At 51.1% G+C, this 64365-nt stretch overlaps 6 protein-coding genes and 1 pseudogene across 7 annotated transcripts; 4 read left to right on the forward strand and 3 right to left on the reverse strand.

Moving 5' to 3' along the window:
* Positions 1 to 513: 513 nt before the first annotated feature.
* Positions 514 to 1014, reverse strand: LOC120692763 (putative ripening-related protein 6). The gene has a single exon (XM_039976146.1). The coding sequence runs from the start codon at positions 1012 to 1014 to the stop codon at positions 514 to 516; it is 501 nt and encodes a 166-aa protein (XP_039832080.1).
* A 3902-nt stretch (positions 1015 to 4916) lies between these two features.
* Positions 4917 to 5400, forward strand: LOC120688851 (annotated as a pseudogene).
* Positions 5401 to 6675: 1275 nt separating this feature from the next.
* Positions 6676 to 7119, reverse strand: LOC120689522 (putative ripening-related protein 6). The gene has a single exon (XM_039971810.1). It carries the CDS (start codon positions 7117 to 7119, stop codon positions 6676 to 6678), a length of 444 nt encoding a protein of 147 aa, XP_039827744.1.
* Positions 7120 to 14707: 7588 nt separating this feature from the next.
* LOC120689521 (DNA ligase 1-like) lies at positions 14708 to 22819 on the forward strand. Of its 2 annotated transcripts, XM_039971808.1 has the most exons (18): positions 14708 to 15790; positions 15882 to 15998; positions 16243 to 16344; positions 16425 to 16538; positions 17291 to 17521; positions 17605 to 17699; positions 18266 to 18353; positions 18586 to 18717; positions 19696 to 19808; positions 20588 to 20689; positions 20963 to 21024; positions 21201 to 21272; positions 21356 to 21429; positions 21530 to 21586; positions 21829 to 21906; positions 21994 to 22071; positions 22147 to 22256; positions 22355 to 22819. In XM_039971808.1, the coding sequence occupies exons 1-17, from the start codon at positions 14723 to 14725 to the stop codon at positions 22213 to 22215; spliced, it is 2652 nt and encodes an 883-aa protein (XP_039827742.1). In that variant the 5' UTR covers positions 14708 to 14722; the 3' UTR covers positions 22216 to 22256; positions 22355 to 22819. The 2 variants fall into 2 exon arrangements, with proteins under 2 accessions (XP_039827742.1, XP_039827743.1); XM_039971809.1 differs by lacking the exons at positions 21994 to 22071; positions 22147 to 22256; positions 22355 to 22819 and having other exon boundaries at positions 21753 to 21876.
* Positions 22820 to 29816: 6997 nt separating this feature from the next.
* LOC120688852 lies at positions 29817 to 30547 on the forward strand. Its single transcript, XM_039971212.1, has 2 exons — positions 29817 to 30497; positions 30542 to 30547. The coding sequence occupies exons 1-2, from the start codon at positions 29817 to 29819 to the stop codon at positions 30545 to 30547; spliced, it is 687 nt and encodes a 228-aa protein (XP_039827146.1).
* A 2552-nt stretch (positions 30548 to 33099) lies between these two features.
* LOC120691843 (protein diaphanous homolog 1-like) lies at positions 33100 to 53592 on the forward strand. The gene is made up of 5 exons (XM_039975038.1): positions 33100 to 33393; positions 49667 to 50259; positions 52018 to 52282; positions 52685 to 52915; positions 52997 to 53592. Exons 1-4 carry the CDS (start codon positions 33252 to 33254, stop codon positions 52687 to 52689), a joined length of 1005 nt encoding a protein of 334 aa, XP_039830972.1. The 5' UTR covers positions 33100 to 33251; the 3' UTR covers positions 52690 to 52915; positions 52997 to 53592.
* Positions 53593 to 53967: 375 nt separating this feature from the next.
* Positions 53968 to 56009, reverse strand: LOC120691842. The gene is made up of 3 exons (XM_039975037.1): positions 55592 to 56009; positions 55318 to 55497; positions 53968 to 55220 (listed from the first exon to the last, which is right to left on the reverse strand). The coding sequence occupies exons 1-3, from the start codon at positions 55758 to 55760 to the stop codon at positions 54337 to 54339; spliced, it is 1233 nt and encodes a 410-aa protein (XP_039830971.1). The 5' UTR covers positions 55761 to 56009; the 3' UTR covers positions 53968 to 54336.
* Positions 56010 to 64365: the final 8356 nt, after the last annotated feature.

The following is a 64365-nucleotide window of genomic DNA, read 5'->3' on the forward strand; positions in this document are numbered from 1 at the left end:
CAACATCATCTTATCTTGCTCTGGTTGGCATCGTAATCAAAATTCCATTCAAACAGAGATCAGCCTTGGTTGCCATTTTTTTTTTTTGAAGAAACATGAGGGGTAATTCCCCCACTGATCAGTTTTGGTTGCCATTGTTTTACTACCCCGGTCGGGTCTACGCGCGTTGGTCTCCCTCAAACAAAGCGTGACGACCTCATGCATGCCACTGACTTAACAAAACAAGGACAGTTTCTCATACTGGGGGACTGACAGCAACAGCTGATCACACTTGGCAGTACAGGATAATCATAGGACATAGGTCGCATGTCGCACACACCATGCAACTAGTTTTATATATTCTGCCACTCTACCTAGTACGCCTCGAGCCGAGAGTAGCTACCGACATCGACGCACATCGACCGTACCGCCCTCATCATTCGGACGTGTACAGGCACACAGTCTCACACACTCTGCTGATGCGACAGCAGCAGCAGCCGCCGGCCGGCGGCGGCGACGGCCGCCGCCGCTCGATCAGGCGTCGGCCCAGGTGACGCGGACCTCGCCGATCTCGGTGTTGATCCCGAGCGCGCGCCAGACGGCCTTGGACGCGTCGACGATGTTGGTCCTGCAGCCGTGCCGGGAGTCGCACTCGTCCGCGACCTTGGCCACCACGGTGCGCCCGTTGTGCGTGATGCGGATGGGCTCGTGGCACCGCCGCCCGCCGGCGTACCACCGCGTCGAGAGCGCCACGATCATCTCCTGGTCGCTGTGGTACTTGCCGTCGCACTCCGAGGGGGCCCCGCCGCTCTCGCCCTTCTGGAACCCGTTCATCGTCATCACCGCGGGCGTGCCGCCGTGCGCCGCCACGGCCGGGGCCGAGCAGCCCTTGTGCAGCAGGCCCGGGCCGCCGCCGCCGCACGGGGTTTTCGGCTCGCCGTGGCCGTGGTGGTGCCGGCTGGCCGCGGCGCGCGGCGACGCCTGCAGCAGCAGGACGACGAGCACGGCCAGGAACGCGAGCTTGGACATCGCCATTGCTGCCCCCCAAGTGCTGATCTCAGCTCCTGCTGCTGTGTAGCCGCCTCTGGGTAGGCAGTGCTCCCGGTGGAGCCGTTTAAATAGGCGCGAGCGGCAGGCCAGCGAAGGCGAGGGATGATGCCGTGGGTAGGGTAGGACGTACATCTCTCTTGTACTGCTGGTCTTGTTTGGGGACTGCGATACGAATCCATTTTTCTTAGATGCGCACGATACTCCTTGGTGGTGCGCTCGATACCGCGACAGTACGTGCGCGGTGAAAACGAAGGTTTTGGATTTGATGGCGTCGCTCGTGTTACAGCGGTAATATCGGAGCGAGGGGGAGAACTAGAGGTCGGCGCCGCCGTCAATGGCGACAGAGATGGAGCTTGTACGTATAGCTCAAGCGAATGAGAAAGGAACCCAATGCAACTTCCATGTAATCTATACGGGCAGATCGGTGATTAGTCACTGCGTGGCCGGCGTGGCGTCAGGAATGATGTCACTGCATGTGCGCACGTAATTTAATTTTAGAACCCCAGACTGTTTAGGGCTATAGAAGACAAGTTGGGAAGTCGCATCACTGTCTGCTTCAGCTCTCTTGGTGTTGTTCCTTTTATGTAATAATATACCGCTCTACAGTCGCTTCGCGTTGCGTTATTTTAAACTGCTTTATTTAATTTGGTTCTTCTACTTAATACAAATATATTTGTGCGCAGCTCTCCTACATTCAAGGGGAAAGAGCGTGGTCTAAGAAATACGGCGAGGCGGACTTAGATTGACTTGTTATTTTGTTGAAGATACATAGGTTGACTCACCCTTACAATTCTGATCCAACGACTCACACTGGTTGGAACCAATAAAAAAACAATACTCTGTAGTTTCTTTATTTCCTGGGTCTGGCTTCATCAACCTCTGTTCAGTATCTTAGATCTTGGAGCTTTAGCCATCTATTATGCCTAGGATCAACCAGCGAGCAGCGGTATACAAAACTGCTTCCAATTGATTCCATCAACATTTGTTATGTCCTCGAAATAACACTTAGCCCACTAAAATTCAAAACAAGAGTGGGGGCATGTGCCCCTAGGCTCTAGGTTCTATTTGGATCATATCCGTTCAAGGCGGTACATGCATACTCACATGATAAGTAGGGTAACATGCTCAGAGAAGATAAAACCTAATCAGAACATCACAAATCTTAAGGAGGGTGATAGAGAGATGAGGTGGTGTCAAGTTAATGATCCTCTATTACAAAGTCTAATTTAGCCCTTTGATTGGCCGTGTAAAAGTTTTCGCGAAAACTTTTTAGCCCTTTGACCACTAATTTAGAGTATTAAATAAAGTCTAATTACAAAACCACCTCCACAACCCCCGTGTAAATCGCGAGACGAATCTAATGAGACATTTGACCGCGTGATTAGAGAATGGTTACTGTAGCATCACTGTAGCAAATGATCAATTAATTTCCGCCATTAGATTCGTCTCGAAAAGTTACACCCATCCCTGAAAAAGTTTTGTAAATAGACTTCATTTAGTACTCTATGCATGTGAAATTCTCTTCTTGGGAAACGTGCACGTAAAAATCACCGTAGAAACCAAACACGGCCTAACAAGGAACTCGCCACCTGTCGTGTCAGGTCCCCATGCAGTCGGTGATATAGAAGCTAAAGGCAAAGGAATCAAGCTAAAAAATACTAAAGTATATTATTATATTAGAACAACCAATCAATTGTATGAAGTTATATAAGTGGTGCAAAGCTAGTATACATACGCCCCCAAAGAGTAGCGAACACGAAAGAGAGTGTCGACTGATTTTTCTATTTCTTTAAGTCGATTGCAAGATCAAGGATCTTGCCGAGGGTAGCCCGGGAGATAGGATAGCTTCGTGGTGGTAAAAAAGGATGGGCAGTGCGGCAGGAACGACGCTTGGCAATGGATGGTGGAGGTCCAACAATTGGGCGGTGTTGGGGCAAAAGAGGCGCAACGAGCGTTCATTAGCGCAGTGCCGGCCTGCAAGTGTAGATCTCGTAGGTAGGCGTTGCTGCTTGAGATGGTAGAGAAAGGTGCGGAGTGAGGAAGCTTGTTAGGCTCTGGCCCTACCCAGTACACGGAGGCAAAAATAAACTTCGTTTGAGATAGAGAAAAACGCTTGGAGGTGTAAGACATGGCTGGATTGTCGTTGTCGAATCATCATCTGACGGTCCACATCCATCTGTATTAGACGAACGACAATCCTATCCCCAATAAAGTACACTATCCCGAACAGAAATTGTCTTGGCGGTCAAAAATGGCCAAAAAAATGCTAGAACTGTCAAGAAAATGGTCTTTGACGGCCAACCGCCAAACAAAACGCGCAAAGAATAGAATGCCAAGAAAATTTAATTAACCTGGTGGCTGGCCACCGAGAATAATTTACTTATCAGTTTGGCCGCCAAGAAAAATTTTGGTAACATTTAAATCACCAAACCACTAGGGAAATGTTTCAACCGCCAAGCAAATTAGTTTCCTTTGCTGTCACTAAGGAAATGCTCAATTTCTTTACTGGTCTAGCAAATTCGTCAAAGAAATGCATAATTTCCTTGGTGTCCTCATCCTCGCCAAGGAATATATCTTTCACAAGAGAACGCGATTTTAGTAACACAGCAACTCATTTTAGTAATTTCTAGTCAGTGTGGCCAGTAATTTAATTGCTGGGTGTAGAATAACTGTTGCATCTAGGGTATAGAATAGTATTTTCTTATCTCTATCTCTATCTCTACTATTTCTAAAGCAAGCAATGTTTTCTTGTCCATCAATCAGAATTTTAATCGGCGTCCGGACAAATCAATCCAAATCCTAATCGGAATCCGGACAAATCAATTGGAATTCCAATCGGACACGGACAATCAATGTCTCGCACAATCACTGCATGGCATATACGTGAATTGCATGAATACAAAGTTGATTGTATTACCTAGGTCTATTATATTACTCGTAGCAATGTACGCATACTGTGTGCTAGTATATAATATGTGTATGTTGGCTTGTGTGCCAGTAGCATCAAACGGAACTATATTTTCTGGGCAGTTTCTTTCGGCTGTCAAGAAAATTAAGGAAACTTCAGTTTATGGTAGGGCATAAATCTACGCACTCATTTGCTTAAGATTAGTCTCAATGGAAGTTTCATGGAGGGTTTCATAGCATTAAACATCATCAATTTTGCTGACAAGGCAAAAAGAGAGAAGGATGAAGTTTAATGAGATGTGGGGAGTGTTTCATCATCTTGAAACTCATCTGGCATAGGTATCTAGTTTTCAGTCTAAATAACTGTGCCTTATAAAATTTCCACTGAAATTAGCCTAAGAATTATACGTATATCCAAGCGAACGAGTACTAAAAAAACTGATGATCAAGTCCAAACAAACCAACGCGACTATATCTCGTCTAAGTTGGACCAAGTCTTAAACAATCACCACCTGTCGCGAAGCTCTGCAAGTGGGCCGGGGATCATACTTCAGAGGCTCCACACGTCTGGACGTGGTAGCATCATCGGTTGTTCAGCCAACGGGTGGATGATGTCCACGGAAACGTCTGGAGGCTTCCCGCTTCAGCTTCCAAGAACGGCGGCTTGCTCTTGCACCTGCGCAGGTTTCACCGCGCGCGTGTGGTAACATCGAAGCTGACACGGCCGCCATCGCATACACAGAACTGCAGTAGCTAACATCGCTGGTACGACGAACTCGTCGTCGCAACTAGGGGCTAGGGCCATTAACCTCGTATCGAGCTCAACGATCTCGAGGAAATTAAATCCACTACTGGAGCCTGGAGGCAGCTAATTAATAGGATACCCTATATAAGCGCCCCTGGAGCGAGTGTGTGTTGGGCAGGGCATCCTAGCTGTTTCCGCTAAGCACCTCGAGCGCCCACCTCGATCGAGCTCAGCAATGGCGAACGCTAAGATTGCGGCAGCCATCGCGGTCCTTGCGCTGGTTCAGGTCTCCTGCGCCGCTGCCCGGCGGCACGGTACGCCAGCCCCGCTTGGTATAATGAGCGCCGCCGCCGATGACGCAATAGACCTAGACCTGCCGGGCGGCACCACGCGGCACGAGAAGCAGCACCAAACTGGCAGCCACCACGCCACGCCGTCGTCGTCGGCGGCGAGACCGGCGGCTTGCGACGGCCGCTTCCACAGCGACGGCGACCTGGTCGCGGCGCTGTCGACGGGCTGGTTCGCGGGCGGGCGCCGGTGCCGCCGGGCGATCCGCATCACGAGCGCGCGCACGGGCCGCTCCGTGGAGGCCCGGGTCGTGGACGAGTGCGACTCCCGCGCGCGGGTGCCGCGGCGACATCGTGGACTCGTCGCCGGCCGTGTGTCGGGCGCTCGGGCTCGACACGAACGTCGGCGAGCATAGGCGGAGCTACATGTAGGCCAACATGGGCCACGGCCCCCCTTCCTCCGTGCAAAGCATTCAGGTCGTAGGCTGCGGACACAATCACAGGCAGCAATGCATCATCTTGGGGAAGAAATACAGTCCAAAATAAGATCCATGGAATGTGTTTCTGCTAGCCTAGTTAATCCCTGTCAATTGTGAAGCTCAATTACAGCCTAAATATCTATAAAAACCATGGTTCAACTCTCTCCCTTTTTATTTTGCACACATTGCTGCATCGGTTAGTTTTGAACATTTTCATGGCTGGCGACGGTGATGTTCAGAGAAAAAAAAATCTAGGCACTTAGTAGCTTGCCCGGCCCCTCCTAGGTCTCACGGCTGGCTCCGCCACTAGCAGCGAGTGAGACTGCAGTTGGAAATGGCGTCGGCGTCGGCGTGCCGTGTTGGTGACCGAGCTCCATTGGGTGATGGTAGTTTGCTTCGCTAGACTGTCAGCTTGGCGATGGACACTCAAAATGGTTCAAATTATATGTTTTCTCTGTTTGAAATTATAAAAAAAGTTTATTTGGTTTCTTTAAGTGCACCTATATGCACGACTCTACTTCTGATGAATTACTCCTATTCCTACGGAAGCGTTTGATTATGCAGATTTATACAAGAGTCAAGTGCAGCCCGGCCAGCTCAACAAAATGCCTCGTTTTTTCAGGCGCGAGCTTATCAGCAGCAGAGCTAGCTTTCGATTTGCTCCTATCGTTTTCGTTTGCATACTATTTCATTCTTTATTTGTGATCAGCTCGCTAACTGAGAATTCTATAAAATTTGACTGCGTGCGATCGCCTAATCAATCTTTTTTTAAAAAAAAAATAGTCGGCAGCAGAGCTACTGAATCGCCGGCTCCACTGTCAACTTCACCTTGCTGGTTGGCATCGTAACCAGATCCCAGATTCCGAACTGATCAGCACTGTCGATTTTGATCGCCATAGTTTACTGGCGACTTGTCTGGGGCCTTGACGTATTGTTAGTCCCATCGATCGAAGCTCAAACTAAACGACACAACACATGCCAAACTGGGACTGACAACAACAGCTAGCTGACCTTTTCAGTTTCAGGATGAGGTCGCATCGCAACTCGCACGGACGACCGTGCAAGTGTGCAACTAGTTTTATTCGGCTATATATATTATTCTATATATACCTCGCACTCCTCGAGAGTGGCGACCCACACACATAAACCGCTCCGCCCCGATCGGCCAGCAGGAACACGCACGCACGCCGGCCGGCGACGGCCGGTTCGGTCGCCGGCAGATCACAGATCAGGCGTCGGACCAGGTGACGGGGACGACGCCGGCGTCGGTGTCGAGCCCGAGCGCGTCCCAGACGGCCCTGGACGTGTCGACGACGTTGTTCCTGCAGCCGTGCCGGGAGTCGCACTCGTCCACCACCTTCGCCACCACGGACCGCCCCGTCCGCGCGCTCGTGATGCGGATCGGCCTGTGGCACCGCCGCCCGCCGGCGAACCACCCCGTGGACAGCGCCGCGATCAGGTCGCCGTTGCTGTGGTACCGCCCGTCGCACGCCGCCGGGCCGCCCCCCTCCTGGCCCTTCTCAAACCCGTTCACCGTCATCACCGCGCGCGTGCCGCCGCCGCCACCGCCTCCATGGGGCTCGTGGTGGTGGTGGTGCCGGGCCCCGGCGCGCGGCGGCGCCACCAGCAGCAGGACGGCGGCCAGGAACGCGAGCTCGGCGGCGTGCGCCATTGCTGCGGTGTGCTCCGGCGGCTTCGCTTGCTGGCTCGGATCTCTAGCCGTGCACCGCACTTCACTCGGCGCGTGGCGGTGTGGGGTTTCAGCTATGTGGCTCGAGGGTTTTTAAATAGGCGCGTGCGGGAGGTCAGGGATCGATGGTCTCCGCACGTGTCCACACGTACAGCTAGCCCGCGCGTGGCTCTTGTTTGAGGACCGCGACGCGATCGAATCCTTTGTTTCGTGAAGTACGATGCGATACGATACTCTTTCGGTGCACTCGATGGTTCGATTAGCAGTGAAAACGATGGTTTTGGATCTGATGGTGTCGCTGGTGTGTAACATTCGAGGGGGTAGAACATGTGAGAAGGTCGGCCGTCGACCGTGACACTCCAAGCAAGCAAGCAAAAGGGCATGACGCAGAAGCGATGCTCATGCGTATGCAGCTCCGTCATTCTCGTAAGAAACCACAGGGCAGGCATTCTCTGCTTGCCTAGCCAATTTGCAAACCCGTGGCGCGTCAGTCGATCGGCACGAGTGATGGGACGAGAGTTTTTGCTGCTAGGATTACTTTGTGACATTTTTCATTTTGCCTCCCAATTGAATTGAATTAGAACCGAGAGCTTTCGTATGAACTCAAATGAATCCGCAGTTCGATGGAGTGAGAATGGGAGATCTAATAAGATCCTCTTCGGCACGTCCTGCTGGAACACCACCTCCTGCTGCGGCTTCTGGTGGAACCCTACCAAATGGCAACGTTGAAAACAGCTCCGCACAAAAGCACCGAGAGAGCGGGAGGCCTGGAGCTAATTTTGTACTAGCGGGATGGAACTAGCCGGTGGTGGAGCCCTGCCAAGCGGATGTTCATGGAATAGCTCTAGTGTCGAAGCTCCGCAAACCCCGCTCAATTGAGCCATTTAGGGATGCGGGAGCAAAAAAAAAAAAAAAATTAAAGGCTCCCCATGGCTCCTTAGTTGGTTGCCAGTCTTGTAAGACTCGGCGCGGAGGAGCTGGCCGCGGGCAGCAGTGCATGGAGGCAGGACACACACGGAGGCGCGACCTGCAAGCCACGGTGGGTGCAAAGCGGCCGTGGGTGTGGAGGTAGGGAAGTGCGTAGGCACGAGTGGTAGCAGGACGGGGTGCAAACAGCAGGGCACACTAAGGCTCTGTTTGGGAGAGCTTCAGCTCCGGAGCGGTGTTCTTGGCGACGGCTCCATCCTTGGAGCCCCTGGAATCGCGCTCTCTGGAGCGGATTCGGCGAGGCGGAGCCAGGGAATCGTGGCTCCGTCTGGCTCCTGCGGCTCCTCCATGCCGTTTGCCAGCTCTGCCCCCGGGTGGGGCTTGCAGGGGCGCGGCCCGCGGGGAGGAGGCCGGCCGGCGGCGGTCGTGGGGAGGAGATGGTCGGCGGCGGCGCGGTCTGCGGGGAGTTGCGGGGCGGAGGTGGCCGCGCGCGGGGGAGGAGGTGGCCGGCTCCGGCAATCCGAGCTGCAGCGCGAAGTGCGGCCCCTGAGATCCCTCGCCACCACCGGAGCAGAACGAGGAGGCGGAGGACGCGGCGGCGGCCAGGCCGATGCGAGGCGCCGACGGCATTGGACGGAATTGAGGCGGCGAGAGAGGTCGACCTGAGGAAGATGTGGCCGGAGGCGACGCGGTCTGCGGGGCCGGGAAGGAGGTGGCCGGCGGCGGCGTGATGGGAGGAGGCGGCCAGCGGCGGCCCGTGTGGAGGAAGAAAGGGAAGGAAGGAAAGAAAAATAAAAAGAGAAGGAAAATGAAAAAAAAATAAAATGGAAAAGGAAGGGTATTATGGACATTTCATCTTTTCTATGTATTTTAAACAAACCGAAGAAGTTGTTTTGCCAAACATTTTTCAAAACAGCTCCAGCACCACTAGAGAAGCCGCTCCACCAGAGGAGCCGGAGCCGTTTTTGGAGGAGCCGGAGCCCCGCCAAACAGGCCCTAAGGTGGTGTTTGGTTCTCAAAAGTCCATATACTAATTTTAGTCCATGGACTAAAAACTTTAGTCTCTACATATTTGGTTCCAAGGACTAAAAATAACTAAAGGTCATTAAATGAGTGCACAAAGTATCATATTACCCCTAATTTGCATGCATGGTGGGACCGGGGGTAGGGGTGAAATAGTAGACCTCATGTAGGCTAAAAGTCCCAATAAAACTTCTTAAGAGGGTTTTATCTAGTTTTAGTCCCTAGCACCAGAAAATCTCTAAAAAGTTCATTCTGATTGGTTTTAAAGTCTCATAGACTTATAGAAAAGTTCCAGCAACAGAGTCTAGGGTAGGGTTGCCACTAGTGTGAGTGGAGGACGGGGTACAAACAACGGCGGTCGCTAAAGGTGGCGCACACTGTGGTGCAGGCGCGGGCAGCAAGGGAATAAGTGGCGGACGCAAGCGGTGGACTGGGGGCAAAGAGATAAGGATAAGAGAGAATGGTAAAGAAAAATAAATAGAAAAAATAGGATGAAAATAGAAAACATAGAAAAAGATATGGATATTTAACCATTACTAGTAAAATGTACGTGCGCCGCACGTAACAGCACGTTTTTTAAATAAAAATATTGAACACATATTTAAATTCATAGAATGCTCATGTAAGAATTTATTCAATTGTGTAGCAGCACGTATTTTAAAATAATATTGGACACATATTTATATTCATAGAATGCTCATATAAGATTTTTATTCAATTGACATAAACGGCAAACCAACTGGACATATTATAGAACCCATGTAAATAATTTGTATTCATAGAAAACATTCTAACAAAGAAGAACTATTTTATTGAACCAATGTAAATAGCAGAATCACAAAAAAAAATATCATAGCATAAGAAGTGGTAGACTTAATCATCTGAATGCTTATTTGCTAAGAAGCTCATACCTACCCACGACCTGCAAGTTTTTTCCCCCGAAGGGACTGGATCCCGTATATTAGAAGAACCTGGCCCTTACAACCATCTCCCTGGAGGAATTACAAATTACAAACAAGTCCTGAGCACTAATCCTCCAGTAAAGAAAAACAAGCAAAGAAGACCCTAAAGAAATCAAATTTGAAACGAAGGTCCTTTGCTCGGCATCTCGTAGGCAGCACACTCCCACTGAGTCCACCGGGGACGGAGAGGAAGCACGTCGCCAGAGACAAGAACTCAACCAAGAAATCGATAGGGACCTCCAGCTTGTAGCCGCAATCCATCTCCCCTCTGGCGTGCATCGGCCGTCGCCATCAAGATCTTGGAAGAGAGAGTAATCGGCAGCACCGAACGAATCAGCGCTCCGAAGTAAATCCGCAGCTGGTGACGTCGTCATCAACCCGGAAAAGAGCCCCAAGTAAGGGGAATCCAGTCCATCCTCTACCTGAGCAAAGGAGAACACATCTCTTCCCATATTCCAGCGGTCGCCCGTGAGGTCAGCGGTGGCCAGGGGAACGGCACGGGCGGCACCGCGGAGCCGCACCGTGAACCCGGAGCCAGTGCGGCTGCTGTGTAAACAGGCCATGGCACGGAGCAGATGGAAAGGAGCCCCGAAAGGAGAAGGCGGGGTGACCGGTTGACGGACAAACGGGTACGCGGGCGGGTAGGAAGTCAGCCGGTGCCAAAAAATATTGTTTTTGGGCAGAAATGTCCCCTAACTCGCGATTTCTATAGGTCTTCACCCCCTCCCACCTCCCTTAGCCTTGATACGCGGGTCCAGCGTGAGGGGTCCGGCGGACCCAGTTTGGGTGTGAAAGGTTTTTAATTGTTTTCGAGATGCACGTGCGTGCTGCACATATTTGAAGAATAATGTTGCGAAAAATAAATAAATAAAATATATTATTCCAAATATTCAAAATACCAAGATGAACACTATGAAAATTACGTCCTTTATTAATGAAGATAATTGAACAATCAGACTTTTATGATCCTAATAGAAAAGAAAAATGTATTATATGTCCATCCATGGTCTGAAAACTTACAGCCGGACAATTTATAACAATACAACCTACAGCGCTGGACAAAATATTAACTACAGAAAGAATTGTTGTCTACTTTATGCAATAGTGAAAAGATCAACTTTTCAATCTATTTGCATGTAGCACACTGAATGGTAGATATGTTACACATAAACCATGTGGATTCCAATTGCCAAAACCGACATGCTTTCCACCATAATAATACAGATCAAATTGACAAACCAAATATGCACAAAAGTGAAAAGCTAAAAAGGCTTTTATAAATACCTCCAATTGAAGCTAGAACCCTGGATCAGAAGATGATGCCCCCGACCATTGCCATCCCCGTGTACTCCCAAATGTTGGAATGAATTGACAAAAATCAGATGCATATCTTCAATTCAGGAGACAAATAGGTATCAACGATGTTAGCATGCACGAGCTTCCAATTTGCTCTCATAAAAGTACCAGCGATATAGATAATAATATGGCTTATGCATTTCATTGAACATGAAGAAGGCAAAAGGTTTTTAATTGTTTTCGATCTTTATAGTATAGATAGATAGTATAGATAGATGAGGTGCCACTTTACCATTTTCTAGCTAGATAAGGCGTAGCAAACAAATGTTGTTTCATCAGGTAAGCGGTAAGCCGCAACCAAAGCCGTTTTAGAGAAACCACAACCCAAGCAACAACCAAAACCATTCTTAGAGAAGCTGAAGCCCTACTAAACAAGCTCAAATTATGGCTCCCTCAGGCTTCTTCTCATCCCTAGGTGGCGCGGCAGCCTCCTTCCGTAGCGGGCGAGCAGCGACGATACTCAGCGGCGGCGCAGCGGCCTCCCATGGCGGCGCGACAGCTGGACTTGTTGGCGGCACGGCGGCCTCCCATGGCGGGTGGGCGGCGGGTGTCCGTAGCACCCAGCGCGGCTGCGGCTTGCCCCAGCGGGTGCGCGATGGGAGGCGCGGCTGCTCCGGGGGGGGGGGGGGGGGCGCAGCGACCGCTCGGGGCAAGGGCGAAGGCTCAGCGGTGCCCCTCATGCTACTCCCTGCCCTACTGCTGCTGAGCCTGAATAATATATGTTTAACAATTATGCACAACCTTTATCAGTTGAATTCTGCACAATCTTTATCATCCAATTATTATGTACATGATATGCACAATTATCAATATCTCAAAATATTATCAACTGAATTGTTGTGCACAATTATTTGTTAAACATATCAATATGTACATATATTTTACTTTTCAAAATGATCAGCAAAAAAGAAAAAAGCTAAAGAAGGAAGAGCTAACTTTAAATGGGCTAAATAAGGTAATTCTCTCAACAGGGATAAAATGGTCTTTTTAGCATTGCTGCTAACACTCAGACTAACGGAAGGGAAGGAAGAAACTGATTTTACTAGGTCATATTGGGAAGATCTAGAAAAAAAAGGCTAAAGAAGGCAGAGGTAACTTTAAAAGGGCCAATAAGGACTTTTCTCTAAAGCAAAGACAAAGGAGGAGGAGGATGAATAACGCTGGAGCCTGGAAAAGGAAAGTGATAAGATTCACGGTCGTGCTTCTATGTATTTGTGAAAATATAGGAGCGTCTTACTAAATGTTTTCTAAAAAGGATGTCGGCTTCATCAGATAAGCTACTTTAGTAGACAAGTTGGAGCTATTTTAGAACGAGTCAGAGCTCCACCAAATAGACCCACTCCATACATCTCGCACATGACGACGAGATCCTTTCCATGAAACAAAAGGACCATACAAAATTTTGAAATTACCACCATAGCATCATGTTGGAACTCTAAAACCCAAAGTTGTGACAGTGCAACAGGCCAGAGCTAGAAAATATGCTTATAGAGACACTACTTTTGACTTCTGAGGCGTTAGCTCTACATAATCTTAGAGTTATTTTTCACAATATTGTAAAGGTGCCACTACAACCAATCTCTCTTTAATAGGAGACATTTTGTTAATTACATTTATGTTCTTTAAGGCAACTTCTATTATGTCTCTACCCTCTAGTTGCACTAAAAATATTCAAAATATAATAATATTTCGGTGATCTTTGTTAATTGTCTTTATGTTCCCCTTAAGTGCAATAAAAAATATTGAAAAATATGATAATACTTGAGTGATGGAGTTTTGGAGCTTCAAACTCAAGAACTCACATCGTATTGCGTAATCCTTAGCTTGCTAGACATCTCAACCTTACAACAATTGTTACACGCATATTTAGTATAATTTTTAAAAGTATTCCATAATCCATCTCAATGATTCAAATAGTGTCTCAAAATGTTGAAAGGAATGAATCAAACTATACCTCTATATAGCTAAGGTAAATAAAATAAAGTATCTCAAACTTGCTCCTAATAAATTATATTAACAATTTACAAAATAACTTTAAAATTATCTCTATATAGCTAGAAGCTGGCTGATATCTAGAGAAATAAAGAAAGAGAAGAAGATCGGCGTTAGGGATGTGCCGGCTTCGGGCGGGCGGAGAGGCATCAGGTCTCCTGCTACTCGCTAAAAACCTGCTGCTGTCTCTCGCTATTGGCTGATGCTCCTGCCATTCAATAAATAGTGGTGGGTCCGCCACCACCCATGCGCCGGTTGCAGCCGGCTATTAACCATGCTCTGAGCACCCCCGCTGGAGCACCCGCGCTTGCGAGTCCGCGGCGCCGTGCTTGTCCGCTGGGAGCAGCGCGCTCGGGGGAGCAGGCAGGGCAGCAGGCGCATGCTCGTGCTCTTCTGCGCCTCTGCGTGCGCTCGCTCGCGGGAGCAGCGTGTGCTGGTGCTCGTCCGGCTATGTGCGCTCGCCTGGCTTAGCCTTTACTTCCTCCGTTCCATAAAAAATGTAGTTTTAGCATTTAAATTTTATCTCGCAAAAAATATAATTTTAGTTGTAATGAGATTCATTTAATTAAAATAATATCAAGTATCAAGAAAACATTACATAGGAAAATGCATAGAGCCAATCAAATATTTAGTAGATATTATTTTTCTAATTCCAATGCATATGTATTTATTGAGGATCCAGAAAACCAAATAAATAACATGGTTTTCAATCATAATTGGTAAAGGTAATTAGAGATAAAAAAGTCATTTCTTTAGATGAGTAATATGTCTAAAATTTTCTAAAAAAACACTCTCTGTTGGACGGAGGAGTAGGCTCTAGCCCACGAGGAGAGAGAGAGAGCGCTCCAGTGCTTTGGTTGAGGTTACGAGTGGAGAGAGCTTCGAGGGTAAAAGAGATACGGAGAAAATGACTATCATTTATTCCATAAAAAAACCTCCATTGTGGTATAGATTAGTTTCTATAGAAAATTTTTTGTTGATGTAAATCGTTATGTAAACCGTGCATAATTTCGAGCATTGAAACTGCCCTGAACCGAACAGGGAAAGCAAATCTTTTGCGGCAATCGGATCAGCCCTGGACACATTTTTCCAAAATTATATATGGCCTCGCCGCCTCGGTCCTATCTATATAATTTTTCTCCCGGTCTCCTTCCAGCACGTGTAGAAGAGAGCAAAATCCAGGGCTCCCGCCATCCAGCGGTCCGCGAAGCTCCGACCAATTCGCCTCCCGCGCGAAGCCCTCCCTCCGGCGGGTCCCCGCCGGCCCGCCTCCAACCCAGCCCGTCCACCCGCCCGGCTAAAACCCCTCCCTGTTCACTGTTCTCATGTTCCTCCGAGCCACCTCCTCCACCACCACCTCCCCGCTCCTCCTCCGATGCCGCCCGCTCCCCTCGCCTAAAACCCTAGCCCTCGCTCCGCCTCCCCCTCTCCTCCCCTTTTTCATCCGCCCCCGTCTCTTCGCCGCCGCCCCCTCCTCCTCCGCGTCCGCGGCCTCTCCTCCCCGCTGCGCGACTGCGGCCGCCGCCGCGGCCAAATCCGCGGAGAAGAAGCCGCCGGCCGCGAGGGCGAGGCGGGCCGGCGCGGTGCCTGCACCAGCTGCGGCAGCGGCGGCGGGAATGTCGGCCCCCGGGGGCGGCGCCGGGGGGAAGCGCACGGTGGCGGACGTGCTCATGGGGAACGCGCGGGCCGCCGCCAGCAAGGCGAAGAAGGCGGCGCCGTCCCCGAGGAAGCCCCGGGCGCAGCCCGACGGCGCGGAGACCGAGCCGGAGGCCGCAGCGGTGGTTGGAAAGCCGCCCTCGCTGGCGAGGTCCAAGCGGGCGTCGTCCCCCGCGAAGTCTCCCCAATCGCTGGCTGATGGGGCGGCTGGCGAGAAGAAGAGGTCGACGTCGCCGGCGAAGTCCAAGGGTCCAGCCGCGGCCGCGCAATTGGATGGAGCGAAGGAGGATTCCCCGTCGCCGAAGAGGTCCAAAACCCTAGCGGCCAAATCGGACACTGTCTTGCAGACAGATGGGAAGGCCAAAACCAAAGATTCCCCAAAGTCCGAAGAGAAGAATACCACCCTAGAGCTGAAGAAGAAAGGCAGTGAGTTTGACCCGATGGCTGCTGCCTATTGGAAGCCCGGTGAGCCCGTGCCATTCCTGTTTCTGGCTCAGGCGCTTGATCTCATCTCCAACGAGAGTGGCCGGATTGTCATTACTGAAATCCTATCAAATGTGTTCCGGACAGTGATGGCAACAACACCGGATGACCTCCTTGCAACAGTATACCTCTCAGCTAATCGGATTGCGGCACCTCATGAGGGGATTGAGCTTGGAATTGGGGATGCATCAGTCATCCGTGCACTTGCAGAAGCATATGGACGCAAGGAGGAGCATGTTAAGAAGGATCTCAAGGTAACAAAGTTGTGTGCATGTATGATCATCCGTTCAACTTCTGTGGAATTGGAGGCGTAAATTTATTTGTTGTTTCTCTTGGCGATTTTAGGAATTGGGTGATTTGGGTCTTGTGGCGAAAGCAAGCAGGTCATCACAGAAGATGATGTTTAAGCCAAAACCACTGACAATATCTCGGGTGCTTAGCACTTTTCGGACAATTGCAAAGGTTATATATGGTTTCTCTCATTTCTCATGCTGAATACTTCAACCAAACCAGCAGGATTTTTCAACATGAAATTGAACTGCTTTTATTTGGACAATGGGTGATATGAAGACATGCCCTAGCAGAAGTAAAATGGCAATACCTAGTGAGCTTGGTATTGGAGTGCAAGAGTGGATAATTCGGTTCCATAATACATTAGCATGCTATTTCACTTAAGAAACCATTTAACAAGTATTCGTTTATCCAGGAGTCAGGCAAAGACAGTCAAGATAAAAAAAGAAACCATATCAAGGGACTTCTTGTTGCTGCCACTGACTGTGAACCTCAATACATCACACGTCTTCTTCAGGTAAATCGTGGAATGGTCACTCAGTGTACTTCACATGGTGTGTATTCAACGTCTTCCTGAAATTGTTACTTTTGTTGCAGTCAAAGATGAGGATCGGGCTGGCAGAGAAAACTGTCCAAATGGCTCTTGGGCAAGCTGCTGTATATTCTGACAAAAAATCTTCGCCACCAAAAGTTCAATCGCCTTTTGAAGAGGTGACTACTGTTTCAAGCTTTTATTCGCGAAAGTCCTATAGTTGATTTGATAGGATCAGTGTGGAATCATGTCAATGCCTGCACATGAGCTCTATGTTTGTTTTTTAATCAACTCTGCAGCTGTGGTAGCATGCAACTATGCAATGTAGGGAAAGTCAGGTGAAATGAAAAATGCAAAACCCTGATCCTGCCAACGAATAAATGTAAAACATATAGGTTCACAATTTGGGGAGAGGTTTAACTCACAAGGTTCTACTTACGTTTCTTGAACATCCTTAATTCTTGCCCTGTTATAAATCATTTTCTAGCAAATTTTGAGCATGTTAATGCTTGAGGGTAGCTATTTAGAAAAACCAAAATTTGGGGACAGGTTTAACTCACAAGGTTCTACTTATGTTTCTTCAACATCCTTAATACTTACCCTGTTATAAATCATTTTTAGCAAATTTTGAGCATGTTGTTTCCTTGAAAATGGACATGAACAAAGTTCTTGTGACTTCCATGTTTTTTTTAAATCCTCCTATAGGAGCATCAGGTAGTTCAATCTTGTGCATAATACTAAACCTATAACTCAACTCATCCAAGTTCTGTTGCTTATGTGTTGATGATTGTTTTTTTTTGAGGAAATGTGTTGAGGGTTGTTGATTTGATGTTGACAAGTCATCACCATTTACTCTTAACATTGTATTAGAGGATTTGCATGAATGCCAATTGTGAATGCTCACTTAATGACTCTTATTGTATTCTTGAAGGCTGCAAAAATAATTAAACAAGTATATTCAGTTCTTCCAATCTACGATAAAATTGTCCCAGCATTACTTGAAGTTGGAGTTTGGAAGCTTCCGGAGACATGCAAATTTTCCATAGGTGTCCCTGTTGGCCCTATGTTAGCAAAAGCAACGAAATCTGTCTCGGAGATCATTGACAAGTTTCAGGGTCTTGAGTATACTTGTGAGTACAAGTATGATGGTGAAAGGGCTCAGGTATTATCAAGCCTCATGACTGTTTAGTCCTTATATTTTGACCCATGTTCATCTCAGTTGACACTTCATAATCTGGAATCTAGATACATTGCATGGAGGATGGTTCAGTAGAGATTTATAGTCGGAATGCTGAAAGAAACACCGGAAAGTATCCAGATGTTGTTGATGCAGTTTCTAGGTATATACCATTTTCATATATTTTCGCCTACCATTGTAATTCTGTAGTTTCCAACTGAAGAAGCACAAAAAATAATGCAATTGTAGTAGCCTTAGAGAATCCCCATGCTTGATATTTGCAACATGCAGATTCAGTGGTCATGTTATAAATTTTTCTTCCGATTGCATATACTTGAATGGTTTTCTAACTTCACAAATTGTATAATGATAACCTTTTGGGGGTATTGATTGGGGTTCTTTTCATCATCTTTTGAATGAAAGACCACCTTAGGTAGGCTCCGTCCACCTTTTTTTTTTCTTTTTCTGCTTTTGAGGCAGACCTCTATAGCCTATGGCATTTTTGTAACTGGCATTGCCAGTCATGAATTCCTATATGTGTTGAAGATCTTGAGTTAATTTTGCATGTGTTCATTAAAGCTGAAGCAAGTTCTTTTTGCTATGTACGACCACTTATACAAGCTTTTTTAAACTAATTTGATTACTGGCTCAAGAACTATCTTAGCCAAATTTATATTTTTTTCCTGCACTTTGAGTTCCCGTCCATCTTATCGTAACATCTCAACTCAGATTCCGGAAGCCTACAGTCAAATCATTTGTCTTGGACTGTGAAATTGTTGCCTATGATCGTGAAAAACAGAAAATTTTGCCTTTCCAGGTTTGTATTTCATTTTTTTTGAACCGAAGGTTTGTATTTCATTATCTCTTAATTTCCAGTTGGGTTACTTAAGAAAGTGAACATCATATAAATATTTGAGCATGCAACAGTAGATGCTGTAAACCAGAGATGTTCTACAAACTAATCACTTCAGTTTCGCAACCTTGATCTGTATACATTTGCAATTGCTATTTGTGACTTGTAAGGGTTATTGATTGTTTCTCCTCTGCAGATACTTAGCACAAGGGCCCGCAAGGGTGTTACCATAAATGACATCAAAGTTTCAGTCTGTACTTTTGGCTTTGATATTCTTTACATAAATGGACAACCCCTTCTCCAGGAACAACTCAAAATTCGTCGAGAGGTACTGTACTGCTGTCATGTAGACTCTTAATGTACGATATCATTTTGTTCTGCTACTGAATTACCTTATTTGTGCTATCCCATGGTTGCGATCAGTTTTCAACCATTTATGGTTCATTTGAATTTTTTGAGCCAGCTTAGCAGAGCCTATTAACTATCACCTCCTTTGTGTTTAAATATATGACGTCAAGGACAAGTTAGCTTGCCCTTAATGTCATCATATACTTAAAGATGGAGGGAACATTATTTTTCCCAGAATTTGTGGCTTGTTATACAGTCGGCTAGTCGAACCTAGTCGCCATGGCACCGATAAGGCGACTAGTCGTTGATCAGGTCGATTAGTCGACCCTAGTCGATTCTAGTCGTCGCTATAGTCGTCCTATATATCCCACGGCATATATGTACATGTATATGTACTTATATACTATATAGCAAGCAGGAACACCACAATGATAGTCAGTTTGGTGACACTTACTTGTGAGATTTGATGTTTGAACTGTCCAGAACTCCATATTCTTGTCCCACACAGTACAGGCTAATGGCTAATGGCTAATGGCTAATGGTGCAAGTTATATAGTTAACCTAACCCTAATGGCTAATGGGCCTAATTGAGCCCAGTACAGGCGGCGGGCTGGAGTGCTGGTCTGCTGGACATCTTTTGGTTTTGGCCTGATCGTCCAAGTAGCTAGTCGGACGACTAATCGCGATTAGGCGACGATTAGTCGGACGATCAGACATCTTATCGACAAAAGCTAGTCGTTTCACTTATCGAAGCCAGCGGAACGATAAGGTCGACTAATCGCAACTAATCGCGATTAGTCGGACGACTGTATAACACGCACATATGTATCTTCAGAAAACCAAAGGAGTATTCTACTATTATATATAAAATTTCGTGGTATTGAATCACACAGAGCACACACACGTGTTTTTCTTTCTCCAGAGGTCTAATTATTCCTTTGCATTGAATGCCTGGCAGCATCTTTACAACTCTTTTGAGGAAGTACCAGGTGTTTTTCAATTGGCAACTGCAATTACATCAAATGACCTGGAGGAGATACAGAAATTTCTTGACACAGCTGTCAACTCCAGGTAACTGAAATGTGTATACATGACCAGCTTATTATATATCTTCTACTAATTCAATGGTTTCAAGGTCATATAGGAGCAAGTTACGGCGCAAGATAAAGCACTTAAGCACATGATTTTTTGTCATATAGGAGCAAGTTAGTTGGATGAAAACATGGAAGTTACAGTAAATGTTAAAGAATAATAGATTTATGAGGGTATCCCTTCTAAGTCATTCCTTCCAGCCCTCAAACATTTTCTTTGGGATTGATGAAACACAAATGTGGTTGCACATTTGCTTCACAGGATAACCATTTTTATCCATCTTTTCCCCCAAACACTTCATAGGCAGCAATTTGAGTGTTCTCCAATTTTTCTTTACCATGTTCAATGTGGCCTCTGGCTAATTCTAGGCATATCCAACAACAATACTTACTCTCTTTAAATTTAGTTACTATATGGGCTGTTAACTTTGCCTGGACATTTTCCTTGAGTATCACATGGAGAATTCTATTGCTGTAAGAGGAAAGCTTACCGATCTGTATCCAGCTTGGAACTGAAAATAAAACGCGAAGAATTTTTTCTGTACAAGGGCTACATGAAACTATCAGTATAGCGATGTTTAGGCAACACATATTCTTTTAAACTACCATCTCGTTTTTTTTATCATAATTTATTGATATATATATTCTGATTGAAGGATTATGTTGTGGAGATATCCCCTGTCCCCTCCTCTCCCTCCTTCCATCTCTTTTTTTTTCTTCCAAGATCTTTCCCTTGCACTAAGTTTTCAGTTACTGAAGTTGTGAAGGGTTGATTATCAAGACATTGGATAAAGACGCTACATATGAGCCAGCAAAGCGATCAAATAATTGGTTGAAACTGAAGAAGGACTACATGGATAGGTTTGTGCATCACAAGCTGTGCTGATTCATCTCTTTCTTTCCATTGCATAGCATGCAAATCTAGAAAATCATAGTGGGGCAGGATGGGTATAATATATTTATTTCTTATGCTACAGTCCAAACTCCAAATCTCCAAGCATCATTTATATCAAGCTTTCTTGACTTTTTTTGTTAATATCTGGGACCACGTGAACTGTATTTCAGTAGAAATCTATATAAAGAACCATTATTAATTGTGTGTTAAAAGTGTTGTATTTGTTTTCTTTTGGGCAGCATTGGAGACTCTTTGGACTTAGTACCGATTGCTGCCTTTTATGGGAGAGGAAAACGAACAGGTACATGGTTCTTTTCCATCTTGCACACTGATAGTGAACTACATTTTGAACATTTCTATTTGTATTATTTCCTACACCTCTCTCGTCTGTTCATTTAGCAATTTTACAAAGCGTGATTGCTTTAATTTTTTTCCTCTGCTAATGCATGTTTCTTCTGCCCTTGTTGTGTATGTTAGGTGTCTTTGGATCATTCCTCCTGGCATGCTATGATGAGCATAACGAAGAATATCAAACAATATGCAACATAGGTAGATTTTTTTTATTTTTATTTTTGAAAAACTCAAGCTGCTACTTTGAGTTCTCTTCATTCTTTAAATCTTGATGCATTTAGGTACTGGATTTTCTGAGCAACAGCTTGAAGAACGTTCTTCAAGCCTTCGAAGTAAAGTGATTGAAAAACCAAAGGTGATGAATTCCTTCACCCCTTCTGTTGAATGACAATTTCTTATTGATAATTTGTTATTGTGTTCTGTTGTCCTCCGTAGTAATGCTTTCATTTGTACAGGCATACTACAGATTTGCTGACACAATGGACCCTGATGTGTGGTTTGAACCGTCAGAGGTAATATGCTAATATGCACATTAAACATTGATAATTTATTTTCATTTCACTTTATTCTTGGTTTCTTTGGAGACTCTGTTTATGCTTTCAAACCTGACCCCCTGGATTTCTGCTCATTTAAAACCAGTCCTTTAATGGTTGCTGTTATATGCTTCAAACATTTCAGGTTTCCCAGAAGATTGCTGGTTGCAATTACAGTGGCCAAGCAGGTTAATTTAATTAATTTTCTGTCTTTTTCTCAGGTGTGGGAGGTGAAAGCTGCAGATCTGAGCATAAGTCCTGTGCATCGTGCTGCTAATGGTATAGTCGATCCAAATAAGGTTGGTATTATTTAGCATTGTTATTCCTCCCTTTCTAGATTGTGCTATGCATATATGATGAGGAGACTACTGCTCAAAATTAACTAGGGTATCTCCCTGAGATTTCCTCGTTTGTTGCGATTACGGGATGATAAAAGCCCAGAACAGGCGACCACTTCTGAGCAAGTAAGTTTTCTGATGCATGCTATTTTTGATGGGTTGCTGTTTTATGTCTCAATACTGACTGTCCAAATTTTGTAGGTTGCTGACATGTACCGGGCTCAAAAAATCAACCACGGTTATAACCAGGAGGATGAGGACGATGACTGATGCTGAGCCAATTCTTTGCGTTGAATGCATGGCTCATTGAGGTAAAGCACTAGTCCCATTACAGGTTTCCAGCTTAATGTCAACCGTAATTTGTTTCATTAACAGGTTCCTAATTCCTATCTTTGTGATCATAAAACAGGTATTGACCAGAGGATGCGTTCCTAGTGGTTTGCTTCGTCCTGATTTGAACAGTTAGGATATATTCAGATTTGTGCATTCCTAGTGGTGTATCCTGCTTCATTTTTTTTCGTTTTCTAACGTTCACCACGAGGATTCTGTGAGTTGTGCATGCGCCATATGAGGTTGGAGCCCTATCAAACTAACCCCAAGTACGTTAGGACATACATTAGCACCAACTCGCATAGCAATTTTTGCCTTGCGAAGAAAGTGGAGCTTTTATAGCAACCAAAGCACAGATGGAATTGAAGTGACATCATGCTGATCTTTGCCCCTTTGGCACGCGGATGCCTCTGAATCGCGTTGAAGCAGAAGGGCTTGCAAGGTGTGATGCCTGTTAGGGTGAGGTCTTGGACGAATAGGTGGTGCTGGTGCTTGAGCTTTTTATAGTTGAATTCGCTTCATAACGAAAATGTGAATTTCTTCAGGAATCTGACCTGCTGCCTCGTGTTGCGTTACCGAAAACCAATTGCATTCTGCTAAAAAAATACCCACTTGAATTCGCTCACTATAATACAAAAAGCAAAACCATTATTTTGTTTTTTGAAACGACCACCTGCATTCGGTGTAAAAAAGACCTAAGACACCAAAACGAAATCATACGAAAAGAAACAGTCGGTTACCCTACCGCCTAATTGTTTATGCATGAAAACCACATTACAGACCAATCACAGATCCTATCGGTTTTCTGGTTGTGTGCGTATTTTAGGGGCTAACTGAAGCGTGGTTCCTCAAAGAAAAAAAAATGAAGCGTGGTATGTCAGGAGGAGCACCACAGGCCGTCAGGCCTACAGCACGTCGGCAATGCAAGGAAGAATGTGAAGAACTAGAGGGGTGTTTAGTTGGCGAAATTTTTTGCGAGGAGAATCTTACTATTTAGAAGTGATAAATGTAGACTAATTATAAAACTAATTACAGATCTTGTCTAGAAATCGTGAGACAAATTTAATGAGAGTAATTAATTTATGATTAGCAGGTGGTAACTATAGCATCATTGTTGCAAATTATGAATTAAGTAGGCTCATTAAATTCGTCTTGCAATTTACAGTCCATCTGTGTAATAAGCTATTTTTTCGCCTATATTTAATATTTAATGCATGTAAAATTCTCTTTGATGTGATGAGTGAAATTTTTTGGGTAGGAAACTAAACAGGGCTTATTTGACACAGAAATTCAGAGAGACCAGAGAAGAGCACACAAGAAGTTGCCGCCTGCACCAATGTGGTGTTGGATTGATAGAAAGTCTACAGGGCTTAAGGTTCTTGTTCTGATAGCCTCTTATGCTTCTGAGTTTTAATACAAAGCTTTAACTAAAAATCTAGCTAAGCGCCGTTTCTTCTGTGATGACCTGTTAACAACACCAAAACAGGCTTAAAGCCGCCAAATGTACAGCATCAGGTGGTATGGAAGGGAAATTAAACGCCAGCCGTCGGATGCATGATGGTGGGTTCTTGAAAGGGGTTCTTGCGCACAACTGAAGTCGGCAAGAAGTTCAAAACCATTGCGACTTCGTCTTGGCGCTTCTCTGAAGTCTGAACTTGCTGTAACTTCATTTCTTCAGTAGCTACACTCGTTCAGAAACCAGACTTGATGTTCCTGACAAGGAAAGACCAGGGGCGCCGAGAAGGGAAAAATTGTTCAGGAATTCGAGATCTGAACGTACATTTCCTTCCACGCCTTCAGGCAACGAAGCATATATCAATTGCACTGCAGCTGTGCAGTTCCAATGACATGGCATGGCAAAGGCAAACATCACAGTTTGCTTATCTTTCCAGTGACAAGAAGTGAATTCAGCTGTGCAATCACAAGGAAATTAGCCGATCAGAAATCACAATCAGACAAATCAAGCAACATAGAATGTAGTAAACGATACTTTTTCAGACCATCATTGGCCGGTGATGATCACAGATGATCCAATCAAGACAACTACATGAATCAAAGCCGCCTAACTGCTGCATTATCGAAAATGCTACTACATGACAAACTAAACTCTGACAGAAGCTTAAAAGGCACCATCAGACTGAGTCTAGTACTGCAAAAACACAATGACTACTTAATCTGTTCCAAAACAGAAACCCATCAGAGAAAAAGCAATCGTTCTCACAGAATTGTTGGGGCTTTGCAACGAGTTGGAGAAGCCCCCTTGGCAGCCGGCCGCAATCACAAGGAAATCAACCAACTAGAAATCGCAATCAGGCAAATACAGCAACATAGAATGCACTAAACAACATTTTCCGACCAGCATTGCACGTTGACGATTCATGTGAAAGCAGAGAATCCGAATGAGACAATTACCTCTACCAAAGTCGCCTAAACCACTGCATTTTGTCCAAAAAGCTACTACAGAAGCCTAAAAAACGATCAGAAACAGGCACTTTCTGCACAAAAGTGACCACTGCCTAATCTGTCCCAAGAAAGTACATGAACCAGTCAGAGAAGACGAAATCTCTCTCACAGAATCGGAGGGGCTCATACAGAATCCCTGTCAAAGCTGGCGCACTCATTGCACACTTCCCTGTAGACGTGGATGCAGGTATCGCACACGCAGACATGCTCCCGTGGCTCAGACAGCCACGGCGCTCGGCGGTAGAGGCAAGCCGGGCACCAGCCGTCGTCGTGGACGGGCGCGGCCGGGCGTGGTCTGGCAACGCGATCCCACGGGCTGGTGGCCGGGGAGCACTGGACGTGCCCGCTGTCGCGGCTGGAGGCCGTGCCGCCCGAGTCGGGCGGCGTGCCCTCCGGCCGCCGCACCGCGCCGTCCTGCCAGCTGGTCCTGGAGCTGCTGCACGCCGGCGCCGACGGGTGGAGGGGGTCGCCGCCGGAGCTGTTGAGGGCGAGGGGGCGCTGATGCTGGGGCTTAGGCGGAGGAAGGCCCATGTTCGCTTGGACGCCCGCCTGCGGAGAGGCGCACTCCGGGCACGGCCAGCCGCGGAAGAAGCGGCAGACATCGCACCGGCAGACGTGCCACCACGGGGCATCCACCACCCGCCCCGGAAAGGAACGGCAAGCCGGGCACCTTTGGCCCTCGGGGATGGGGATGGCGCCCGGTGGCGCCAGCGGAACCAAGTTTTGGGCGACCGCAGCCGCAGCACAGACGCAGAACACACAGATAGCGCTGTCGAAGAAGAAGGAGCAGTGGCACATCGGGCACACCATGGGCGGAGACGGCCTGATTGCCGAGCCCTGCGCCTGCCCCTGGACGCCGTGGCGGCCTGACGGGAAGAGCTCCATCCGAGCACTACGCCGGGCTGCTGTCTCGTCGGGCGGCCGTGCGGCTGGTTGGTCACCGGCGCAGCGGAAGGCGGCGCGTCCTGGCGGGGGTTGCCTGCAGCAAACCAAGAAACGAACCAGAGGTCGGAACTGCGCAAGAAGAGGGGAGCAAGAACAAGGAGCGCGTCGATTTTCTTGGGCACCCACCTCGGATCTGCAGGGCCCTGAACGCCCGCGGAGCGGGTGCCGTCCTCGTGGGCATGTGCCGCCGTCGCACCCGCCATGTCCCTGCCCCCCGTCCTCGGTTTCTCCCACGCCCTCTGGGCACTTCCGGGAGGCGAATCGTGGCTCTCGTACTTCATGATACCCTTGCCCCTGCGATCGTCCATCCCGGCTCCGGGAACGCCTCTTGCCGGACGATCGAGCCGACTGGTCGAGCACCTTCTTTGCTTATCGCCGAGGCGGTGCTCAAGGAGGCAAGGGCACGTGTGGAAGACAGCGCGAGCGCGAGAAGGAATCTCAAGGGGTAGAGGCGCTGCGGCGAGGAAGACGAGGCTATATAGAAGGCCGGCGCTGGGCTTACCGTTGCGGCGTGGCGGTTATCGCTGCGCCTGCGCGTCTGCTCGCTACGGGTGGTAATGGGCCATGACGCCAGTAGCTTTCACAGCCCAACAACACTCTTAAATTTTTTAGTTCAAAATTATATAAAATTAGTTAGTTCAAAATTATATAAAATTAGAGTCCGGCTCTTAGATTTTTCTAGTTCAAAATGTTAGGACCTTTACCACCCCTACTGCTTCTCGAAGCGAAACCAGATTTTGGGGGGACCTCGGCCACTGATGAATGATGATGGGCCACAAGGACTCAAGGGAGCCCGTTTAGGAAATCCGGGGTGATTCAACAGGCTATAAGTTTATCTAATTCATGATGAAATTTCTAAAGAGAAAAAAATTCAATGCCATTCATGTTGAAAATGTGGAGGATACTTCAGACCTGACAACAATGATCTTAGGCCCTGTTCAGTTCCCAAAAAGTTTGCTACAGTAACCACCACATTGAATTTTCAGACACATGCATGAAGTATTAAATATAGATAAAAAAATAACTAATTACACAGTCTAACTGATTAGCACGAGATGAATCTTTTAAGCCTAATTAGTTCATGATTGGATATTATTTGTCAAATAACAACAAAATGTGCTACAGTAACTTTTCACCCCAAAATCGCAAACTGAACGGGGCCTTAACATACCAAATTCTTAACATCTTCATGCATGCTATTCATGGTACAAGTTCAGCTGCTAGTACATTTACACTACTGCTGAAAATTGGCCACAAAATTACAATTGCATTAGTACTAAGTTTGCAGTCAAAGCTCAATGCAAAATAGTACTGTCCCCGATGTTTAAGTGGCAGCTGCTAATGGATGTGATATGTACAGAGAAATAGCCGCTTTGATCGGATCCTCATACTCCATTCAAGAACAAGGATATCTGACAAAGAAATTCAGAGAAGAAACTGAAGAACTCACAAGAAGTTGCTGCCTGAACCGATGTGGTGTTGGATTGATAGATATGGTTCATCCGTTCATGTGCGGGCAACTAATTTACTCTGTTTCTAGTCTACTGAGCAGGGGGGTTCTTGTTCTGAATCGATAGCACAGCACATCCCATTGCAATTGGTAGTCTTTTTTACTTTGAGGCTTTGTACAGAGATTTATCTTAAAAGGAAACAAAGTGCTGTTTGCAATATGCAAACAGGCTTAATGTATGGTGAACGATTCTTCAAAAGCGTTCCTGCACACAAGAATTGGCCAAAAAGTTCACAGCAACGGCGACTTCGTCCTGGCGCTTCTCTGAACTTTACAGGAACAGAACCTTTTCTGTAACAACACTTCTTCAGTTTTTGGCGGCGTTTAGTCCCTGAAAAAGTGCCTACAGTATTTGTCACATCAAATTTTTGGACATATACATGGAGTATTAAATGTAGTTGAAAAAAGGGGAATTGGTGTTTCTACCCCAACTCTACAAGCTAATTGTGATTTTACCCTCCCTTTTCGCAACTTTGTGATTTTGCCCCTGTTTTACCACAATGAAGCGTCCGTCTGCCCCTTCTTTCAACTCCGTCAGTGGGATCTCGAATAATAAAATTAAAAGAAAAAGAAAACCCCTTGGAAATAAGGTGGAAAGACATTGGTACCCTTTATGTTGTTTACGTGCTCCACTAGAGCCTCTCCCGAGTCACAAATATCTCAAGCCCTCTCTCCCAGTCTCTGGTGGCGGCGGCGGCGGCGACGACGATGGTGGGTCCAGGCGGCGGCGTTGGCAGCTCAGGCAGGTCCAGGTGGCTGCGGATCCAGGCGGAGACGGCTCGGGCGGCTCCAGCGGACGTAGGTCCGACGGATCGAGGCGGAGAAGGCGGCGGCTCAGCGGATCCAGGGGCGCGCAGGCCTGATGAGCGCGGGCGCGGGCGCGCTGCACGGCTAGCGCCCCCGCGGAGCTCGCGACCCAGCCTAGGGGTCGCGGTGGCCTGGGGCTCGCGGTGGCCTCGGGGTCGCGCGCTGGCTTGGCGAGCACCGGCGCAGGCGTGGGGCTAGCGCACCCGCCGAGCTCGCGACCCGGCCTGGGGCTCGCGATGGCCGGAGCGATGGATTTGTCCAATCTTGGAGAAAACCCTAGGTAATTTCTCTTGTTCGTGTGGCTGTGGTATTGATGTTAGATTTTGGGGCAAATCGATTTGTAGATTTGTAGGACGAATTAACCTCGACATCTAGGATGATTTAGCTAACTGTGTATTCACCACTGTGATTTGTAGGTCAAATCATAGAGAGATAAATCTTGTTGTTAGAGTACGGTCGTTTTTCAGTTTGCCTGATGGTGGTCCAAAGTCATGGATGCAGGGCAAAACATTGCCAACTCAAATTATTGACATACATGCCTATGGTCTGCAGTAATTAGTTGATTTCATTGCCGGGCATTACATGTGGGGATCAAAGCAGTACATAACTTTTTCGCGTGAGTTGGAGACCGATTCTATTGAGATAAAATCATATGAGGATATGCTTGAGTGGTTTGAGTGCAATCTTAACAAGGGAGTAGTCCAAATCAATGCCCAGGTAAATGAGTTTGTAGGACCAGTGCAATTTTCACCAACCAAACGTAGGTGTCACCCTTCTCTTAGAAATAAAGTACATGCAAATGAGAGAGGCACTAGTGAGTCACAGACCAATGAGAGATCCCAAAATGAGAGAGTGACATCCACCACCAAAAAAAAAGAGCCACCAAAGCCAAAAGCAAAGGTGCACATGATGATGAATGTGTAGGAGTTGATGAGGAGGGCACGCATTCTGACACTGATTCTCTTGTGGCACCGAGTGATAGCAGCTATGACAGTAATTTGGCTGCATCATCTGACTCTGCTGATATCTCTGACCCAGAATTTGACCCTGATGGTGAAGTATTTGATGATGATGATGAATATGATCCTCCCCCCTTTTCATATGATGTTGATGATCCAACTATTGATGTTGGTATTGTGTTCCCAGATGTGGATCAGTGCAAATCTGCAGTAACCCATCATGCTATCTTGAATGATCATGCTTATCAGATTGTGAAAAAGGATAGATGAATGTTTAGAGCCATATGCAAGAGGGCCAAAGAAAGTTGTAATTGGAAGTTTTTTGCATCTACGAGCAAGAAGTACCTTGGCTGCAAGGTAAATTCAACATTTTGGTTCAATTTGTAGCAAGTATGAAGTAGATTTTTGTATCATTTTCAGAAATTTATTGTGCTGGTTTTTTTGCAGGTTAAGATGAGTGGACCAAAGCATACATGTGGTTCACTCAATAATTGCGGTGAAACGATGGCCTCCAACAAATGGGTAGCCGAAAGAGTGGTTGACTTGTTGCGGGACGACCCTGAAATGGGACCAAAGGAGTTGCAAGGTAGGCTAAAAAGAAGTACTCCATTGAAATTCCATATGATAGAGTTGTGAGAGGCAAGATGAGAGCAATGGACACCATATATGGGAAGTGGGCTGACAATTATGATTTGCTACCTACCTATCAATCTGAGCTTTTGAGAGTGGTACCTGGCAGTATTGTTGAGATAGACACTGAAGAAGATGACAATGGCTATGTGTGTTTCAGCAGGTCCTTTGTTGCTCTTAAACAATGCATTGATGGGTTTTTGCAAGGATGTAGTCCTTATATTGCCATGGATGCCACACATTTGACAGGGAGATCTAGGTGTCTGTTAGTAGCAGCTGTTGCAGTGGATGGTGAGAATAGGCTATTTCCAGTTGCTTATGGAGTGATTGAGACTGAGTCCAAGGAAAATTGGACTTGGTTTGTCAATAACTTGAAGAAGGCTATTGGTACTCCTTCAGACTTGGTCATTAGTACAGATGCGGGGAAAGGAATAGAGGGGGCTGTAGATGATGTGTACCCTGGAGTTGAACATAGAGAGTGCATGAGGCATTTGTGGAAGAACATGAAGAAAAATGGTTATATTGGTGAGCTTTATGGTAAGAATATGTGGGCTGCCGCTAAGAGCTTCACAATTGACAAGTTCAATTACTTTATCGGAAAGATAGAGGAGAAGGATCCTAGTGCACTTGCTTGGTTGGATGACAATCATCCATATTTGTGGAGTAGAAGCAAATTCTTTGAAAATTGCAAGGTAGATTACATCAACAATAACCTCTCTGAGTCCTTCAATAGCTGGGTGTCAAAAACAAAGGATTTTCAAATTGTGGATATGCATGATAAGATAAGACAGATGATCATTGGAAAATTTGTTTTGAGAGCCAAGATTGCTAGTAACGTGACAGGAACAATCATCCCATCTATCATAGCAGCCCTAAATGCTAAAGTTAAGAGTATAAAGGACCATGAGGTACTAATATGTGGTGCTGGATGTGCTGAAGTGACTGTGAACAGATTTAGACATGCAGTTAAGTTGGAGCATCATACATGTACTTGTAGGGCTTGGCAAGTGACTGGAAAGCCTTGCACCCATGCTTTAGCTTTCATTGCTAAGCTGAGTAGGCAGGTACAAATGGATGACTTTGTCCATGAGTACTTCTCTGTGGATAGGCTCAAAAAGACATATGAATGCACTTTCAACCCAATGACATCCAAGGATAGATGGACACGTGTCAACTTAGACCACAAAATCCATAAGCCTATACTGAGAAGGAAACCAGGGAGGCCTAGAAACTCTAGAATCAAGTCCTATGATGAAGCAAGCACAAGTAAGAAAAAGAGGCCTTGTTCTGAATGTAATGAACTAGGCCACACAGCTAAGCATTGTCAAGGAGGCCTCACAGCTAGTCAAAAGAGAAAGCTCTTATCTTCACAAACTGAATTATCTTCACAAGTATCAACGTGAGTCATGCAATTACTTACTTATTTGGGCATACATAGTTACTGTACTTGTTGACTGAACCATTTTTTCCTCTTTTTTTTCTTGTAAAGTGTGAGTGAAAGGGGAAGGGGAAGAGGAAGAGGAAGAGGAAGGGGAAGTACAAGTGTAAGTGCAAGTGCAGCAGGGATAGAAGGTGCTGAATCAGGAAGGGGAAGGGGAAGGGGAAGTGCAAGTGCAAGTGCTGGTGAAACAGAAACAGAAGATGCTAGATCCGGAAGGGGAAGGGGAAGGGGAAGGGGAAGGGGAAGAGGAAGAGGCAGGGGAAGCCAATACAAGTGAAACAGGAACAAGAGATGCTGGAAGAGGTGGAACAATAGGAAGAGGGAGATCCAGAAGCTTGGCTGCATTGTTAGGGATAGATGCATAAATTTATTCTCAATGGGCATGTAATACCTCTCTAGTAGTTGATGCTTGGGTCCCTTGATGCTTTTGGTGCATATGCACGTGGATGCCATCTGGTGTTGTACTTCTGCACCTATGATGTTGCTTTTGCTGCACCTATGATGGATCTTATTTATCTATGCATGTGATCCAGACTTTATAAATGCAAGTTATGTTATGATGCTGTCAAAATTATTGCTCAGTTTTAATCTTGTTGATTTATGTTGATAAAATTATGGGAAAATTATTGTGGTGTCTGATATAATGTTGTCCATGGAGTCAAATTTTACAGCTATATGGTTTATGTCAAAATGGGGGTAAAATCACAAACTGTTCATAATAATAGGGGCAAAAATGCAAGGGTATAGTTGTATTTTACCCGTCCATTTAACACTGTTACGTCATGTTAACATAGTAGGGGTAAAGTCTATCTTCGTTTTAAAAAACCAGGGGTAAAATCACAAAGTTGCGTAAAGTGGGGGTAAAATCACAATTCGCGACCAAAGCAAGGGTAAGAACGCAATAGCCCCTTGAAAAAAATAAATAATTATGCAGTTTAACTGATTAGAATGAGACGAATCTTTCAAGTACAATTAATCCATGATTGAATATTAATTACCAAATAACAACGAAATGTGCTACAGTAGCCAACCCCTAACTTTTCCACCAACTAAACACCGCCTTTTTTATTATTACAAACACATTTCTTCAGAGTTTAGACTTGGCATTCCTTAAATGAACGACGCCTGCCAAGGTGCTACAATCGGTCTTTTGTGCTACAACTTCTAAGAGAATCTTGCATGTATGAAGTCCTAAATGAAGTCTATTTGCAAAAATCTCTTCATAGATGGGTGTAACTTTACGCAACGAATCTAATGATAGTAATTAATTTATGATTAGCTACAGTAATGTTGCAGTAATTATCCTCTAATCATGCGTCAAAGACCTCATTAGATTCGTCTCATGAAGTAGCACAGGGGTTGCGGAGTTAGTTTTATAAACTAACTTTATTTAATATCTTTAATTAGCGGTAAAAGTTATGCTAATGACTAGCGTAGCACAAACCAAACAGGACAATATGGGTCTTGTTTGGTTCGAGGTACTATTCCTTAGCGCACGCAAGTCGAGAAAAAATCTTCCATTCATGAAGTCCAGAATAAAGTCTATTTACACAACCTTTTCACGGATGTGTGTAACTTTTTGCGACGAATTTAATGACGGTAATTAATCGATGATTGGCTATAGTGATACTACAGTAACCATCCTCTAATTATGTGATGAAAGGCCTCGTTAGATTCTCCAGGTTCCTAGCGCAAAAGTTCTGGAATTGGTTTTGTAAATTGACTTAATTTGATATCGTAATTAGCGGTCAAAATTAGAGCGCTAGCTAGTGGTAGGGAACCAAATAGGACCATGATAACTCCTCCCCTCCCATTCAAAACAGCCATTCAGTCAAAAAAAAAAAACAATGGCCCAGTTTTGTTACGGGCTCTAGAACGCCTAGAACGGCCTGCTCCGTTGCAGGAATCCAAACGAGCACGTGACTAGACGGCCGCCAGATGGGGCCCACAGTGTTTTCGGCATCGCGAACACACGGTGAACCCAAATTCCAATTTATTCAAAAAAAAAACCCAAATTCCCCACGCCCGCTGCAACGAAGCAGCCCGCCCTCCCCCCAATCCCGCGTCGCTCGGCTGGACCACGTCCCTCCGCCCCCACCACCCCGACCTACACCAACCGCCGCCGCCAGTAGACGTCGGTGACGTGCCCACCGCCCAGGATGCACCACCGCCCCGCCGGCTGGGCTGCGCCGCAGGCATAAGCCTCCGCTCCCCGCCAACTATGCACTGTAGCCGCCAAACCCTAAGTCCACCGCCGCTGAGCTCCGCAGTCATCCTCCTTCCGACCGGCGGCCGGTCGCAGATCCGGCGAGTTCGCGGCCTGACTTCGCCCCGCGAGGAAATGGTCGGCGACAGCACCCAAGGTGTCGGTGTCCCGACCCGGGGGGCCCGGATCCCAACTAGTAAATGCGGCGTGCTTCCTCATCCCAGATGATGATGCAAGAGGCAACACAGTAACGCGCGGTTTATCCTGGTTCCGGCCGCGGGGCCGTACGTCCAGCAAAGGGGATGTGCGAGGGCACTGCATTATCTTGCACCCGGAGTGCTTGTAGCAGGGGATACAAGTAAGGCGAGAGAGGGAGGGAAGCCCCCAAGTCTCTGCTAGAAGTGGAGTCGGCTCAGATGAGTGCTCAGTAGTCCCTGAACGTCCTCTTGGAAAAGAGAAGCCAGAGAGAGAGACTAACCAGCCAGCAGCCCCGGCTAAAGGAAGCCCGCCCCCTCCTTTTATAGTCACAAGGAGGGGCGGGGTACATGAGTGGGGGCATAGAAGTCGTCGTTTTCCCCTGAATCGCGGGGTACAGTGGTTGGATACTGTAGGAAGTACACTGTGGGAAGGCGGCGCGCGTCGCTGTCGTCCTGGATTTCGTCCTTGGTTCTGCAAGGATCGCGCCGGTCGTCCTGCAGTGTCCCTGTAGGCGTCGTGGTCGTCGCTGATGTATGGTCTCCTATATACGGCGTGGTTGCATTCGGTGGGCCCTACGGATTAGGGTCCTGCATGCACCAGCGGCAGTGGTAGCGGGGCGCGCGGCGGCCCTGGACCCCCTAGTCGGAGTGCGAGCGTGCACACTAGGAGGTCCGGGGGACGCGCGGAGGTCCCGGACTCCACAAGGGGGGAGGTCCGGGGCCCCGCCCGTGCGTGCTGAGTGCCCCTCTCGGAAGGACACGTGACATCGCCGGACCCCTTCCCCAGCGGGGAGGTGAGTCCGGATGGTCGGTGTTGGCAGAATGGTACGGGAGCAGTGCCGAGCCTGTCTTGTCCCGTATCACTGGTCCCACAGTGTTGCTATAGCAACTGGGGCGGCGGAGCGGTGACCGAAGTCAGCGGATGGGACCCCGGTCACATCCACTGTGGGAGTGGCAGTCTGACGCCGCCCGTCCTTTGAGCCGTGGCGGAGTGGCTGGCCTTTAATGCCTTCGTACGACGGTCGGTTGGGCGGCAGGGTCGTTTGTCCCTTGTGCCGAGAGACGGCCTCGAGCGAGGCGGAGATGAGTCACCCGCTCGAGGGTAGATCCGCTACCCTCGAGCGAGGTGGTGGTGTGTTGCGCGGTCGAGGGTCCCGAGGGGAGCCCTCGAGCGAGGCGGAAAATGAGTCAGCCGCTCGAGGGTAGGTCCGCTACCCTCGAGCGAGGCAGAGATCGTTTTCGCGTGTTCGAGGGGGATGCGAATGGGCCGCATGCTGGGCTTCTTTGAGTCCTTTCTTTTCTTTCGGATGGGAAGCAGGCCGTGGGCCTTCGTGGACCCAGTTGCCTTAACAGGTGTTTGTGTTTTTAAAGCGATCTTAGTACCCCGATTAGGGTGCCCCTAATCGTGGTACCCGACAGTAGCCCCCGAGGCTTTGGCCGAGTCAATGGATTCGACCAAAGGGTGATTCGGCGATTTCCCCTTTGACGTGATCAGTCAATGTTGCGCACCCGCCAGACGCGCCTGAGCGCCAGCCCGGCGGATGTGACAACACGCCGGTCGGGGTAGTACGCCCGTGGGAGGGAATACTTCGAGGCGCGCACCTCTTTATTTGTTTGAAGGACAAGACGTGTCCGCGCGCTGAGGGGGGCCAGGGTGACGGTGGCGCCCGCTGCTCGGCAGCTGGTGCTCCCATCGCGCTGTCACGCAGATAGGGCCTTGGCCCGGCGTTCATGTTTGCCTTGTGGCGCGCCGTTCGAGGGCAGCCAGCCAGAGCCGACACTGTCCCGCTTAGCATCCAGGGGCTCAGCTCCGCTTTATTTCGTTCGGTCGTGTCTCGGCGCGGGGACCGAGGACATCCTTTGCTCGTGGAGCGCCGCTTCGTCACGGGCGAAACAAGCCTCCGCTATTTGATAAGCTTGAAGCTTTGTGCCCAGCGTAGCTATAAATAGGGGTCATGGGGTTCCCTTTCTTCTCCAACCTCTCAGCTCTTTCTTCCAGTATTGCCCTAATTTTGTAATGTTTACTCTGCCCTTTTGTGACCGGCCCCCGGATGGGGCGGCCTGGCTTTTTTAGGCTTTTGGCACTAGAAGAAAGCTTGCGGGCGGTGGGGGAAGACCGGAGTGGGCGTGTGGACCATCCCTCAGCTTCAGTGGGATCAGCAGAAGAGCATTGGGCCCATGGGGTCCTGCTCCTGTGATGTCCCCTAGCCTGAAGGGGGATGGAGACGCCTGACCGTGGCGCTGGCGCCAGGTCTGGCGGCTGTTTTTCGCATCGTCCCCCCCGGCGACAAGGTTGCTCTCGGGGAGATGGTGCGGAGGGCGCTGTCCGCCAGCTCGACCCCCCGCGTGGTCTTCGGTGGAGGAGACGCTAGAAGAAGGCTTGCGAGGAGAGCGTCCCGCAGGACCCGTGAGGTCTGGGGGCTGCTTCTCGCATCCCTAGCAGCCTCGCTGTTGCGTCAGCTAGGGGCCTGGTGCCTTTCTTCGTTGCTCGCTCCTCCCCAAGACAGGGAAAATTGCCACGTAGGTGGCAACGTATTTGTATCTTTCGACGGCTTCGCGCCGGTAACCTTTTGTAATCATTTTATTTGCATTTGAGCAATAAGGTCCCCTTTCCCCTCTACGGGGAGGATTATCGAGGGTATAGGGGTGTACAAAGAGTTACGACCCTCGAATATGTGTGAAGTCTCCTCTGCGGGGGTGCATCAGCGCACCCGCGGGTGTAGCCCCCGAGGCCTTGGAGGAGCGTTTGCGCTCGTCCAAGGGCTACAAACGTTGTCCCACTGGGTAGCTTTACTAAGATGGCCATCCAGCGTCTTTTTTAGCCGACATCAGCACTTTTTCAGCCGGCCTCGGCACTCTCAGTGCTGGAACAGTGACCCGGCGTTCAGCTTAGCCGTTAGGGGAACGTACGCTAATAGCGGGGGGGGGGGGGTTCGGTTATACACGTGGAGCTTCATATTCGACGGTTGTCGATTTATTCGAGGGTGCGGTTTTGAACCGTGGCGTGCGAGGAGCCCCCGAGCCCAGGCCCGTATGAAGGCGTTCAGGGGAACCCTCGACTTTGATTACGACCCTCGTCGCCCTTCCGCAGGGAGGAGGGGGTGAAGTGCACCATGCTACCCATGCCCGGGCCGCGAGCTATGGCTGCTTCAGTGAGCTATTAGCGGGTTGTTCAAGCGGACGTCCGTGCCCTGTTCGATAAGGGTCGGCTCTTGGTCCATAGACATGTCACATAGAGCACTTGCGAAGGTTCGCTAGGCGGGGCTCGGACCCATTCGATAGGGTCCGAGGGCTCGATGCTCTCCCTCGATGGGATCCCCCTTCTAGGCACCCTCGACTGGCCTTGAACACTGTGTAGGATGTCTCGAACTTCGCATTCGAGGGTAGCTTGTACAGCACATCCCTGCAGTCCCTGACTCTGGTGATCTGGGGCGCCTGTCGAACCCCCTGAAGGGCCAGGCTTCGAACCCCTAATCAGTAAGGCCTCGAAATGTGGTTCCTTCGAGGGTAAAGAGACCCCTTGAAGGAATATTTCGTCGTGATCTGAAAACGTCGCAGAGTCGCGAGCCACGCGCGCGGGTCTTCCGCTGGTGGGGGGCGACGTGGCCCGATTTGTGTGGTGCGGTGTGGGCGCGCCTTTTCAGGCGACAGCCTCGGGCAGACGAAGCGGCGTGGGCGGCGGCTGACGGATGGGATAGCGCAACAGTCGCGCCGCGCCCACCGGTTACCGTGCCACATTTATTGCTGCATGTGCGCGTGGGAGACTCCACGGTCGTGGGGTCCATCCATCAGCGATAGCAAAATCTACCGCATTCAATGCGGTAGATTTGGGCCGCGGCTGCGGATGCGCCCGTCATGGTGAATAAAGATGAAGAGAAAGGGGATGTTTTGGGTTCACCTGGCCATTTGCCTCCATCCTGTTTTGCCTTCTCCGCCCCCGTTGCTTCCTGAACCCATAGCCAAGAGCGAGAAGGAGGAGGAAGAAGGAGAAAGAGAGAGAGTGAGAGAGAACCTTAGCCGTTTCGGAGCCTTCATTCCCGCATCCCCCCTCGAATCGAAGATATGTCGGACATCCAGGAGCCTTTGCCGTGGGGGAAGTCCTCCGCCACCGTGGCGGTCCTGCAGCAGTTGGTCGCCGACCGGCTGCTGCCGCGGATCACCGACTCGGGGGCGCCGGCGTTGATTTCCCCACATCCGGACGAGACCGAGCCGAAGCCCCCCGCAAGGCTATGTCGCGAGCTTCGTGCGCCTTCACGAGCGAGGCTTCGGCGTCCCCGTCAGCAGGTTCATGAGGGCTTTGTGCGAGTACTATGGAGTGGAGCTGCACAACTTCAGCCCCAACTCCATCTCACAGGCGGCGGTCTTCATCGCCGTCTGCGAGGGGTACCTCGGCATCGAAGCCCACTGGGACCTCTGGGTCCATCTGTTCCACGGCGAACTCTTCGTCTAGAACGCGCGGGGCCAACCGAGGCGGTTCGCGCACGCCGGTGGCCTGACGCTCCAAGCCCGCCCCACCCGGAGAAATTTTTACATCTCGAGCAAGATGACGACGAACAATGCTGGGTGGAGTCGAGGGTGGTTCTACCTTCGGAACTACAAGGGCACCCTCCCGGCGTTCACTAACAGAGTTCTTCGGGAGCGACCGCCGAAGTGGGGCTGGGGGGTGTCGCTCCCGTCGCAATAAGCCAGGCTTGAGGGACTCACCGACGCGCTGGTGCGTCTGGCGAAGAAGGGGCTGACGGCAGCGGCCGTCATCGCGAACTTCCACCGGCAGAGGGTTATCCCTCTCGTGGAAAGGGCCCTGCCGATTTTCGAGCTCACCCCCGGGAGCAAGGTGGAGGGCTCGAGGACGTCGAAAAAGCTGCTTTCCCACACCACCGCCGCCCGTAGGGCGAAGTACGCGGTGGCGGAGTTCCCTCAAAATCCCGAGGACCTATGAAGGATCAAGATGCGCCCCGAGCCGGGGTACATTTCTCTGGTAAGTTTTGATTTCGAATCCGCTGTGTGTTGTGTGGTCCCCTTTTCCTGACCCTATCTCGGGCGTGCTTTGCAGGGGTTAAGGTGCGGCACCTCGAAGCCCCCGGTCCCGGAACAACGCCTGATCAATCATCTCCACGCAGAGAAGATGAAAAGGCGGAAGGACGCGACGGAGGCAAAGGCCGAGAGGAAGAGGAAGAGAAAGGCGAAGCACGACAAGGAGTGCAAGCTTGCTTGTGCGGAGGGGAAAGCACGGCCCGCCACGCCCGAGTCCTCAGAGGAGGAGGAGGAGGCCTCGGATGCCGAGGACCACGCTCTGAGGAGAGACAGGGAAGCCGCGGGCGCGAGCCCCCCGCCGTTCTACCTGTGGGATGACGACGAGGGGTAGCCGGTGGCGCCGGAGGTGACGAGGGCCATAGTAGAGTCCTCGGCGCACCCATCCCTCGAGGGGGCTGAGCGGGGGTCGTCGCCTCTGGCGGCCGGTGAGGAGACGCCTGCGCCCCAGGTGATGGTCCGTGGCGATGAGGCTGCGGCGGGCGAGGAGTTGTCCGTGCTGGCAGCCTCGAGTCACCAGGCCGACACGAGGGGGGCGCCCTCGGGGCAGTCTTTGAGGGGCGGTACGGCGACTCGGGCCCGAAGAAGCGCCACGAGGATGCGGAGCATGAGTGCTCGATCCTTGTAAGCAAACCTCGCTTTCATTTTTGTTGTGTGTTTAGTGGGTTTCTCGATCCTGTTGTCCTCAACTCGTGTTCTTCGATTTCCAGCCCCGGGGCCATCCCCAAAGATGCGGTGCAGCTTGCCCCGGCCAAGGCTCTCAAGACTGGGGCACGAAGCACACCCGCACATGGCGCCGTAGCCCCTGCCTGCTGTGGACCTCGAGGCGGCGGCCGCGAGGCTACGGGAGGCCATGGCTCGGGGTGCCCAGGCGGCGCAGCAAGCTCGGGCACAGGATGAGGAGGGTGACGCCGGCCAGAGCGGTGCCGAAGCAGCCGCTCCGGCTGCCGACGCCGGGGAGACCGGCCAGGGCGGTGTGGACGGCGCCACCCTGGCAGTTACTGAAGTTGAGGCCGGTCAGGGCAATGCGGCTAGCGCCGCCCGACCGGACACAGGAGGAGAGACCGACAGGGGCGTGCAGGAGCACCCTGCCGACCGTGTGGAGGAGGAGACGAGGCGAGGGCGTCGCAGAGGAGGAGACGGCGCAAGAGGCGCCGATGGTGGAAGGAGCTCCCATCCCGGGGCCCGCGAAGGCCCGGGACGAGGGTACTGTCGCGGTAGTGCCCGTGCCAACAACGCAAGGGGGTGTGACGGCGGTGGTGGAACTGCCGGACAGCAGCGAGGAGTACGGGGACTCGATGGACATCGACCCCGCTGCTGCGGCAAGCGCCGCCGTGCACATCGCCGAGTTCGCGTCAGCCAGCGCGGGCATGCACGAGGCGGGGACGTCCGAGGGGGGCCATCTCGGGGCGATCGTTCCGTCCGGGGTCCCCTCAGAGTTCCTTCGCAAGGAGCAAGAAGAGGAGGAGGCCTGGAACAAGCAGATGGGCGTGGGTCGCGAGATCTTGCAAGCCCTCGACCGCGCCTTCACGCTCCACCAGAATGCGGATTACCAGGTCAGCCAGGTAAATGCTTCCCCCCCCGAAAATTGCTCGGATTTGGTTTAACTTTTACGCGTCTTCACCCACGTCCTCCCCTTTGCAGCAGCTGAGGGAAATCTCGCGCGAAAAGAGCGCCGAGATGAACCGGCTGTACTCCCAGCTGAGCCAGCTCGGGCAGCACAACGCCGAGCTGGTACTCAAGAACATTGACGCCAACGCGAAGATGCCGGATCTGGGAACGCGTCAGCAGGCGCTGGAGGAGGAGCTGGCGCGGGTTGCTGGTGAGCGGGACGTCCAGAGGGCGGCAGCGGAGGAGAAGGCCTGGGAGGCCGAGGCACAAGCTGCCGAGCTGCAGCGCCTTTGGACGGCGCTCGAGGATAGAGCTCGGGAGGCTGAGGCGCAAAGCGCCGAGCTGCAGCGTCTCAGCACCATGCTCGAGCAGCAGAAGGCCGAGCTCCTCCACAGGGAGGTAGCCGTGGTTGCACTCACCAGGACCCTCCGGGAACAGGGCGAGGCCCTCGAGGAGAAGGGGGTGGCTCTCCAGAACATGGGGGCTACCCTTAAGGAGAAGGAAGCCTCCTTGTCCTCGCTCGAAGAGGCTTCTCGAGCCCAGAGGAAGGAGGCACAGAGGAACATCACGGGTGAGTACCTTCGATTTTTTGTTGATTTGTTACTTTTCGTAACTGACATTGGTTTCCTTTGCTCAGAGCTGAGGCAGAAGGTGGCGGACGAGACCGCGGCGAAGGAAGCGGTCCACACCGCGCTCACGGCGGCGCAGATGGAGTTTGCTGAGCTAGAGCAGACCGCCATGAGCGTGTGTCAAGAGCTCGAGGGGGAGGGTGCCATCTCGGGCAGTTCGGTGATTAGCCGCCTGCGCGCGCTAGGCGGCCGGATTGCCGAACACGCCAAGAGCACCTTCCGTCTCAGTGTCCTGCGGGCTCTCGCCGTGGCCTCGACACACTACCTGATGGATCTCCAGAGGGTGTCGTCGGGGTATGTTGTTCCCGATGATGCGGATGCGGACGCCGCGTCGGCCATCATGGACGAAGCCGATGCAGCCGCGGAGGAGTTCGCCACCGTCCTCGCCGAGAAGCTAGAAGCAGACATCCCTCCCATCGCCGAATTCGACGCCCCTGAGGGCCCGAAAGGGGGGGATGATAGCCTGTAGGAAAACTGGGCCTCGAAGCCCATGTAAATAGATTAATGTTTATCATAGTCGCGCTTTGTAATCGCATCCTATGAATATAAGAGATTTTATTTTCGTAATTTGAATGTGTGGCCCGTCAAGGCCTTGTGCATTCGAGCCTATATTTCTTTACTTTATTTCCGTGTTCTTCGTATGAGACTTAGATAAACATCTGCGAGGAAGTTCGCGTTCATAAGCAACGTAGGCGTAGGGTGGTGAGGGGGGTGCCGTATCCCGGAGGCGTAGGCGGCCCCACGACTCGGCCAGCCCCATACCGTAGTTGCTTACGCCTCGCGTCCGTTTTTTCCAAGGATACGAGAAGCTTAGGGTCGAGACGGAAATATTTCGAAAAAATATTGGCGACTTTTTGGGGACATTCGGGGGTTCCCCCCGTAGTAGCCCCCGAGGGAGGCTCGGCTTTGCCGAGGGTAAAGCCAAGCGTACCTCAATGTTCGTGCGCTCCCGAGCCCTCGAGGGTCCGGAAGGTTCCCAAAAAGCAATAAGAGTAAAGCGTACTTCCTTATTATTTTGGGAAATTGAAAATGCGAGTACGAACAATATACAAATAGCTTGAAATGCTAAGGATAGAAGCGACGTAGCTGTTGTATGTTCCAAGCGTTGGTGAGGACTTCGCCGTTTTCGTTCGCCAGCTTGTACGTGCCGGGTTTGAGCACCTCGGCGATTATGTACGGCCCTTCCCATGGAGGTGAGAGCTTGTGGCGGCCCCTGTTGTCCTGTCGGAGCCTCAGCACCAAGTCCCCTTCGTTGAGGTCTCGGTGCCGGACCCTCTGCGCTTGATACCTTCGTAAGGACTGCTGGTAGCGCGCAGAGTGGAGGAGCGCCACGTCTCGAGCCTCGTCCACTTGGTCCAGCGAGTCTTCGCGAGCTCGCTGGTTTTGTTGCTCTTGGTATGCCTTGAGCCTTGGTGATCCGTATTCCAAGTCAGTGGTGAGAATGGCCTCGGTGCCGTGGACGAGGAAGAACGGGGAAAAACCCGTGGCTCTGCTTGGGGTCGTCCTCAGGCTCCAAATGACCGAGGGTAGCTCTATGAGCCACCTCCGGCCGAACTTGTTCAGCTTGTTGAAGATTCTCGGCTTCAATCCCTGGAGGATCATGCCGTTGGCACGCTCCACTTACCCGTTCGTCTGTGGGTGTGCCACAGCCGACCAGTCCACACATATATGGAAACTGTCGCAGAACGCCAAGAACTTCTTGCCTGTGAACTGGGTGCCGTTGTCGGTGATAATCGAGTTCGGGACCCCAAACCTGAAGACGATGTCGGTGAAGAACAGAACTGCTTGCTCGGATTTGATCTTGCCGATGGGTCGAGCCTCGATCCACTTGGAAAACTTGTCGACCGCAACCAGCAAGTGGGTGAAGCCCCCAGGCGCCTTCTTCAGCGGACCGATGAGGTCTAGTCCCCACACGGCGAACGGCCACGTGATGGGGATGGTCTGCAGAGCATGGGCCGGGAGGTGTGTCTTTCGAGCATAGAACTGGCAACCCTCGCAGGTTCGCACAACGTCGGTGGCGTCAGCGACCACGGTGGGCCAGTAGAAGCCTTGCCGGAACGCGTTACCCACGAGGGTGCGCGACGTAGCGTGATGGCCGCATATGCCGGCGTGGATGTCGCGGATCAGCTCCTTGCCCTCGGGGACGGGGATGCATCACTGCATGACGCCCGAGGGACTGCGCTTGTATAGCACATCGTCGATTAGAACGAAGGACTTGGCCCGCCTAGCGAGGTGCCGCGCCTGAGCGCGGTTCGAGGTTAGGACCCCTCGAGTCATCCAGTCAATGTACTGGACGCGCCAGTCTCGCGAAGTGGGGGCCTCGTCGACTTCCATTGCTTCGGCCTCGTCAGCGGAGGTGGTCCCGAAGTCAATGTCCATGGGCTCGACCCCGTCCGCCGGGGGGTTCCCTCCGGGGGACCCGGTGGACGAGGGGCCCGGCTCCGCTGGATCTTTGAATTCGGCGGAGGGCTTGGTGATGTCGCGAGCGAAGATGTTCGGGGGGACGGTGGTCCGCCCCGACGCGATCTTGGCTAATTCGTCGGCGTCCTCGTTGTACTTGCGCGGGACGTGATTGAGCTCAAGGCTATCGAATTTGTCTTCGAGGCGGCGCACTGCGCTGCAGTACGCCTCTATCTTCGGGTCATGATAGCTAGACTCCTTCATGACTTGATTGACGACGAGTTGAGAGTCGCCGCACGCGTCGAGGCGTTTGACGCCAAGCTCGATGGCGATGCGGAGGCTACTGAGAAGGGCCTCGTACTCCGCCATGTTGTTGGAAGCGTGGAAATGCAAGCGTATCACGTACCGCATGTGTTCTCCGAGGGGTGAGATGAAGAGGAGGCCGGCACCGGCGCCGGTTTTCATCACCGATCCGTCGAAGTACATAGTCCAGCATTCGCCCTGGATTTGTGGTGGGGGTAGCTGAGTGTCCGTCCACTCAGCCACGAAGTCAGCCAAGATTTGGGACTTGATCGCCTTGCGGGGGGCGTAGGTGAGTGTTTCTCCCATAAACTCCACAGACCATTTGGCAATTCTACCCTCGGCTTCCCGGTTGCGGGCTATCTCTCCCAAGGGGAAAGACGAGACCACGGTGACGGGGTGAGCCTTGAAGTAGTGGCGCAGCTTGCGCCGAGCCAAAACCACTGCGTAGAGTAGCTTTTGAATCTGTGGATAGCGTGTCTTAGTTTCAGACAACACCTCGCTGATGTAATATACCGGTCGTTGGACGGGCAGAGTATGACCCTCCTCTTGTCTTTCGACCACGATCACCACACTGACCACTTGGGTCGTCGCAGCTACGTACAGATAGAGGGGCTCGCCGTCCGTAGGTGGTGTGAGAATGGGGGCACGAGTGAGCGACGCCTTCAGCCTTTCGAGGGCTTCTTGGGCTTCGGGGGTCCACGTGAAGCGCTCGGTTTTCCTCAAGAGTCGATACAGGGGTAAGCCTTTCTCGCCGAGACGCGAGATGAAACGGCTAAGGGATGCTAGGCATCCCATGACCCTCTGTACCCCCTTTAAGTCTCGGATCGGTCCCATCCGAGTGATGGCCGAGACTTTGTCAGGGTTGGGTTCGATGCCCCGCTGGGAGACAATGAAGCCCAAGAGCATGCCTCGAGGCACCCCGAACACGCACTTTTCGGGGTTGAGTTTCACCCCTTTGGCCCGTAGGCAATCGAACGCGATTTTGAGATTGGCAACCAGGTCGTCCGCCTTCCTGGATTTTACAACGATATCATCGACATATGCCTCTACGCTCCGCCCGAGATGGTCTCCGAAAACGTGGAGCATACACCGCTGGTATGTGGCTCCGGCGTTTCTGAGGCCAAAGGGCATCGTAACGTAGCAGTACATGCCGAAGGGTGTGATAAAAGAAGTCACGAGCTGGTCGGACTCTTTCATCTTGATTTTGTGGTAACCTGAATAGGCATCAAGAAAGGATAGAAGTTCACATCCCGCAGTAGTATCTACAATCTGATCAATTCGTGGCAAAGGAATGGGAACATTCGGACATGTCTTATTTAAACTGGTGTAATCTACACACATCCTCCAGTTTCCACTCTTTTTCTTCACTAATACTGGATTAGCTAGCCACTCGGGATGGAATACCTCTTTGATGAATCCGGCCGCCAGAAGTTTCTGCAACTCCTCGCCGATCGCCCGGCGCTTGAGCTCGTCGAAGCGTCGCAGGCGCTGCTTCACCGGCTTGGAGTTGGGTCGGACATCAAGGGAGTGCTCGGCGACCTCCCTCGGTATGCCAGGCATGTCCGAGGGGCTCCACGCAAAAATGTCTGCATTGGCGCGGAGGAAATCGACGAGCACCACTTCCTATTTGCCATCGAGGTTGGCGCTGATCTGCAACGCCTTGTCGTCGGAGTGGTTCGGATCGAGTGGCACCTTCTTGATACCCTCGGCGGGTTCGAAGCTCCCGACGTGTCGGTGCGTGGAGTCCAAGGCCTCGCTTGCCATTTTGTCGAGGGTGGCTGCAATGGCCTCGTCCTCCGCTTGAGCCTCCGCGTGCTCAACGCACTCAACCGCACTCGTAGGCATGCTCGAACGAAGAGCCGATGGTTGTCACGCCCTTTGGACCCGGCATCTTGAGCTTGAGGTAGGTGTAGTTGGGGATGGCCATGAACTTGGCGTAACAAGGACGACCCAGGATGGCATGGTAGGATCCTCGAAACCCCACCACCTCGAAAGTGAGTACCTCCTTGCGGAAGTTGGCTGCTGTGCCGAAGCACACAGGCAGATCGATCTGGCCGAGGGGTTGGACTCGCTTCCCCGGCGTGACGCCGTGGAATGGCGACTTGCTGGGGCGAAGCTTGTCCAGTCCGATCCCCATGAGCTCCAAGGTAGGGGCGTACATGATGTTGAGGCTGCTGCCTCCGTCCATGAGCACCTTGGAGAAGCGAGTGTTGCAGATGATGGGGTCGACAACGAGTGGATACCGTCCCGGATGCGGGACGTAGTCGGGGTGGTCCTCGCGGCCAAAGGTCATGGTATCCTTCGACCAGTCGAGGTAGGATGGCGTGACTTTGGTGACGGAAAAGACTTCGCGGCGCTCACGCTTGCGCTGCCGAGAAGTCATATTCGTCGTTGCTCCTCCAAAGATGAAGAAGGCGTTCTCCACTGGGGGGAACTCGTCATCTCCACTTTTGTCGCCAGCATCCTTCTTCTTGTCCTCGTCGCGATGCGCGACGCGGTTGTAGTATTTCTTGAGCATTTCGCACTGCTCGAGGGTATGATTGACCGGGCCCTTGTGGTAAGGGCACGACTTCTTGAGCATGTCGTCGAATTGGCCACCACCGTCTCGAGGGGGGCCTCGAGGTCCTTTGCGGTCTGGGGCGGCGGCGAAGGCCTCCTCGGAGTCCTCTGCCTGCCCCGACCCACGCTAGTTTGGTGGGACCGGCTTCTTTCCCTTCCTCCCCCGCTTCTGTTTCTTGGCGGGGGCGTTGGGCTTGGCATTGCTGCCCTCCGCGGGCGCATCGTCCTTGCGCTTGCTCGATTTGTCGTCGAAGATGGCACCAACGGCCTCCTCGCCGGCGGCGTAGTTGGTGGCAGTGTCGAACAGCTCATTGGTGTTGACGGGTCGGCTTCTCGCGAGCTCGTGCACCAGGTTCCTGCAGGTCGTACCCTCGAGGAAAGCGTTGATGACCTCAACGTGGGTGACGCTAGGGAGCTCGGTGCACTGCTTGGAGAAGCGTCGCACGTAGTCATGCAGGGACTCGCGGGGCTTCTGGCAACACCCTTTGAGATCCCAGGAGTTCCCAGGGCGCACGTACGTGCCCTGGAAATTGCCCACGAAGATGTGGACCAAGTCGGCCCAGTTGTGGATCTGATCCGCAGGCAGGTGCTCGAGCCACGTTCGTGTGGCGTCAGCAAGATGAAGAGGAAGGTTGCGGATGATGACCGCGTCCTCCGTCACGCCACCTAGCTGGCACGCTAGGCGGTAGTCATTGAGCCAGACTGCAGGATCAGTCTCGCCCGAGTATTTGACGAGGGTGTTGGGTTGTCGAAAGCGCGGTGGAAAAGATGCAGTTCGAATCTCCCAGCTGAACACCCGGGTGCCCGGAGGCTCCGGTGACTCACCCCTGTCGTGCTCAGGGTCGAAGTGTCCACCCCGTCGAGGGGTGTACCTCCTGCCGTCGATGACGTTGAGGGTGTCGCCGTCGCCAGCGTGCCCGCGAGTGTCACGGATTCGCTCCCTTACGGGAACTCTCCCGATGCGCTCGTGCACCGAAGGCGCCTTCGCACCGGGCGCTACGGCTGCCTTGCCCTTCCCCACTGGGGGTGTGTGCACAGAAACCTCGCGGTCCTGATGCGCGGTCCCATCACGCTGCTCCAGGGCTTTCGAGCGCATACGAGACGCAGAACTCTCGGCCTGCTGCACGGCATCTTGCTCGATGAGCTCCTGTGCCTCGCGGCGCAGGTTGCGGCCCGAAGGTGTCGATGGCTCGGGCATAGCTTGGAGTAGGTAAGCCGCAGCGACGAGCTTCTCGCCCGCCGTCTTCAGCTCCGGAGATTTGTCGACGTTGTGGTCGGCTAGGATGCGCTCCCGTGCAACACGTCCCGCCGCCTGGGCGTGTGCACCACGCGCGGTACGCTGCTGCTCGAGTGCGGCGCGCAGCTCCTGGGTTTGTTGACGCTGCTCGTCGAGCTTGGCTTGAAGCTCATTGAGTTGTGCTAGCTGAGCTTGTCGCGCCGCCGAGCTTGACGAAGAAGGGGCTGCAAGCGGCACCACCGGTGGGTTTGCCTGCGCGTCCGCCCCGCCGTCCTCGTGGTTGCTCGGGGCGTTGTCGTTTTGCTCGTCCGCGAGGTCCGCCATGAAGCACTCTCGGGAAGGATCGAGATCCCCCTCGCTGGAGTCTTCGGAGCAGGTGAGGCAATAAGCCGTCGCCAGCTGGAACGTGCGGAGAGCGTCGGGGTCGCGGACCCCGGAGTAGTCCTCGGCCTTCTCGGCCGTAAAGTTGTTCATGAAGAAGTCGACGTCGTCGGCGATCGAGCTCGCCGTCTCGGGGTAGGATTCGTCAGGAGACGACGCGATGAGGCTGCGGATCGACAGAAGATGATGACCCGGCAGATCCTCATGCTCGATGAAGTTAGCGCTGGTTGATGAGGTGTGGATGGCAGCGTTGCGCATCCCAAAGGGGAAGGGCGATGCCGAAGTCGAGCCCCCCCTGGGAGGCACTAATGCTGCAGCAGGTGACGATGTCGGCGCAGATGACGCCGAGGCATGTGATGACGAGGCGGTGGCCCCGCTAGTCGTGATGCTGAGCAGCGACATGCCAGCCCCGACCCAAGTGGGGGAGTTGTGGCGTGCCGCGCGACGCCGCACCGCCCGCGCCTGTCGCGAACGTTGGCCCGAGCGCCTGTTGCGCCGGGCTGGTGAAGTCGGGGTGACGGGGTTGCGTCCGGGCGAGAGGAGCTGCATGAGGTAACCGTTGCCGGTTGCTCTGAACTCGAGACTCCCAAACGAGATCACGCGTCCCGCTGGAAACGGATCCGAAACGCCCATGGGGTATGGGTTGGATCTGCCCGCCATCCCTGGAGATCAAATGGGAAAAAGAGAGAAAAATGTCACGCCGCGCCCCTACCTGGCGCGCCAGCTGTCGGTGTCCCGACCCAAGGGGCCCGGATCCCAACTAGTAAATGCGGCATGCTTCCTCGTCCCAGATGATGATGCAAGAGGCAACACAGTAACGCGCGGTTTATCCTGGTTCCGGCCGCGGGGCCATACGTCCAGCAAAGGGGATGTGCGAGGGCACTGTATTATCTTGACCCGGAGTGCTTGTAGCAGGGGATACAAGCAAGGCGATAGAGGGAGGGAAACCCCCAAGTCTCTGCTAGAAGTGGAGTCGGCTCAGATGAGTGCTCAGTAGTCCCTGAACGTCCTCTTGGAAAAGAGAAGCCAGAGAGAGAGACTAACCAGCCAGCAGCCCCGGCTAAAGGAAGCCCGCCCCCCTCCTTTTATAGTCACAAGGAGGGGCGGGGTACATGAGTGGGGGCATAGAAGTCGTCGTTTTCCCCTGAATCGCGGGGTACAGTGGTTGGATACTGTAGGAAGTACACTGTGGGAAGGCGGCGCGCGGCGCTGTCGTCCTGGATTTCGTCCTTGGTTCTGCGAGGATCACGCCGGTCGTCCTGCAGTGTCCCTGTAGGCGGCGTGGTCGTCGCTGATGTATGGTCTCCTATATACGGCGTGGTGGCATTCGGTGGGCCCTACGGATTAGGGTCCTGCATGCACCAGCGACAGTGGTAGCGGGGCGCGCGGCGGCCCTGGACCCCCTGGTCGGAGTGCGGCGTGCACACTAGGAGGTCCGGGGGACGCGCGGAGGTCCCGGACTCCACAAGGGGGGAGGTCCGGGGCCCCGCCCGTGCGTGCTGAGTGCCCCTCTCGGAAGGACACGTGACATCGCCGGACCCCTTCCCCAGCGGGGAGGTGAGTCCGGATGGTCGGTGTCGGCAGAATGGTACGGGAGCAGTGCCGGGCCTGTCTTGTCCCGTATCACTGGTCCCACAGTGTTGCTATAGCAACTGGGGCGGTGGAGCGGTGACCGAAGTCACATCCACCGTGGGAGTGGCAGTCTGACGCCGCCCGTCCTTTGAGCCGTGGCGGAGTGGCTGGCTTTTAATGCCTTCGTACGACGGTCGGTTGGGTGGCGGGGCCGTTTGTCCCTTGTGCCGAGAGACGGCCTCGAGCGAGGCGGAGATGAGTCACCCGCTCGAGGGTAGATCCGCTACCCTCGAGCGACGTGGAGGTGTGTTGCGCGGTCAAGGGTCCCGATGGGAGCCCTCGAGCGAGGCGGAGATCGTTTTCGCGGGTTCGAGGGGGATGCGAATGGGCCTCTCCTTTCCTTTCTTCCGGATGAGAAGCAGGCCGTGGGTCTTCGTGGACCCAGTTGAGTGTTTGTGTTTTTAAAACGATGTTAGTACCTCGAATAGGGTGCCCGGTCCCCGACACAAGGCTACCAGGTTCCTCCAGTGCCCCCCGCCGGCGGGCACCCTCCGGCGCCGCCGTTCGGCGGCCACTCCCCCGCGGCCGGATTCCACCCTCCTCCGGTGCCCCCGTGCGACGGCCACCCGCCGGCGGGGCCGACCTTCGGCAACCCCCCGCCATGGCCGGCGGGCTTCGCCACCAACCACCCGCATACGGCGCCCTTCCTTTGGAACATGCCGCAGGCGCCGTCCTTCGGCACCACCCATCTGCAGCCGCCGCCCTACACCGGCTTGCATCCTCACCTCACTCCATTCGCGGGCCAGGATCTGTGGTCCCCTGCAATGGGAGTCCATCTTCATCCGGAGCCTCTGTACGGCGGCTTCGATCTGAACGCGTCTGCGTCCGACGCAGCTCACAGCGGCGGTGGCCGCGTTCGGCGTGACCGTGCAAGCCGCGCCGGCCGTGTGCCCTCTTCACCCGATGCGGCTTCCTCTCGGACACAGAGCCGTGCGCGCAAGGCCCTCAACATTGCCGACTCATCCAGCTTCGGGAATGCCGACGACGACGGCACCACCGACAACGAGGATGGTAGCGACGACGACACCGACAATGAATCCTCGGTGAGGCCCCCCCTACGCTCATGTTTTATGCCCTTTGTTCATTCCGACATGGCATTCTGAGTCGGCTGTATGTGCAATCATGGACATTGTTGGTTTGGATATGTGCAATCATACTGTTTTAGGCATAGATTTCAGTAGTTCCATGTAGATAACCGAGACAATCTGTTAAGTAGCGTATTTGACGAGGTCGTTCCATTTGTGTTCCTTCATAGAGAGCAATCCCTAGATCGGATGCAAATTGGAACGATGCCCACACTTCAATATTCCGCGACTTATGCATAGAGCAAACAATCCTAGGCAATTGTCCCAAAGGTAAAATGAACAAAGAAGGATACCCACTGTTTGCCTACAAGGCCGTTTACACCGTTTCCACGGCGTGCAAACGCTACTCGATGGGTAACTGTGTAGGCTGATTTGCCGTGTAAAGCCGTATATACCCGTTTTGACCGTTTATAAGGCCGTTTAAACCGTCGTGTATTCTGACTATTTGCTACACAGTTGGTGCCCGACTGTTCACCATATAACATTTAGGCTAACATTGAGGATACTGAACAATTAATAAGGAGTACCAAAAAAGACTAGGTTGAAGCATTCAGCCAGGCAGTTTCAGAACCACGCCCATCAACTCAAACATTTCCACAACGCTTGTCAGTACCTGGATAACCATACAGGGGCTGTCAGCGCTATTGAGCAGTACAACGCGTCCACTCATGTAGTCATGTGTGGTCCAGAGTCCAGAAGGTACACCAAAGTTTGTTGCTGCCACCCATGAACTGTTTGTATCATTTCCCACTTAAACCTACTATGATTACTCACATTGCTGCGCTTGCTTAGTGCACAGTTCTTTCCTGAACAGTTTCCCAGATTGAAGCGGGGCATACCACCATGGAAGGACAACCTGTTTGACATGTTCAAAGATTGTCTCATTGATTGGAGCAAAATGTTCGCAACGGACTCGTCCGTACCCTCGGAGGGTGATCCAATCACTCCTAATAATACTTTAGGAGGTAGGAAGCGGACAAGCAGTGGGGCAACCGAATCAACTGCTACATGTCCCTCCAAGAAGGCAAGACAAGGCAAGGCAACCCAGTCTACCGCGGACAGTCCATCCAAGAAGTCAATAGGTGGAAATACAGGTTCCACAAGGAAGGAGAAAATGAAAGTGACATCACTTATCCAGAAGCTAATTGTTGATTTGGACACCGCAGATGCAGTGCCTCAACAGATTGTGGACAAAGCTCTTCAGCTCAAGAAGGATGAGGACCAGGCGACCAAGGACGAAATCAAGAGATGCTTGGATTTGGCAGTTGGCAGCGGCATATCTAAAAGCAGCCCCAAATTTTTCTTCTTGACCAAACTGTTTCGTGACAAAGTACTGGAGGATTGTATTCCTCTACTTCAACACTGACGAGGAGCGCCTACAGTGGATCCTTCACGCCTATGCAGATCCAAAAATGCTTCAGTGACAACTGTTGCATCCTTACCTAGTCCATTTAGCTGCCACGTGCGGCAGCGCAGCTTATTTATGTTGTGAACTTTTGTTGAACACTTTGCCATGTACCTGTTTCATGTACCTGAATCTTGTAATATTCATGTGACTTATTTGATATTGTTGTTATGTTGTTTGATATGCTAAAAGTACATGGACACTATCGGTTGCATTATTCGATATTGTTGTTACGTTATTTTGTTTGCTGATGTAGCAATGAGCTTTGTTACGTTGCCATATGACTAATATCTTTGTTGTCAATATTGCAGGCTTCAAGTACAGCTGACAATGCGGATTTCCTCGGAGTTGGTGGATCGGCTGCAGCTGCACAAGCTGCGGCTCACTTACAAACAGGTGCAGGGGAACCAAGTTGTGTGGTTCAGGGTGACACAGCAGATTCAGGTGGTTCAGATGCAGTGGAGGTAGCACTTGCTGATTTGTTTGGCAGGGACCACGAAGTAATTCCGGCTGTCAAGGCCGCACTTGCGCTACGGAGGAGGAAGAGGCAACTGCTGAAGAAGGCTATTCTACTAGGTTTGTACTACAACACTTATCTCAACAAGAATCCATATAGTATAGCCAAGGAATCTGGAATTGAGTGTGCAATGAAAGAAGTTGCTATAACATGTTTAGAATGAATCCTCATGTGTTTGAGATGCTTCATGATCTTTTGGTGCAATCATATGGGTTGAAGTCAACAAGTAGGATGTCATCTAGAGAGGCTTTAGGCATATTCCTGTGGATGGTTGGGCCCCCTGAATCTGTGAGGCAAGTTGAGGATAAGTTTACCGGATCAATGGAGACAATAAGCCGAAAATTCAGTCATGTGTTAGATTGTGTGTGTAACCTAGCCAAAGACATCATAAGACCAAAGGATCCTTCTTACAGTTCACTGCATCCAAAGTTAGCTAACAAGTTTTCTCCATTGTTCAACAGTGTAATTGGAGCCCATAGATGGAACACAGATCAAAGTCATTGTGCGTGGGGAGAAGCAGGGGCCTTATTTCAATAGGAAGAGCGACAAGACTCAGAATGTGCTGGCCATATGTGACTTTGACAGGAGGTTCACATTTGTTGCTGCTGGGATTCCTGGATCGGCACATGATTGGGCTGTTCTAAGAGAGGCCATGGAGAGGTACGGGGAGCACTTTCCACATCCTCCTGCAGGTACGTAGCACTTTGATATTGATATTGTGAATTATGCAATGTTTGTTGCCTTGTTATATACGTGATGCACCGTTGTTGCAGGCAAGTTTTACCTTGTGGACGCGGGGTGCCCAAACTGTCCCGGATTTCTGGCATCAAACCCTATGGAAAGTCGGGCCTCGGCCTAGAGGTACAAAACAATTTTTTAACAGAGCACATTTGTCCCTTAGGTCGGTGATAGAGCAGTCATTTGGTATGTTAAAGATAAAGTGGCGCATTTTGTTGGGACTCCCCCATTATTCTGAGCGCAAACTGACAAAAATCATATTGGCTTGCTGTGGACTGTATAACTTCATTTGGAGAATGATAGTGATGATTTACACTACCATATGGATGAGGAAGAGGAGGAATGGGCAGTGGATGAGGCAGATTAGGATGATGCCGAGGAGACAGGTAATGACGCGGCACGGATGTCGACATGAATGAAATTCGTGATGAAATAGCTAGAGGGTGCCGTTTGTCTTCACCTTCTAGAGCTGTGTAATTGCACGGTTGTTATATTTGTGCTATTCTTTTTATTACCGCAATAAGAACCTGTGTGAACAATGTTGTGATGAGCTGTTACTGTTGTTACTGATGGTGCATGTGATAATGTTGTAATAAGTAATTGCTGTAATTTGTGAGTGTTAGTTGTTGTACAGGTGTGAGAAAACCTTTTTGGTACACAAAAATTGGGTACATGTTGCAAAATTCAAAGCCTTGTTCTAGCCTCTAGAACAAACCATACAAGTCCCTAGTCTAGAAATCCTAGAACAGCCTAGAATTGGAGGATTCCTAGAATTCTAACCCCAAACCAAACAGGGCCAATATCAGGTGCCTGAGTTGTTCAGTTCCAGTGACATAACGTAGCAAACGCACAAACCCTGACAGCAGCCTAAACAATACCTTCAGGCAAAGAAGCAAATACCAGTGACATATAAAAGTTCTGCTTATTTTCAGCCACAAGTGAATTCAGCAATGCAATCACAAGGGAAATTAGCCAATCAGAAATCACATTCACAACCATATAGCAGTGCAGTAAACTATGTTTTTTTCAGACCAGCATTGGGCGATGATGATCGAGTGAAAACAGAGGATCCACATCAGACAATTACAAGGATCAAAGACAGCTAGCCGCTGCATTACCCAAAATGCTACTACATAGAACCAAGTACTAACTCTGATAGAAGCCTAAGAAACCATCAGAAAGAGCCAATTACTGCTGAAACGAAGCCTAAGAAATCATCAGAAAGAGCCAATTACTGCAGAAACGTAACCACTGCCTAATCAGTTCCAAAAATCCACAGGAGCCCATCAGAGAAGGCGCAATCGTTCTCACAGAAAACAAGGTTCACTGCATGAGCGGGCCAAGAAGTAGAAGCCCCCCCTTGCCAGCCGGTCGCCTACCAGAAGGCGCACACCGGGCACACGATGCGGTCAACGTAACGGCAAACAACGCACACGCAGTCATGCCTCCGTGGTTGAAGCAGCGGCCGCGCCGGATAGTCACCGCAAGCCGGGCACCAGCCGTCGTCGAGCTCGTGATCGGGGCCGGGGCCGAACACTACGGGCTGGTAATGGAGTCTGACGGGAGCCCGCGGTGGCCGCTGGATGAGGCCGGGAAACCCGAATTGGGCGTTGCCGGCGTGGGGCACTGGCTGTGCCTGCGGTGGCCGCTGGAGGCCGAGAAGCCCGAGTTGGGCGTTGCCGGCGTGGGGCACCGGCTGTGCCTGCGGTGGCCGCTGGAGGCCGGGAAGCCCGAGTTGGGCTGCGGGCCGCCCTCCGGCTGCCCCGCCGCGCTCTCTCACCGGACGCGGGCGGAAGCCTGCATCACCTAGTGCTTCTGCCATGCGCCTGAGCTGAAGCCGGAGCTGCTGCTCGCTGGCATCGACGGGTGGAGCAAGTTGCGGGTGTTGTTGAGGCCGAGGGGCGCGCTGATCGTGGGGATGCACCTGCGGTGGTGGCCACTGGAGGCCGAGAAGCCCGAGTTGGGCGGCAGGCCGCCCTCCGGCTCCGGCCGCCCCGCCGCGCTCTCCCACCGGGCGGATGCCGGCAGCAGCTAGTAGTTCCTCCATGCACGTGATCTGGAGCTGGAGCTGCTGCACGCTGGCACCGACGCTGGCACCGATCTGGAGCTGAGGCCTGGTTCCCGAGTCCTGCGCCTGCCCCGGGAGGCCGTGACGGGGATTGCTGCCTCCGAACACGACGCCGTGCTGAAGTCCCGCCGGGCGGAAGAGCGGCTCGTCGGCGACCGGGACGGAGCGCGGCGCGTTCTGGCCGGGGTTGGCTGCAGCAAACCCAAGAAATGAGCAAGAACTCCATAAACTGCACCAAGAAGAAGGGAAGCAAGATCGTGGCGCGCGTCGATTTTGATGGGCACCGACCTCGGACGCGCGGGACCTCGAGCGCGCTCCTGGAGGCGGAGCTGCCGGCGTCCCAGTTGCCGTACGTTTCTGCTCCCCCGTGGCGCGGGGCGGGCTGCAGTCCCGCCAGGCGGACGCGCGGCTCATCGGCGACCAGCGCGGAGAGCCAGGCGTTCCGGCGTTCGTTCTGGCAGCGGTTGACTGCGGCAGAAACCAAGAAATGAGCCAGAAGAACGCCAAAGCTTCGCAACAAGAGGGAAGAAGCAAGAAGAAGGCGCGCGTCTTGGACACCCACCTCGGTCTCGGATGGGCGAGCCCTCGGACGCGCTCGTGGAGGTGGAGCCGATGCCGTCCTCGCCGCCAGACGTCCCCGCCGCCCTGGTCGACGTGCTCCCGACACTCTCGCGCGCCGCCGGGTCGGCGAACCAGTACTGCAGGATACCGTTGCCGTTCCAGTCGCCCATCCTCTCCTTGCCGAACGACCGAGCTGGAGGGGTGGCGGCCGAGCAATCGGTCGAACACCTTGTGTTCTTCTCGTCGAGGGCGGCGCTCAAGGAGGCAAGGGCGCGCGTGGAAGAAAGCAAGAGAAGGGGAAGGGGTGGTTGGGGGAGAGGCGCTGGCTTTGCCCCGACGAGGGGGACGAGGCTATATAGAAGGCCGGTGCTGGGCTTGCCGGCTACGGCTTGGCGGTTGGCGCTCGCGCTCGCGCTCGCGCTGCGTGCGGCGATTCCAAGAATCATCATGTTGTGTGTGTCTTCAGATAGATATTCTGAATGGCAGAAATTAAAATGTTTGCCCACAAGAATCATACAAGGACATTTTGAAATATTCATCCAGTTGCTTATTATGGCATAATCAGAATAAACAAATTTTGTAGAATTTGTCCTTTGCTGATTTCTCACAAGAAACAAATAAATTTGTCCTTGGCTTATTATGGCATATTCAGAGTAAACAAATTTTGTAGAATTTATCCTATGCAAAGTCAGATCGTGAGCTTCGTGTAGGTTAGCTGCTGCTGGATTGGTCGGCCACTGCAATGTTCATGTCAGAAATCGGACGAGATAATCGGACGCCACATGCAGTTCAATCACCAACAGGAAATGAACCAACGCATTCAGAAATGACAATCACCGACAGTAGCATCAAAAGCCTGCATGAACCATTACTCTTCAAACCAGCCTCTGCAAGATATGCTCATGTCAAAACAGAGGACATAAATGAGTCAACTAATCTCACAGGATCACAATTGTTAGTAGTATGCAATATGCATCGAAACAATTGCATTATCCACTCCTACAGAACAAAACGGCTTAACTCTGCTAGAAGTCTAAAAACACATAAGATGATAATATAGGACGTCCCCACCTCCAATCCAAAACAAACAAAAAATTACCTTCAGGCAAACAAACAGATACCAGTTGCCCATCAGCGGCGCAGTTACAGTGACATAATGTGGCAAATGTTTATCACAAATGTGCTTCTCTTTTCAGTGTCAGACTGACAATAAGTGAATTCAGCAATGCATTCACAAGGAAATTAGCTGATCAGAAATCACAATCACACACATATGGCATCACAGACAGAGTGCAGTAAAGATGCTTTTGAGACCAGCATTGGCCGATGATGATTTATGCCAAACAAATAATCTAAACGAGACAATTACATGTATCAAAGTCGCCTAACCGCTGTAGTAACCAAAATGCTACTACGGCTGTGTTTAGATTCGTAAAATAGTGGTAAAAAGGGTCACATCGGATACTGTAGTACACTGTAGCAATTTTCGTTTGTTTGTGGTAATTGCTGTCCTACTATGATCTAACTAGGCTCAAAAGATTCGTTTCGTCGTGTACATCAAAACTATACAATTAGTTTTTTTATTTACCTACATTTAATGCTCCATGCATGAGGCAAGAGATTTGATGTGATAGATAAATAGTGAAGTTTGGAGAGAGAAATTTTGGAACTAAACACAGCCTACATTGCAAACGTACAAACTCTGATAAAATCCTAAAAAACCAATCATAAAGAGGTAATAATTTGCACAATAAAAGCCTGAATGGGAACGCACCGTCCTATGAGGAAAAGGATATTAATTTGATAGATGATTTTCAATTGAAATTATGTTACTAATAGAAAGGAAAGTTCTTCAGGAATTTGACCGTACTAGCATACATTTTCTTTGGTAAATTCAGATAGGGGCATGAAATCTGACTGTAGGACCTCGAGTTTCAGTTATACAGTTACAGTGACAGAGAAATTACGGTAGCAGTATGCATTGAAATACCGCATTGTCCACAGGCTACAGCACAAACATACTAACTCAAAACTCATCTGCTTATAGAAGCCAAAAAACACATCAGAAAGTGGCAATTAATGCAGAAACGTATAACCGCTGCTTATTTTGTTCTAAGAAGCTAAGAGAGCATTATATTCAGAGAGGATGCAATCGTTCTCGCTGCAACCAAGGCCCTTTGCGACGAGCAGGTCTAGCACTAGAAGCCCCCTTGCGGAGCCGCCGCCTGAGCGGAGGTGCAAACCCGGCACACCACGCCGTAGAAGCGGCAGATGTCGCACAGGCAGACATGCTGCGGCGAGTGGATCGCCAACCATCCCGGATAGGCACGGCAGGACGTGCACCTGATGTCCTCCGGGACTGGCATGGGCTCATGCAGGAAGAGTCCCGTGGCGCCCCGCCCCCACGGCACCACGGGCTGGCCGTCGGCGCGGGGCACAGGATGCGCCTGCGATGGCTGCCGCACGCCGGCACCGACGGGGGAGGACGTCGCGGGTGCTGTTGATGCCGATCGTGGTGGGGTTGGGGAGGGTCCATGATCGCGAGGAGAAGCAGGGGCGTGATCCCGTCCGTCCGTCTCCTTAGGGCCTGTTACATAGTATGAATTTACTCCGGACCGATACATATAACTAAGGATGTGAAATTAAATTTGACCACTTGTCATGTGCATTTATCGAAGGCAACGCTGGTGTTCAGGAACCAGAACAAGAAGACGTTCTGGAGATGGAGCGCCTCCCCTCCCCCGGCCCCCACGGCCCCGCCTCGCTGGAGTCCCGCTCGGGTCCGGCAACCTCGACCCCAGTACGTTCCTCCCTCTCCCCGGAGGCCACGCCCTTCTACCCTTCCGGCGGCCGCGGCAAGCTTCTGCGCTGGAAGGATGCTACCCCTTCCGATGGTGAGACCTCTCCCCCCTCCTACCGCGACGCGCTCCTGCGCTCGCCTCCACTAGCCAGGCGCGTGGCCTTCGCCTCCGAGTTGGCTGCGGGCGGTGCCCCGCCCCTTGGCTCGGTCCTCGACCGCTTGGGCCCCGCGCTGGTCATCCTCGCCGGCGCCAGGAGGAGGCTGGACGCTCTGGCCGCCGCCAGGGAGGGCGCCGCGGTTGCTCCACGGCCTCCCGCTGCGACAGCCTGATCGGCCCTGTCCCCGTCCCCGCTCCTCCGTTCTCCAGCGGGAGGCCAGCCCTGAGCCTGCTGTCGACGAGGAGGGCTGGACCAAGGCGCGTGGTCCCCGCTCTCGCCGCCGGCGCCGTCAGCGGTTGGGCCAGCGGCAGGAGCCGGCTACCTCGTCGAGTCCGCGGATTACGCCGGAGTTCGCCGGCCGCTGCCTCAATTGTCTCTCCTACTCTCACCTGGTGGCGACCTGTCGTCTACCGACGCGCTGCTTCAGGTGCCACGGCTTCCGCCATCTTGCGCGCGAGTGCAAGAGGCCGCGCTCTCCCAGGAGCCCTACCGCCTCGGACGGCGGCGGCGGCGGCCGCCGAATCGTCCGGTCTCGCCGCTCCACCCCTCCCACTCCCCGGGGCGCGGCCGCCCGCGGCAGGACGCCCTCGCCGCCGCCTGTGCCACATCCTCACCACCCCGGGAGTGATCGGGGCCAGTTCGGAGTGCCCCCTCGGCCTCCTCTGCAGGACGACGGCGCTGGCCGTGGCGCACGGGACGACCACCACGTTCGTGTGCTGAGTCACGGCACTCGCCGTGGCCATGCGACTCGCGCCCGCTCCCGGTCTCGGAGCAGGAACGACCGCCACTCTGGGGGCAGGACCGTCCGGCACTCTCTTGACGGGGGAACCCTCCGGGGCTACACTCGCTCTCGCACGCGTGTTTCGTCGCCGGGGGCCGGACACCATCACCCTGTGGGGGCCTCTACGCACGGCCGCCGGCGTTGTCGGTCCTCGACTCGCTCTGGTCATGATCGTGCTCGGGAGCACCATGGCGAACAGGCGCGTCCTTGCCGCGTGGAACCCCAGGCCCCTATGGAGGTGGACGCGCCAGCGCCATCTTCGTCAGAGCCTCTTCGTCTCTCGGATGAGGATCTCCCCGCCGGCCACCCGGCGCTCCGGCCGGGTCACGAGGTTTGCTTCGTTTCTCGCTGCGACGAGCTGGACGTCGAGGAAGCTCATCTCCGGCTGGCTCTGCTCGCGGTGGCGCCTGACGGGAGCGGCGCCGGTGTCACCGCTGATGCCATGCGCAGCGCCGTCCTCGGCATCAACGGCATTGATGGCCGGGACATGGCTGTCAGGAAGTTCTCCCCCGAGCAATTCCTCATCGTCTTCGCCACTCAGGCCGATCGCGATTGTGCGTTCCGCGCTGGGTGGATCTCCGTCGCTACCTCCAGGTTCCTCCTCCGGCCCTGGACTCGGCTCGTCCGGGCCGAGGCAGTCTCCTTGCGCTTTCGGGTCTCCGTTGAGATGGAGGGCGTCCCGGCTCATGCAGCGAGTCTGCGCACCGCGCGGAAGATCCTCTCGTCGTCCTGCTGGATCGAGAGATTGCCCCCCTCATCGGAGGACAAATCCGACCAGTCTGTGCTCAAGCTCACTGCTTGGACAGACAAGAGACAACCCCTGTCGGATTCCACGCACCGTCACTCTGCTCATCGCCGAGCACGTGAGGCCGGACACGGAGCTCCAGGTCATCTTCGGCAACCTGCCCCCATCTCTGCGCAGCAAGGAGATGCTCTCCTACCTGTTGGGTTGATCATGTCGGCAGTGACATCATTATTAAGTTGATTATGTCAGCAGTGACATCATCATTAACTAACTACAGCTGTCAATAAGAAGTCCAAATTGGATTTGGGCTCTTGATTGGAGAGCACTAGAAGACCCTACATGGAGTTATCCCCCTATGGTGCTGTGTATAAATAAGGGGCTGAGGTCTTTCTAATGGTTATGGATTCTATGAAACAAAAATTAGACAACTTCAGCCAAAAAACTACCCAATCACAGTTTCTACACAGAAACCATGGGAAGGACTCTCCTCTACCGATCCACACGTCCTAGAAGCAAGAACAGAAGGAGTAACACAGATGGGAGCTCAAGTTGTGCAGGTATGAGCTCATCTTCATGCATATGAGTGGTTCTTTCTTAGTCTAGTTGATCCAAGATCCTAACAATGGTACCAGAGCCACCTAGCTCTAAGATTGAACCCTCTAAAGTTTCAATTTCATAATGAGATGCTCATGGTTAGCTTCTGTTCATGATGAATCAAGTGTTCATGCTCCAAGTACTTCGCTGTATAATCAAATCATGTTTGTTCTATGCTTATACCTAAGGTGTTCATCATGTTCATGCAAGAATAGTCTCTGTTAGCCCAAAAGTGTTTAAGTTCATGCCCAAATTAAATTAATGCGCCGCATCAGAGAGCCAATTGGGCTCTAGGGTTTCGGTTTAACAGTTTAAGTACTAAAGAAGAAGGGGATTGAAGAAATTAAGAGCAAATCCTAAAGAAATCCCCAAAACCCGAAACCCTAGCTACAGGAGAATCCCCAAATTTCCCAAATCCTAAGAACCCTAACCCTAATCCGAAGAGATAAGGGCGTGCGGGTGGTGGTGGCTTACCGATTGAAGACCCGAGCCGCCGTAGTTGTCGCCCGTGCCGGCGATGTTGCCGCCTCGCCGCCGCCGTGGATCTCCTCATGCGCGTGCGGGCGGCCGTTTTAGGGCACTGTCGAGCACCGCTCGACGGAGCCGCGCGCCCACGAGGGCCGCACGCGGCTCCGGCGAGAGGAGCTCGGCAGCGCCGCCGGCTCCCTCCGCCCGGGGTGCGCGCGCGCGACCGCGCCGCCGCCCTGCTCGCCCGTCGCCACCGCCGGGTGAAGGAGAAAGAAAAGGGGAGGGAGAAAATGAAGTTAGGGTTTGGGGCGCGGGCGGCCGAGCGGTCGTTTTGTGCGGCGCGGGCGCGGCGGCGACCGTCGGATGAAATCCAACGGCTCGCGCGTCTTGAGGCCCGAACAGTCCGTCACGGGCCGCGGCAGGCCGGCCGGGGGGCACGGCACATTCCCGGCCCAGGCCCAGGTTGCTGGGCTCGGGGCCCGGGCGGGAAGGCGGTGCTGCTAAGCGGGCCAGGCCGAAATCGGCCCAGCTCGGAATAAATTCTTTTGGGCCAGAAATTTTATGTTTTCTTTTATTTTCTTTGGACTGCACAAAAATGGGCCTCTAGTGATGACCCAAAATTCATTATTGGGCTAACAGTCCACTAAAATTAAAGACATATATGTATCAACTATTTTCATCTATTAAGCTATGATTATGATTTTATGTTTGAAATCTTAAGGATCTTTTATTATGCCCTAGTTAATAATGATAAGCATAATGAATATAGCTATTATGTAATGAAATTTCCTTATTTTTTCCACCTTATGGAATTGATTATTATGCTTATGCCTATTAATGTGATAATATTATGAAAAATTAAGTTTTGTTTTCATTAAGTATTATTTTATGAAATTACTTTAATAAAGTTATGAGTCTTTTGCCCACTAAGAATATTAGGGTCATAGACTAATATAATTGATGCTTTGAGATCAAATATTATTTTGGGCAATAAAATTAAGTTTTGAGCCATTTATGCTTATTCTCCATAATGAGAAATCATGACCCTTTTATTTATAATAAATAGCCCAAAATAAAGTAATTAATGTTTGATGCCAAAAATGGTGTATTATTTGAATAATGCCTTTTATGATAAATGAGTTCTCTAAATTTAATATTAATGCTTGATTTATTTCTAAGAAAATAAGTGGCCTCTTATGATTACTTAAGTGTCCAGATCATGATTAAAGCAATAGAAAATTTAGTTCTGGACTAAAGTATTGGGCTTAAGTATACCTAACGTCAACTTTTCATGGTTGTATTCCAACCAAAGTTGAGTATAATCATGAATTGACATGATGTCTTGCCCATTGATAAGGATTTTATTGTCCATAAGCCATGCAAATTAAAGGATTGTTTTATTAAAAACATGTCTCGAATTCAATTAAGTGTGGCTTGTATTTATTATTCTGGCCAAAGCTGATTGATAAATACTTATCCACAAAATTTTATTGTTCTTGTCCATTTCTGGCCAAAGCTGATGTGGACTAGTTCAATAAAAGAAGCACATAGAGACATATAATTTCAATTAAGTGTGGCTTATATTTGTCATTCTGGCCAAAGCTGATTGATGAATATCTGACCACAAAATTTTGCTGCTCTTGTCCATCTCTGGCCAAAGCTGATGTGGACTAGATCAGTAAAAGAAGATTAAAGTCAAATAAAGTGTGACTTGTATTTGTTATTCTGGCCAAAGCTGATTAATGAATACTTGTTCACAGAATTTTATTGTTCCTATCTACTTCTGGCCAAAGCTGATGTGGGTTGGATCAATAAAAGAAGTTAATGATCTGGGAAAAATCTTAATGCATAAATGGCTTATGGATCTTTTCTTATATAAGGCCACAAGAATAATTGATGTATTATTGGGGAATTATGCTAAAGACAAAAGGTATTGAGTAACCATAAGTGAATATTAGCAACAAATGTTTACGCTTCCGCAACGAGGTCCCTGGAAAAAAGGGACATGTCGCCCCCCCCCAACGGGCGACAGGGGGCCTGTCGCCCCCCCTCGGGCGACCACTGGGCCCCGCCCACGGGCACGGCAGGGGGGCCTGTCGCCCCCCCTTATATAAGCATCCAACCCCCATCCCTCCTCATTTGAGCCCGAAAATTCCATCAAAAATCCAGAAAAAAAGAGAGGGGTGAGGAGAAGGGAAGCGGCAAAGCCCTGCCGGATTCAGCACTTGTGATCTGCAGGTTAGTACATTTAGTTTATATATTTTTTCCATTTAAGTAGTACGTATTTAAGTAGGAGTAATTTAAGTAGGGGTGAGTAATTTAATTTAATTACTGCTGTAGTAGAACCATTTAAGTAGGAGTTTAATGATACTTTAGTTTGTAGTTACGTAGTAGTAAATTAGTTTAGAAAAATAGTACTACGCATTTATTATTACAATTACAGTACTATTAGAGACGTGTTTATAAATTAATTATGATTTAGAATAGAATTTGGCATATGCAGTATAGAATTTGAGTGTCATCACGTAGTTATAAATACTTATACGTTGTAGTTGAATTTCATACTTAGTTTTTACGGATTATTGAATAAGGTAGTGAAATAAAGAGTATAACTGATAAGTATTACCGTGGACTCTGCGACGGCTGCATGAAGACACATGGGAACGCTATCCTGGCAGGGTGCCCACTACTGTTACAGCTTTGGTCGTACGAGAGGCTAGCCGTTGGTCGGCCCATGGTCAGTCACGAGCCTTACCACGGGGGCATGTACGGCGACGAGGAGGACGAGAGGCCCACTATGGGAACTATCTGGATCTGGCGTCAGGTACGTTCGCAAGAAATCTAATTTTGTTATTCATTGTTACATGATGCATTAGCGCACTTTTAATTTTACTTATTCGGAATGCAGAGGTCCTGGGCGCATGCGTAGGTTAGACGCGCATATCCTGAGTTTGTTTCGGAGCTCCACATGCTGACGCCCGAGGACGTTGTCTGGGAGCCTTACAGCCCAGAGGCTGTGGCTACCCGTGCACCAGCAGGCCTGTCTTCGCACTGCTCCGCGAATGCGAGCCTGTGGCTTACTACCGCCGTCTTGGTTTATGACATCGCGGTTGAGGCATATTGCCCATGGAGAGTCAGGAGACAGTTTGGGCAGCGCCAGGAGTTTCCGGTGCCCACCGCGTTGGAGCGTGTCAGTCGCCAGGACCACAGGTAATTATGAATGAAGTTG

Source organism: Panicum virgatum, chromosome 9N (assembly GCF_016808335.1).
Source record: "Panicum virgatum strain AP13 chromosome 9N, P.virgatum_v5, whole genome shotgun sequence".
Lineage (NCBI taxonomy): Eukaryota > Viridiplantae > Streptophyta > Magnoliopsida > Poales > Poaceae > Panicum > Panicum virgatum.

Excerpts from the sequence above, each read along its gene's own strand:
- LOC120692763 (XM_039976146.1), bottom strand. The coding sequence starts at position 1,014 with ATGGCGATGTCCAAGCTCGCGTTCCTGGCCGTGCTCGTCGTCCTGCTG.
- LOC120689522 (XM_039971810.1), bottom strand. The coding sequence starts at position 7,119 with ATGGCGCACGCCGCCGAGCTCGCGTTCCTGGCCGCCGTCCTGCTGCTG.
- LOC120689521 (XM_039971808.1), top strand. The coding sequence starts at position 14,723 with ATGTTCCTCCGAGCCACCTCCTCCACCACCACCTCCCCGCTCCTCCTC. Across the intron at positions 17,522-17,604 it reads ATGATGGTGAAAGGGCTCAG|ATACATTGCATGGAGGATGG; the intron begins GTATTATCAAGC and ends TCTGGAATCTAG. Across the intron at positions 19,809-20,587 it reads GACACAGCTGTCAACTCCAG|TTGTGAAGGGTTGATTATCA; the intron begins GTAACTGAAATG and ends CAGTTACTGAAG.
- LOC120688852 (XM_039971212.1), top strand. The coding sequence starts at position 29,817 with ATGGATGCCACACATTTGACAGGGAGATCTAGGTGTCTGTTAGTAGCA.
- LOC120691843 (XM_039975038.1), top strand. The coding sequence starts at position 33,252 with ATGCACTGTAGCCGCCAAACCCTAAGTCCACCGCCGCTGAGCTCCGCA. Across the intron at positions 33,394-49,666 it reads GGTCGGCGACAGCACCCAAG|GCTACCAGGTTCCTCCAGTG; the intron begins GTGTCGGTGTCC and ends CCCCGACACAAG. Across the intron at positions 50,260-52,017 it reads ACACCGACAATGAATCCTCG|GCTTCAAGTACAGCTGACAA; the intron begins GTGAGGCCCCCC and ends TCAATATTGCAG.
- LOC120691842 (XM_039975037.1), bottom strand. The coding sequence starts at position 55,760 with ATGGGCGACTGGAACGGCAACGGTATCCTGCAGTACTGGTTCGCCGAC. Across the intron at positions 55,498-55,591 it reads CTCGCCCATCCGAGACCGAG|TCAACCGCTGCCAGAACGAA; the intron begins GTGGGTGTCCAA and ends TTTCTGCCGCAG. Across the intron at positions 55,221-55,317 it reads CGAGGTCCCGCGCGTCCGAG|CCAACCCCGGCCAGAACGCG; the intron begins GTCGGTGCCCAT and ends GGTTTGCTGCAG.